The sequence below is a fragment of the Miniopterus natalensis genome, chromosome 11, assembly GCF_054644295.1.
Source record: "Miniopterus natalensis isolate mMinNat1 chromosome 11, mMinNat1.hap1, whole genome shotgun sequence".
Lineage (NCBI taxonomy): Eukaryota > Metazoa > Chordata > Mammalia > Chiroptera > Miniopteridae > Miniopterus > Miniopterus natalensis.
The window spans coordinates 52138482-52210570 of record NC_142091.1 but is presented as its reverse complement, the minus strand read 5'-3'; positions in this window follow the sequence as shown (position 1 = coordinate 52210570).

The following is a 72089-nucleotide window of genomic DNA, read 5'->3' as shown; positions in this document are numbered from 1 at the left end:
CTCAGGCTACAAATGCTTTTCCTGTAACTACGGGCACAGCCTGTTTCACCATGGCACTGCTGAGGGATGCCAGTGCCATTCGCCGGCCTATGGAGGAGCCATGCAGAGTCCTGCAAGCAACAGTGCAAATCCCTGCTCCAGCACTCACTGGGAACCTGAGCATGCCACTTAACCTCTCAGGGCCTCTGTTTCTTTGATTCAAACCAGAAATATGACATACTTCATAAGTAAGAAGTGTACATTTGTGCCAGGCACCATGCCTGGCTTTACTGCAGGATCGCCTTCAATCCTGATTAGGCAGGAACTATAGGGTCGTTTTAAGCAGGGCTGCAAATTAGTTCCTACTCTTCCCATCAAAAGGTGGTGTCTAATTTTCTTCCTCTTCATGTAAGTCAGCCTTCTAGACTCACTTCTAATGAGTAGAATATTGCAGAAGTGATGCAGAGTAAATTTTGAGGCTAGGTCATCTTCTGCCGGGTCCCCCCTTCCTACCCTCACCCCATCAGGATGCTTCCCCTTGGATCCAGCCACCACATGGTGAGGAAGCCCAGGTCACACAGGGAGGCCACGTGTAGCCCAGCTAGACCCCCAGCTAACTACCAGCATCAACTGCTAGCTATGTGAGTGAGTGAGCGAGTGAACCTTCAGGTGATTCCAGCTTCAAGCCACCCTCATTGACGGTGAATGAGTAAAGAAAATCACCCCCCCACACACACACTGACCCTGTTCAAATTATAGATTTGCAAGCAAGACAAATGTTGTCATTGTTTTATGTTATCATGTTGGGGTGGCTTGTTGTATAACAATAGATTCCTGGAACAAATTCTTATTCTATCCATTTTACAGATGAGAAAATTGAGGTGTGGAGAGATTAAGTCACTTGCCTCAAAGAGCTAGCAGTGGGCAATATCAGGGCTTGAACCAGCTGGCAAAGTGTATGCCCATAACCACTGTCCCACACCACCTTCCCAGCCTAATTCTCCATCATCGACTCTAAGGCTCAACCAAGGAGTCTGACTCATTGCCAGTTGCCAGAAAACACTAATCCAGATTCTCCATTCCCTGGGCATTCTGGTGGAGAGAGTCATGTGCTCCCTCCTTTGCTCTGATTTGTAATCATTATTAATATTTTAGCTTCATTTAAATATCATTTTCTCGGAGAGAGCAACTTGAAAATAAACACATATCTATGAGACGCGGTTATTCTGTTGTGGGTTGAGCTGCTGGGGATGGAGACATGGGGTGGGAACTAACATTTTATTAACATCTTTTGTGTGTGCGCAGCACTGTGCTAAGTATTTGTCATTCATTATTCTAGACACATAGAATAGAGAAGAAACATTACAGTTGAGATTGAAGTCCAGTGTTTGTTACAATGCACAGAAAACCCACCTCTCTCATCAGTTCCTGCTCCTCCCCACTGCCCACACCCCACTGATAGGTGTTAAAATCTGCCTAGGATCCAGGAAGTCAGGGTTCGATTCCCAGTCAGGGCACATGCCCGGGTTGCCGGCTTGGTCCCCAGTGAGGGGCGTGCAGGAGGCAGCCGATCAATGACGACTCTCTCATCATTGACGTTTCTCTCTCTCTCTCTCCCTCTCCCTTCCTCTCTCTGAAATCAATAAAGATATATTTAAAAAAAAAAAAAAAAAAAAAAAGATACTGCATATGCGAACCATGCATGTAGTTAACTACACAATAAATAGCGGCGTCCCTAAAACTCGCCCCACTCACTCCCACCTCAGGACCTCTCGTACATCCTGCCTGCTCCCCCCCAGGCCTTCTAGCTCCTTCTCAGCACACGGGGTCTGCTCGGAGGTCCTGTCCCTAGAGAAGCCTTCCCTCACGACTCCCCAGGCCTCCCCTCTGAGCTCTCCCTGCTTCCTTTCCTCCCCTCCTTGCAGGCCGAGCAGAGGTGCGGCCCATCAGTTCTCAGTTACGAGGCAGTCCATCGACCCATTCTCCCCACTCCCTGACCATTCGAGGTGATGTCTTTCCTCCCCTAACTGAAACTATATGATGCCTTTGTTTTGTTTACAGCCTCTGTCCAGGGCTTTATGTGTCTTGTTCCCCCTGAAAGCCCAGGGCTGGCACACAGTAGGAGCTCAGTGAATGTTTGCAGAGGACTAAATTCATGTGGATTATCATTTTGCAGGCAGGAAGCAGGATTAGGCACTTGGGGCAGATCTGGGGGTTACCCACCGAGGACCGAAGGTTGAGGCAGCGGGGTGGTGAGCTCTTGTGTGGGTAGACTTGAAAGACAGAAAACTTAGGGTCAAGGACCATCCACCCTAAAAGGCCAGAGAGAAGGGTTGGGGGAAAGAGGCAAGGGGGCCAAAGTGGGATCATCACAGCCCCAGACACCAGTACCAACACTGCCAGGCCCAGAAGAATGAGATGACGGAGGGCCCTGAAATGGGCCCTAAGCCCCAGGAGGTTATCATTTAATTGGGCTCCATTGTAAACTGTCTCACAAATTTATGAGCCCGGGATTGTTTCCTGGAATGTTTGCACAAATGGTGCAGATTACGAAACTCTGGTCAAAGGATAAAAGTACCACATGGGGCCAGGGTTATGGAGCAGCCTGGGCCACTGAACAGATGACAGAGGTTCTACTTCTGATGACAGTTTTCCTGGTCTGAGCAGCTCACAGTTGAGGTGATGTAGGACCCTGGCCAGTCCCTCACTGCTCAGAGCTTAGGCCTGTGGGCTGGGCAGGAGGCTTTCAGAGAAGTTCAAGAGGCTTAGGTCAACCTGTCTATGCTACAAAAACATAGATCAGATGTTTGGAAAGAGCAAGCTTTGAAAACAGTAAAGCAGCAAAGATTCAGAGCTCCGTAAACATCTCTAAAGCAGCTACTGTACGCCAGGCATTGCACTGGTCTATCACGCACATTGTGGCATTTGTCCCTTGTAACAGCTCTATAACATGGCTGTCCTTGATCTTCACTGTCCAGATGAGGAACCTGAGACTCAGAGAGAAAAAAAGGATCTGCTTAGCGTCACAAATCTAGTGGGGGCATGAACAAACTTCAAATCCAGGCATTTTGAGTCCAAATCCTGTGCCCTCTCTGGTATCTGGCTGCAGCCTCTGAAATGCAAGACACTTTGTAAAAAGCACATTGTACTGCCAGTGTGCAACCTAAATATGCAGGTGAGTGGTGAATGTCTTTAGTCCGTAAGACTAAAGGTCCTGTCTTAATAGGTTTTAGCTCTCTGGAGCTCTGCCTTGTGCATAGCAGCTACTCATCCAGTGTTGGTGGAATTGAGCAGCTGGGGTGTTGACTGCCACCAGACAGCAGGCCATGCCACTGCTCATCTTCTGCTTGACCATGGATGAACAGGTTTATGAGATTTGCTTCCATCCACTGAGGAAGAAGGCTGGCGGGTTTTATGGCAGCAAACCAGAATGTCAGGCTAAAAATGAGCCTGGATCATAGTGGACACTGAGGGCAGAGTAGAGAGAGTACAGCTCTAGAATCAAAAGGACCTGGATTCACATTCCAGCTTCAGGCCAGTGCTGTGGCCCTAGATGAGGCATTTAACCTTTTTGAGCCTCAGCTTCCTCACCTGTAAATGGAGATAATGCCGCCTGCCTTACACGGTTGTTGTAGGGATGACAGATAACACATGTAAAGTTTGTGGCACATAGTAGGTGTTCAGTAAACTATGGCTAGTTTATTGAATTGTAGGTGTGATACCAATGGCAGGATCATAAGAGTTCGCAGGTTTGATTTTGCCCAGAGTGCCACACTACTGTTTATTTCATGAGTCACTAGGAAAGCAACCGTCCTCCAAATCCACCAGCACCACCCACTCCCTCATACTTCCTCCCAGCAGCTAAACCCCCACTCAGCTATAGCTCAATCTTTCTGTGCAGATTACATTACACGAAGTTTATAAAAATGAATTCTCGGGTGGAATATATATTACATGGGTGTTTTTAATACCTAGCAATTAAAATCTTCAGAATGACAAAGGCAATCAGCAACCTTTCAATGTCCCCAATGAGGCTCGACCTCAAGGAAGCCAGATTCAGGACTTGGGATGGAAAGGTGGGTTTTTCTGGGACTGGGAACAGCTGGAGAAAGTCAGCCTCTTGCGAGGTCTGAAGAGATGAGCGACGTGCTTGCAGGGAGTCACACACGTCCCATTATCCTGAGAAACTCCAACATGCAACTTACGATCTGCTGCTTTATGAAGCGTTCTAAAGCATACAAAGACTTACATACGCATTGTCTCTAACATCCCGCAGCCCCTTCCCCTGCCCTTCCAATGTCTGAAGTTTGTACCTTACAGTTTCCAAGGGTTCGCCTCCTGGAAAGCTGGCTATCATTGTCATTTATTTACTTCTTACACGTCTACCATGTGCATTCGAGCCACCGAAGGATCTTGTTAAAAGGCAGGTTTCGATTCAGGAGGTCTGGGAAGGGATTCTGCCGCTGGCCACACACTTGGAGTGAGAGGCACAAGCGAACCAGTCGGTGAGGATGGCCGGGGTTCATCAGAGGGAGCCAAATGTTAGCGGGGTTTTTCTCTCCACTGAGCTTTTTTCTAAGAACGGACTCTTAAATTAGGCTTGAATTTTAAAGAACTCTATTTAAATCACATTACAGCAAAGAGCAAGATTTAAAGAAAATAAATGGGTTCTCTACAGTTGTTACTCTGAACCATTTTCAGCCATCAAGTCACAGTCTTGGGGACTCTGGGTCAAGCCCCCCGGCTGTCTACCCCGTCCCTGGACTGCCAGCCCTGGGGCTTCCTGCGACCTCGAAGCCTTACTCAACCCCCACCAGCTAACCAATCTCCCCCTCCTACACTTCACTAGGGGAAGAAAATACTTTTCTGTTCCACTTAGTCGGCAAAACTGGAAAGAGAAAGAAAATGTCCCCCGGGAGGCAAAGATCTGAGAGACTCAGCAGCTCCTCTCCTCCACAGCCCACCTCCCAGTCCACACTCCAGCCACAGCCACAGGCAGTTTCTGAAACATTTCACAATGCTGGGTCCCCAGGCCTTTCCACATGCAGTTCCTTCTCCTTGAAATGCCTTTCCGCCCTGACCACCTCCCTTTCTTTCTGCAGACTGGCGCTCTCATTTATCCCTGCACCTCAGCCCAGGAAAGCAGCCGATGCCCTGGGTCCTCGCCGGCACCCCCTCTTTGCTAGTCTCCTTCAGCCACCCCGCCCCAGAGCACCTGGCTGGCCTGAATCACAGCTGGTTAAAGCACATCGAACAGGAGACAAGATTTTAAACCAGAAACATGAACCGATTAGCTTTGTTCCCCAGAAAGGGAGTGCCAACTAGTGTGTTGTTTATGTGTGTGTGCATGTGCTTAGTACATGAACTCTACATACGTAATTGTTGAATAAGTGCATGAAGGAATAAACATGTTTATCCAGAAACTATTTTGTCACATAAATCAAACTATTTTGAACAGAATTTAACACGAACAGAGAATTAAACCGATTCCATAACAGCAATGAATTGAGATCCTAGTTGTTCCACATCCTTACCAACTGTGGGAATTACCAGACTTTCAATTTCAGCCATTCTAATGGGTATAAAATGGTATTTCATTGTGGCTTTAAATTGCATTTTCCTGATTCCTAACGATGGGAACTCCTTTTTATGTGCTTATTAGCCCTTCTTATATGTTCTTTTGTGAAGTGCTTGTTCAAGTCTTTTAGCCATATTTTCATTGTGTTGTGCTTTTATTTGTAGGAAGTCTTTCTATATTCTGGATGGGAGTCCTTTGCCAGATGTATGCACTGTGAATATTTCCTCCCAGCTTGTGGTTCCCTTACTCTTGCAAATGTTCATTTTTTACAAGCTTGAAACAAACTCATGCGCATCCATTACGTCCCTAGCTCCGGGGTAAGAAAGCCCGGGAGTGAGCGTACCAGCCAGAGAAGGCTGCTCCAAGTGCTTCCAAGCCAGGCACCTTATAGGACGCCCAGGAGCCATCAGTTCTCATCCTGTGGCCCTCAGTCTGACCAGAGGAGCTCACAGTCACTGAGCACCTGGACAGTGTCACGGGACACACGCTCCTGCTGAGAACAGGATTTGCATAAACAGGAGCACTTTCTGGGGGGAAGGGAGGTGTGCGGAGGCCCATGCACACACATGTCCACGCAAACAATACCCATAATACTAACCATCCACAACCAGCACCCAACTAAACCACAAATGACAGCAAGACAACCCCATACTAGATGTGTCTACAGATACCCCGTGTCAGTTCACATTTGTCTTTGTCTGCCACACTGTCCAAGTCAATATCCGCACAAGGTGATAAGGGATGTTCAATGTCACAGCTAATGCAGACAAAGCCAAAAAATAGTTTTATAACTTAGATTTTTCTCTTTACCAAAGTGATGTCTGTTTACTACAGAAAATCTAGAAAGTGCAGATAAGCACAGGAGAGAAAAAAAATTCAAAAATGGTTATCCCCAGAGATAAACATTTTAATATCTTAGGGTATATCCTGTTAGTCTTTGTATGTGTGTGTGCTTTTATTTCTATTTTTAAAAACAGGTTAATGCCCGGCCGGCCATGGCTTAGCCGTTAAGTGTCGGCCTAGGATCCAGGTGATAGGGGTTTGATTCCCCATCAAAGCACAGGCCTGGGTTGCGGGCTCCATCCCCAGTCAGGGGTGTGCAGGAAGCAGCCAATCAATGACTTTCTCATCATTGATGTTTCTATCTCTCTCTCCCTCTCCTTTCCTCTCTCTGAAATCAATAAAGATATATTTTAAAAACAGGTTCATGAAATACATACTGTTTTGCAATCTGTGTTTTCCACTTTTTTACTCTGAATATTTTTTCGTGCAATTCCATGGCCTTCTATTGCATAATGTGTGATGGTTGGATGGTTCTCAATTGAATAGATGCATCACAGTTTATTTAACCAATTTCCTACTGTGGAAAATTTAGCTTGTTCCCAATTTTCCACTTAACATACAACACTAGGATAAACATTTTAGTAGCTACATCTTTGCTCATGCAAGATTATTATCTTAGAATAAATTCCTGGAAGCAAGATTGCTAGGTTAACAGCCATGCAGACATTTTAGGTTTGGCACGCATTGGACAACTGCCGTCTCATTAAAAGGATACACCTTCTCACATTTGTTGAGCACGTATGCAGCAGGCACCGTGCTGGGGCTTTACCCTCATTACCCCGACTCCTCCGAACAGCCCAGCGTGGGTGGCACTGCCTTGATTCCACGGAGGAGGCATCCGCAGCTCGGTGAGGCTGAGGCATGAGGCTGCTGAGCGGTAAGCTGGGGCCAGAACTCAGCGGTGTCCAACCCTGAAGTCTGCTCAGTCTGCTGTTTCCAAACTTCAGTCTCTCGGCCTCCATTTACTGTGGTAGAGAAGTGAACTAAGGTACTTCTCAAGGCTTTTTTTACAGGTTCTACATTACCGGGGGTGGAGGAAGCTGGCTGTTATAACAATACTAATATCTCAGTGACTTAACCCGGTAAAGATGGTCTCTGGCTTGCATCACAGTCCAGTATGGGGACTGGGGAGGGGGGGTGCTCCATGTAGTCATTCAGGCACCCAGGCCCCTTTCATCTGTGACCCTCCTTTAAGGCCTCTAGGATCACAGATGGGAGGATCTGGAATGGGGCAAGCCTGAAAGTGGCACACATCCCTTCTGCTCATATTCTGTTGACTAGAATTCACTGATGTGGCCGCAGTTCACTGCAAAAGCAACAGGACATGTAGTGAGGCTGTGAGCCCAGGAAGGTGAGAACACAGATACTAGTGACCTCTAGCAGGGTCTGTAACAGGGTTGAAGGCAACTGGGTTTTCCAACTAACCCTCAGTGAACAAGAAAATCCACAAACCCCTCACTCTGCCTAATATAGAAATTCAGTTAAGATATTTTAGGGTCAAACATTGCGTGTTCAATCCCAGGTCTGCCCTCACAAACTGTGTGCCTTTGGGGGTAGTAACAGTAACAACAGCTGACAGTTACTGAGTGCTTGCTGTACATGAGCAGGTATTGTAAATGATTAAGCACTCAGATTTTGGAGTCAGACTACCTGGATTCAAATTCTGTCTCTGTCCCTTACTTGCTGTGTGGCCTTTGGCAAGCTCCTTAACCTCTCTGTGCTTCAGTTTCCTCATCTGTAAAACTGGGCTAATAATAAAGCCCATATTATAGGCGGTTATAAGGATTAAATATGTTGTGCCTATAAAAGCACCTAGAACAATGCTTGGTACAGAGCAAACCTTATCTAAATGTTAGCTACTACTGTTGGGATGGAGTGCCAGGTATGGTGCTAAGTACCTTGAAGTTATTAGATTAGACTTCTTCAGGCCAGTTTCCTCCTCTGTAAAATGGGGAGAAAATGGCTTGTTTTGGGTAGAGTCGTTTATGGAAAGTGCAGCCCAGCATCTGGCCGGAGTGAGCTGCTCCTGAACAGCAGGCGCTGCTAGACTCCCCCATGTGTCCCAGTTCCTCAAGGTCGGCACAGTCGCCTCTCCCTGTGCGGCTGTCGAAGGTCACTGGCAACCATTCCGGGCTCTCATTCAGTGTGGGCCAAGAGGAAAGGATTGTATAGCCAAAGCTGTCTCCTGCACTCACCTCCCATCCCATTGTACGTCGAAAACAGTGTCGCAGCACATTATTCCGCTCCTGAGGACGCCATGCCCTTCCCCCGCAGGCTCTGTTCAGCTTGGGTTGAAAAGGCACTGCCTTTCCCAGTTCCCTTTCTTAAACATTCATCCTGCAGAGATCCCAGTGCACAAAGCAGTCCCCTTTGGAAGCCCAGGGGACTTCTCTTTCCTGCAGTGTGCCCACCAGGGGACCAGGTGGTGACAGGCCCACTGAGCAGCCTGAGGATGAATCCTGGCCAGCACCCAGCTGGCTGGCGGAGGATACCCTGCCATACCAGCCTTGATTCTTTCTCGGTGCCTCACAGCGCCTCTCTGCCCCCAGAAGGCCAGGGAGGGCCCCTCTAAAAGAAACCTCATAAGTTCTGTGTTCTGGTCACCTTATCAGACCTGTACCCCTTTCTCTCTGGCCCCCATCCCCATTTGGGTAGGCATCTTAGTTAAGAATATCTTTTTGGCACCAAGGAGCCAAATGACCAATGACCCTGCATTTAGTTCACTTACACCCAGGTCGTCCTGTCCCTCTCCCCATCCCAGATCCCAGGGCACCAACTGGCTTCAGAGCCCCAGCCTGCCACCACCCTCATCCCATATCCTCTCCTCACTTCCAGCCCCCTTTCCCTGGGCAGGAAGTCGGTTGCCCTGAGCCACCCCATCCCTGGAGAGAGCCAGGGTCTCCCCATCTTTCATAAACTACTTGCATGCTTGTCAGTAGAACACAGGCACACAACTTTTGAAAGTTCACAAACGCCTGGACTCTTTCACCATCTACCTCTCATTCATTCACCTGAATATGTAAATAGTTAAGTAAATCTCTGAATTAAATATTTACTGAATGCTTATCCAGTCATTAGGTGCCAGGAAGACAAAATCTAATGTCATATTTCCAGCATGCCACAATTTTCTCAGGCAGGTGCAATTTCCAGGTGGTGCCTTCCAGACCTTCAGAGCAGCAGCGATGACATATCTAATGCCAGGGAACAGCAGTGGCCTAAGGAAGCCCGGTCTGGGGAGCACCCTACGGTAACAGGCTTGACAGATAGCGACATCGCTGAATTGTGTTCAAATCTCATTAAAGCCAAATAGACTGGTGCCAGAGTGGAGAGATGATGTACTCTATTATTTATTAGTTTTGTTTGTTTGCATAAAAAGATTCCACTTACATGGCTAATTGCAACTAATACAACCACCAAGGGGGTGCAGAGGATTAGACAAGAGGGATGTTCTGTGGATGAGCCTAGAAGGTAAAAACAATCGTGGCACCATTTATCCCTCTGCCACTGTAATACAAGATATTAGTTATATAACTTTACCATGTTCCTCTATAATTATAGACACTATAGCTGTCCGAGATGCGAGTTAAATTGGTTTTTCAAAATGCTCTGTTGGTGGTTCGGAAGAGCTTATTAAATTCCTGGTGCTGGTGGAAGTGGGATGTGTTTCCTGGGAAAGGCAGGTGAGCACAGAGCTGCTGCGACTGGGTTGTGTGTGCAGATGGCAAAGCAGCGAGGGGACTGCGAGGGTCTCAGCAGAGTGCCGGGCAGAGCAGACCGTCTGAAGTGAGACAGAAATAACCTCTGAGAAACGGATACAGGGCTCCGGCCAGCCCCGCAGCCCGGCAGGATCAGCAGGGTGCTGCGGGAGAGGCGCGGGCAGGGAGGAGGCCGCGCCCAGCTGGTGTCCGGGTGTCCAAGGCCATCGTCACCCTCGCTGGTCCTCCCATCTCTGCCCTTTCCTCCACAGCAGCCACCTGGGAGTTTGCTTCAGACCATAACAGGAAAGTGGAGAGAAGATGGACATTTTCTAGCAAATCCAGTATGATGTATGGGCATGAATTCCTTCCAAATTTCACTTGGAATTTTCCCAGCCACTGTCATGGCTTCCTAGCAGCCCATCCCAACGACCCCTCTTCCTCCCAGGTAACAGGTCTTACTCTCTAAGTAGGTTTCTCTCTGACCCCCCGGCTTCTCCCAGTCACCAGGACTTCAGTGTCCTTGTTCTCCGCTCCTGCTCCATCTAGTCTGTCTGACCTTGAATCACACTGCAAGTTCCAGGAACCCCTCGCCACCAGCTATGTATGTGGGTCTACGGAGCAGACCTCACTTGCCCACTAATAGTTCTCCAGACAGCCCTGCCCCTGATGCTTCAAGGCTCAACTTGGGCAGCAGCATCTCCAGGAAATGTCTCTGCCCCCCAATCCTGTACACACTGGGGGAGGGATTCCAGAGAGGTGAGTCATTTGCTCAAGATCACACAGCTAATGAGGGGCAATGCCAGGGCTGGAACTCAGGCCCATGGGTCTCCACAGACACACATGGGCCGGGCCCTGGGACTGGGGAACTAGAAAAATACCAAAGCCTTGCTCTCCAGGAGTTCAGAGGCTGGTCTGGCCAACATCCTGCCTTCCTAATGCTGGTGCTCAGAAGCTTCTGGGGTGTGTGTGTTGATCACTGATTATTTTGGAGCAGAAAAAGGTGGCATCAAACCTGTCCTGGGCTGGATACCTAGAGGCTCTGGCAGGGACAAAGTCATTTTACGAAAGGGAGCCTCTCCTCTGCTGGTGGCTTCCCTGCCCCACCTCCACCCAGCTCTCCATCTGCCTTTCCCAAGCCAATCACAACGAGATGCTCTCATCACAACCAGCCCTATCATAGCAAACAGCGAGGCGGTGCTCCTTATTAAAGGTGAGCCCGATTCCACGAGTGGCTCTATCAGCGGTTCGGTGTGTGCGCACAGTGCCACCACCCCGCGTCTGCCAGGGGACTGATAAGGTGCCTCTCGAAGGGTTTTGACAAGCAGCAGCCTGAGAGGATATGTCAGGGGCCCCCACTGAGCCAGAGGCACATTGCCAAGGAATAAACTCGGGGAGAGAAACAAAGAAGACCGAAACAATATTCCACAGCCACAAAGATTGGACATGAAAATGAAGCAGGCATCCCCGAAAGCCCGGCCTGTTTTCGGATGGCCTGAAAGAGTCCATTACAACTTGGAAGAGAAATGACATGTGCAGAAGGGCTGGGCTTTGACAGCCCAGGCAGAGAGGGAGAGGTATGTTTGGGGTACGCATCACTTCACTGCACATGGAGCTTGTCTCCTACACACGGTCTACGAGGCCCTTCTCCTCTCTCCCCAGAGATGCGCTGTTCGTTCAGGCCCCAGACAGCTCCGCCTTGTCAAATGCTGTCTCTTCTGATCTCCCACCTGCCTCCTCCCAGCCTCACCATCTTAATCTATTCAAAAAGCTGTTACCCAAACAAACCTTCGCACACTTCACATCACTCCTCTCCTCAAGCTGTTACGCCCCAATTCCCGTCTCAGTCTACACCAGCAAAAATGCCTCTTCTGCTTTCCAAAAGGAGTGATATAAAACTGAAATCCTGAGCACCTGGTGGATCCGATGTCCTGGCAAGCAGACTGAGCTTGTCCTTCCCAGTTAGTCTTTTAACCTCTCAGAACCTTGAGTCTTGTCTGGATAATGGACAGGAAAGTTCTTTATTCTCAATACCCAAGTCATTTTTGGAGACTTCTTCCAAATCGAAGACCTATGATCAAACCAAGTCTGCAATCCCCATTATTTATTCCCACATAGGAACATGAAGGTAAGAGGTTACAGGCCCTCCTCTGAGGAGGCCATGGCCAAGTGGAAAATCAGACATGCAAATATCCAAATACAGTGAGTGGGACAAACATGTGTATAGCCCAGGGCTCTCCGAGAGCTGAGAAGAGTCCCTACATCTCCTGGGAACAGGCAGAGAAGAACAGGGGATGGGACAGAGGTTAACAAATGGACAAGATAGGCAAAGGCTTTCCAGGTGGAGGGAAGAGCTAGTGCAAAGACATGAGGCTGTGAGAAAGCACAGGGCAGCACCCTCCTAAGCCCCCTGACAGTGTCCTCTTTGCCCTATTCTTGGTACCTGCTTGGAACAGTTCAGTCAGCACGTTTAAGCTTTTTAAAGATCCCACCCCTTCATATCATGATGAGAAAGCAAGGCCTGGAAAAAGAGCTTGCCCGGACTCAAACCAGGTCTTCTGCTTCTTGTCAGGGGCACTTTCCACACCCCATGTGTTCACAGCCTACTCTAGGCCACTTCATCACTCAGTTCCCCCACTGGGAATGCTCTTCCTTCCTAAACTAGCTCCACCCCACTACTTTCTTGACAACTGAGTGCTCAACTAAGAGTGATACAAGGGGTAAGCAGACAAGTGGTGCATAGGAAACTATACCACCTAGGGAAAGAAATGCTTGTTAGATATACATGCAAGTTCAAAATTCAGCTTTAGCATCACCTCCTCCAGGAAGTTTTCCCTGACGACTGCCCCAGGTCAGGTGTCCCTCATTTGTTTTACCAGAGCTCCATTGCTAATGCCTGGGCACCTGTCACACTTCACTACAATTATCCATTCACTTACTGCCTTCCCGGTCCACGTGGGGGCTCCAGATAGCATCTGATATATAAGAGGTCCTCAATGAATAGTTTTGGATGGATGGATGGATGGATGGATGGATGGATGGATGGATGGATGGATGGATGGATAGATGGACAAACCTTTTTCTCTGAGAGATAGTTGAGGTTGTAGAAAAAGTTTAAAACAGCAATGAAAGGGTCTAGATTTGAACCCCGCTCCACCACTCATTCGCAGTATGACATTGGGTCAATCTCTCGTCCCTTCCATGGTGGGGGAATCTAAGTGTACCTAGGTCGGGGTTTTCATAGGATTTGAATGTGATCATCAGTGTGAAGGTGCTTTGTAAACTACCAAAACTTGTGCACATATTACCTCTATTTCCTGATTAGGATGCTTTGGACAGCGAATCAAAGAAAACCCATTTTCAGTTAGATGTAAAAACAAGGGGATGCATTGGCCCACACAACTAGTTTTGCACAACTGGGGGAAATTTTGAGCAGAAATAACTACAGAAAGTAGAAAATGTGATTTTTCTAAACATAAGATTTTTCTCAAACTAATCTCCACAAACTTGCCATTTCCCCTGAGACTTGTCTGGCTTTAAACCAGCAACCTTGACACCATCACATCCTATCTGAAAGAGAATTGAAGGCTACCTGTAAGACAAAAGCCCACAGCCATAGTGTAGTCACCCATTTTAGCAACAGGTTAACCCTATAGACATTCCGTCCCTCTGTCTAGTCTCTCCTGAAATCCCCTCTGACCTCCCCACCAAGATGGTTATAGTAATATTTGTGCTTTTAATAAAAATGGATCTTGGGAGGAAAGGCTAATAAAATGATCATAAACACCACCCCCGCATCACCACCAGAGAATAAAAAATACAGTTATAGGAATGCCACAAGATAATAATGTGGAATTCCTTTGTCGAGACCTTTCATAGGCATTATGTGGTTTATTAGGCGGAGTGATAGGACCTGAACACCTGCACAGATGAAAGCATGAAGCTTTCAAGTAATTCTGTAGATAAATTCAGGTGCATCCAAGCCATAGCCTCTGGCGGTTCATGCACAGAGACTGCAAACTGTACCCCCCAAACAGCCCGGCTGATGGATATTTCTAATATCTAATATAATAGGAAGGAGAGGCTGGGAGAGCAGTAAAGTTGGGCTGCTGTAGAGCAAGAGCTGGGCTTGGGGAGGAGGTAGATATTGAAATTCAAGCCATAGGGAAAGAATGACCCAGAAGAATTTTGCTGGAACAGAAAGGAAGGGAGTGTCATGTGTTGCCCTCCTTTCTCCATGGGTGGCCTCTCATTTCCTGGTGTGTGCCCAGCCCTCCTCTGGGATGAATTTGGACACATCTGATTTTGAGCGACTGCAGCAGGGAAACTGCTCCTTCGGAGATCTCCAGCCATAACTTTACAAAAGAGTCTCCACCAGAATGTGTGGAACCACGACTCAGCAAGTCCTGGGGAATCGCGGAGGAAGCAACTGGCCACCACAAGCCAAGAACTTGCACAAATGAGTCTTTGCTGAGTGGCTGTAGGTGGCCAGCCTCGGCCTGAAATTTGGGAGGAACACAGGAATATAAGAAACCATCATTTTCCAGGAAGAATTTTCAATGTGGCTAGAGGGGAGGACATCCAGGTCCTACTCCAGATCCAAAGGCTGGGTGAGCCAGGTGCATTCAACCAGGAGGGACAGATATAATCAAAGTCAGTCCCTGTGTGCCTGAAGGACTGCCAATCAGGAGGAGGGCAAGGTCCTGATGAAGAGACAGGGGCGAGCATCTAACACATAGAGAGAAAAAACATCACAGGGGAACTGAGTGATTTCATGGGCACCCAAATGCCAGGTGGGCCAAATAGTTGGGGAACAAGGTGGGGGGAAGGTTGTACATCCTGAATGTCCAGATTCTGAACTGTGCTGGATGCCTGAGATTTCCAGAGATTAGGCTTCTTAAAATCAACAGGAGAGGTGATTTTAAAAAATAAAAAGGGGTGATCCAGCTTCACAGCTCCTGGTTGGATTCTCTTGGTATTTCTTGCTATTGTGTGATTAAGAAATGGACATGTACAATATACTTGTGCAATTTAAACATAAAAGTTCAAAACAACTGGCTCCTGCCAAAGTACACAAATGGCTGAGATCTCGCAACTGTGTTACCTGAGGACATGCCATGGTGCCCACAACTGTCCAGTCAACTGCGGCTCACCCCGTCTCCCCATACCAGGCACTGCGACAACATGATTCAGTGAGGACAGTGAGGAGGGGTTTCTTAAATAGTTAATTATTTTTAAAGCCTTTTAAGAATAATTCTCTTTGGATGCATTGAATATTTAGATCCCTAGATAAAGAATCAAGTAGAACTGACAAAGAATTATGGGTGTCAAATTATGGTATCCACAGTAAGTAACAAGACAAGATTATGTGTGAAGTCAGAAAAGCACGTGTTTAGGGTGGGGAAGGCAAACCAGTCGTACGTGTGGTAAGTTATTGTCATAATACATTATCATCCTTGCTCTGAAATGCACACACTGAGTTTTGCTATCTGGACAGCAAGAAAGATCTATCCTTGTTCTAAGTTTTAAATCATTATCAAAATAACTCAATGCATTGTTTTCATGTAGGTGATCTTGATTAAAGCTATTACAGCTTTTCTGAGGGAGAAATAAAAACCTGTGGTGTGGGACATATTACATCTCTCAGCTTTTACTTCCTCACCGATAAAACTGGGGAAACGATCCCTGCATCTCATATTACTCACTCATTCAATATCTAACAAACATTCATCGGGCCCGGCCACATGCAGCCACATTCTAGGTGCTGGTGCTGTGGTGATGAACGTGACAATGCTTTTGCCTTTGTGGATTTGACATCTCAGGGGGATAGACAATCAAGAGACAGGTATGTAAACAAGCAATGTCATTTCAGGCGCAATCAGTGCTATGGCCAAAAAAATTTGAAAGCCTGGGTAAGGGCGTAGAGAGCAGGGGGCTGGGGGTCCTGCAGGGGGAGCTGGCTCAGATGACAGGTCAGAGCAGATCTTCCAGAGGAGGGGCCCTGAATAAAGAGTGAGGCAGCCATGTGAATCCTGGGGGAACCGTTTCCCCTCCTGAGGATCTGGAGCACAGGTGCACCGCTGGATCTAGAGACATCAGTATAGAGAAAGAAAGTAAAGCCAGAGGGTTGGATAAAATTACCCACAAAGTCCTAGAAAAGAGTGAAAAAGATTTAGGGCTGAGCCTGGGGACACCAGACATTCAAAACAGGAGCCAGCAAAGGAGACAAAAACGGTGAGACCATTATTATGGGACAAAAAGAGTGAGAGTGTGAACACTGCAAGGAGCAAATGCCTGTTTTTGTGGGAATGGTATGGGGTAATGTATATAAAAGTCTCAGCATAGGTTCCAGCAAAGCATTGGCTCTCAAAAATGTTATTTGCCTCCCCTAAGTTTAGAGAGAATTAAGTACTACAGGATTTAAAATGAGGAAGAAAATCAATGTGGACTAGAGAAAGAAACAATATTCCCCATCCCAATAAAAAAGAACACAGTAAGACTAGTTAAGGCTAAAATGAATTTTTCTAGAAGCCCCGACAGCCCACAAGGCCAAATGCTGTGAAATGATTAGAATGCACTGCTGGTGGAGCCAGGAGGTGCTGAGCCCTGGTTTCTGCAGCCATTCCTCCAATTACTTACTCCCAAAACCTCCCGGGCCTGGTCTCTGCACTGTCTTAGGAAGCAGGGCAGGATTCTGAAGCAGAGTTCAGCCTGCCTCAGCCTGTGTGCTGTCCTTCAAGCACAAAGGAGTAGGGATTCGGTGTTGGAGGCCCCAGGGCTCTCCTCTGCAGGCATCCCCAAGACATCTGGAAGGAGCAATGACAGCCCGACCCGTTGTCCCTCTGAGCCAGCTAGAAAAGAGGTACTGCTGACAGCCATTTAGTACCCAGGCCACGCTCCATCCGAATCAAATACAAACCCAGCTGTCATCTACCTCACAACAAATGTGGACCCTACAGCGGTGATCTGAAGGGACAGAGCAGCAGAGAAAGCGAACAGACTTCAAAGGATAAAGGGACCTGATGGAAAGAACCAGGATAATCGTCCGTTCAGCACTTTTCATCTGAGACGTGAAGCACATGCACATTCCCTGTCTCACAAGGTCCTGTGGCTTAACTAAGGATGCTACCTCTCCTTCACAAATAAGGAAACTGAGGCATGCAGAGGGAGGAGGGACTTGCCTGAGAGGATATGATGCATTTAACAGCAGAGTTAGAATTATATCCAAATTTCTTGATTCCTTGCCTACAGGGTTCCTATAAGGATTAAATGAGATTTGGAAACAAGTCTGTACAGGATTCTGAGACACCAGGCCTCACAAAGGAAAATTATAACAGTTGAATTTGGAGCCCCCACTTAAATCAGGATTTAACTTGCTAACTATGAATCACTGAACAAGTTACCCTTAACCTCCCCAGCCCTCGTTTATCTTAACTAATGGTTCCAATCTTCTTCTAGGTTGTGGTCAAAATTAAATGCAAGAATATAAAGCACAGAGTACAATCCCTGGTATACAGTAAGCACTCAAGAAATGTTAGCTTCTTTCAGTAGCAACAATATTTTCCACCAATTAGTTCAGTGGCCTTGGGCAAGTTGCTTCCCTTTCTGAGGTACAGGTGTCCTCACCTGTAAAATGCGGAGAGGTTGAGCTAGGCTGAGCGGGAAGGTGGGAGAACACGGTGATTCAGGATGTAGACGCGAGGGTCTGAGTTCTTCCTCCTCTGAAAGTTCCTCAGCCTCTCGAACCCGCACTGCCCTGTTGGTAAGATGGAGATGAATGGCAGTACCCACCTGCCAGATTTTCCTGCAGGTTAAGCCAGAGGATGCACGTGGGGTCCTTAGATAGAATAGTACAGAATAAGTGCCCAATAAAACTTGGTTGATGTGGCTGTTCCCACTTTTCTGTACTTCTTTTCCAAGGATTATAGAGGACATCTTGCTATCGGAGACCCCAGTTTCCCCATCTGTAAAGTGGGTGGTTGGACTAGATAGTCTCCAGGATCCTCTGCCTCTGATGTTCTGTGAATCTACAGGCATCTCAAGGAAACTCCTCTTCCCAGTGGTGGATCCTCCCAAAGCTCAGAGTTGAAAAGGCTGGCTGGCTGCTGTTACACAGCTTAGATGCCACATCTCTGGCCCGTGTCCCCTCAACATTAACTGTCAGCAAGCATGGCCTTGGGAGCAACTTGCAAACGATGAACCTGTGCATGGTGGGGAGTCAGCAAGAGTGGGCGCCATGTCTCTGACTTAGCAGGAGAGGCCTATTCTCCTCCTTCCTTCCTTCATAAATAAATATTCTACTCCACGTAATGACTCTCCTCTTGGTCTAAAACATTTAGCAGAAACATTCGCGAGGTGGGCAAACACCTGCCACAAAGCTGTGTCCTATGAAGCCTTTACTGTTCAGAGTCCCCCGATACCAGATGACATGCTCTCGGCTGCATCTGGCTCTGCTGTGGAGTTTGAGAAAAATTTGCTGAGCAAAATGTTCCAATGCAGCTTCCTCTCTTCCCTCACCTCCCAAGACCAGTTCAATGAAAAAGACACTTATCCGATAAAGACACTTAACCATTTCCTCACTAGCCATGCTTTCACCCGTACAGGCCAGACTGGTATGAGTTGCAACAGGGGAATATGTTGAGTACATTATTAATCAGGCTCGGTAAAGAAAAGGTCATGGGGTGATGGGCACAATCACAGGATGTGGCAACAGGCCACTGAGAGTGTGTCGGAGGAGGGGAAATCAATGTTATGAAATGATGGAGGGTTATGACTAGTTGGAGGCAACTGAAAGGCTGCCATTCTGCCCAAACCAGACACATGCAAGGCTTCCATCTTCAACTATATTGTTACAAGGAAAACTTGAGCTCCAAGGCAGCCAGTGCAGAGACGTGAACCCAGAAGCCTGCAACCAGGTCTTAGGAACAAGAGTCACTCGATGCAGGAGATTCGATTGGAAATGTATCAGACTGGTTAGAGCTCCCGTGAGAAAAGAGATGTCAAGGTGCCCACCAAAAGAAACTAGGCTTGTTATCTTTTGATTTCTTGATGTGGCTACTCGATATCCTCAATAGCCTCCGGAGGACACGGGTTTCCAAAAGACTTTTCCAGATAAAGTGTGCTGGGTATGAAAATGGCCCCTAAATTGCCTTAACTGGGCATTGATTCTTTAAAATCAATGTGCATTTAATTCACCAATAAGATGGTAGTGAACCATCTAGAAGATATCCCTAGGGCACATTGCTCAAAGAGAATCTCTAAAGGAATCACAAAAGTTTGCAAAGGATGTTACACCAGAAATGAACCGCACAGCATTAAACCTTCAATCCCTGTAAACAGGCGTGGCTACGAATTTCTTTTTAAAAGAAATCCCATTAAGCTAGAATTACAGAGAGAACTCTCCATCTAGTTCATCAAACACAGAGTAGTCCAAGGCAGAAATGAAGCTGTGGTCATTTTATAAAGGTTTTTAGATGATTAATCTGAATCATCAATGAGAGCTTTCATTAAGTTGCACCCTAGGAATTGATTTGCTATGGGCTGTTCCCATGTGCTATGCAAACTTGCTGTAGAAAATTAGTCATCCCAGACTCCCTAAAGAATACAGACATGACATCCGGGCATCTGTTAAGTTTGCTCAAAAACATATGCGAGCCTTTTTTTAAAGAACCATAATTACATCCTGCTGAAACCTCCAAGGACCCTGCTAACTGCCTTTGTATTACAACATCCATTTCCCACTTAGGCAGGCTCTGCTATTAGAAGTACGTTACAATCTGCTTGCTCCTGCAGCACACTTTCTCAGCTGGAGTCTGCCAATGGTCAAGGCCTTCCGTGCTCAAAGATTAGGCTTGGAGGAAGCAAGAGTTGTAGGGTGGTTTGTGTGTGTGTCCTTTTTAAAATATGACCAGTAATTTGGAGCTGAAAAAGAACTTAGCATTAATCCAGGCCAAGTCTCTCGTTTTCAGATGGTACCACTGAAGACCAGAGAGGGAAGTGGCTCGTCCAATGTCACACAGCTCAAATCTGAAACAGTATATAGTACAGGGATTAAAATCTTAGATGTCAGGGTCAGACAGACAACAAATCCGCCATGCTCTATCATTTAGTTGCTGTGTGACTTTGAACGAAGCACTTAACTCCCCTGAGCCCCAGGTTCTTTATTTATAAAATGGAAACTATAACAGTACCTGGAATGTAATAAGTCCCAAAAGAACATTAGTTATTAGTATCCTTTTCATTTTCACAAACATGACCTCCCAACACCCTTATGAGGGAGAAAGGGCTGGGATTACTAACTTCATCATACAGATGAGAAAACTGACGCTCACAATAGTGAAATCACTCTTCCAAGGCCACACACACTCCAGGTCCAGTTTCTTACAATCCTACTGAAGGAGATGGGGGAGCTCAGCCCCTACTCAATGTCCCACCAGTTTTCTTGGCTTTGCCCAGAGATGAACAGGGAGGCCAGGAGGAAGTGTGCTTGTTTGTGTCTACACGGGAACAGAATAAGTGTAGCCACCATTTTTAGGACTTCAAACCCCACAGGGACTCTGGGTCCAGCTGGCTGTTCCCTGCCTTGGGGAAGGGAGGAGAACAGTTTTATATTTGAACCTGATACTGGATGTTGGAGGCACGTGTATATATGGAGAAGGGGCATATTACTTCAGGATTTTACTTCATGTGTTAAAGCTGACATCGGAGTACTTGCCAATGCGCCATCAGCCTGCCCTCCTGACCCCCAAATCTGGCCTTTGGGAAAAGTCTAATTGCCTGCTCTGAGTGACACCAGGGCCATGTGAGTGATAAAGTTATACACAGTCACTTTGTCATTATGTGCCCTGATGGAAGGAGGAATACATTGAATGAATGTCGGGGTGAATGAATACACACCAGGGTTATACTAAGCTCTGGAGGGCAATACAGTGATGTCTCCATTACGCATCTTCTGGGAACTCAGCCCCTGAAGGATGTCAGCCAAGGCCAGAATCTCAGGAAAGCTGTAGGGGGTGTCTTAAATGAAGACCCTAAATATCAGCTTCTCTAGGCATCCCTTTGGGGACCACTAGGATGGACGTATAGCTCAGGCAATGAGCCATTGTTTTCTGGGCCACTGGGAGGGAGACCATCCCGGAGGGAGGCAGACAAGCCTCCAAGAATAGATGGGCTGGGAGTCCACCATCTCTTTTAACAAAGCCAGTGGAAGCCAGTCTGGAAAAGCTACCACTATAAGCACCACCCTACAGCCCTGCTATTTGCTCACTCATTCATTCATTCATTCATGGGATGAAGAGTTCTTGGAACACCTACAGAGTGCCAAACATGAGACCAGAAATACAAAAATGAGTAAAATTTGGCCTGAATCCTTGAAAAACTCATTGTCAAGTAGGGGAGACAGACAGGAGAGCAACTGTCCTCAATACAGTATGAGGAGTCCACCACAGAGGTCAGCTCCAGAAACCCTGGAAGCAGAGAGGAGCAGTCCCCAACCCAGCCAGGGGATGCTAGTCAGAGAAGGCTTCTCAGAGGCGGTAACTCCAGATCTGAATCTTCAAGAACAAAAAGTTCAGCACAGTTGGAGGGGTGGTTGTCCTTGGAAGAGGGAACAGCATGTGTAAATGCTCAGAGGCTGTGAGAAGATCCCGAGGGGTCAGGAAATTACAGATGGTGCTACAAGACCTGGTGCTACCTCTCTGGATGTGGCAATTCTGGGCCCCAGTGTCCTTGCCTGTACAATGATGACTCTGAATTTAAAGACTCAAATATCAAAGAGGGGATGCACCCAAGCCTAAGAAACCTTCTCTAGACCGTGCACGACTTCGGTGGGACAGTCTGGCAGCTACTAGGCTGCAGCTACTACACTCTAGCGAGTTGCCTGTGATATTTGGGAGGGATGAGTTGACGAAGGGGAGATAGCATGGAGCTGCCGTGTATTAAACTCTCACGGTGCACCAGACAGTCTCAGTACTCTCTTCTCCAAAAAAAAAAAAAAAAGAAAAAAAAAATCCCTGAAAAGTGTTATTTCCTTCATTTTACAGATGAGACAGGCTCAGAGAGGAGAAGCAATTTGCATATGGTCCAACCCCAAGGGCTGGATCCAGGGTTTCATCCAGGGTCTGTTTGATTCCAGATCCAGCTCTTCCCAGGACAGCCCTGCCTCTCGTCCCCCACTGGCAGCTCTGGCAGGCCCATCCCAGGGGCCTGAGCCTTTCCTCACCTCGATCACCCACATTCTTGCCCACCTAGGGGCTCCTTTGCAAACTGGCTCACAGGGAAAGGTGCTGAAAGGCGACCATACTAGGGGAATTGAGCAGAAAAAGTAGTAGCCCTGGCTCCCCCCCGGGGGCAAGGCCACCTACTGCCCTTCCCCGTCTGCTCGGAGTCTCAGGCCTACAGGGGTCCGCAGAGGGTGCAGGTGGGTCACCAGACAGGCTGCTGCAGCTGCTGCCTCTCTGGCAGGGACTGGGAGCCTCCCTGACGTCATGCCCACTGGTAACCTGACCCCTAATGACTGCTCCCTCCTCTCTTCGGCTGGGCCCATCTTGCAGGCACAGGCGAGAGGTCACCCCTCAAGGGAAGGGGCAGAGTGGAGCTCCTTTCAGTGGCTGCTGAAATGAGAGATAATTTTGGTTACTGACATCTCCCACAGGACTTGCCTATTCTCAGAGCTGCTCCGAATTCTCCCTCTGGCTGCTTCTAGAATCAGGCCTGCTTTCACTTCACACTAAAAGAGCAAGGGGGGCTCTCCCTTTGGGCTTATGCTCCGCATTAAGGGCCAAGAGCAGCAGTCAGGTTTGGTTGGGATGTTTTGACTTTAGAAAGATAAACACTGAAGAATAAACCCTTTATTTAATCACTGACACAGGCACTTTATAAAATGGGTCTTAAGTACCAGCTGAACACTAACTTTATTTAAATGCAATTCTAATCAAGCAGACAGAGGGAGAGCATGAAATTTGTAACCTCTTTCAATCTGCCGATGTTCATGGGGCACTGGTATGACTTTAGCACCATGACCCATGCCGGAGGGTAAAAAACAAACAGGAGGCTCCATCTCTGCCCTCTAGCACCTTACACTCTAACTGGGAACATGACTACTGTCATTACCACTAGCCCTGCTCCTGGCTGGCATTTACTAAACAGTTACTGTCTGCTGGGTACCTGCTAAGTACTTGTATTTCTCCTTTGATCCTCATAATAAGCCCAGGATAGAGCAGCTATTTATTTTCCCATTGAACCAAGAAGGAAGCTGAAGCACAGAGAGGTGAAGTGACTCTCTGAAGGTCACAGAGCTGGGATTTTCATTATTTGATTCCACATCTCAAGCTCTTAACCCACAAGTGGTTCAGTGAGATGCAGGCATACCTCAGAGAGAGTGCAGGCTCGGGTCCAGACCACCGGAGCAAAGTGAAGATCACAATAAAGTGAGTCGTAATATTTTTGCTGGCGGAGAGTCTTACCTTCAATTTGTAAAAAAATACAATACCTGTGAAGTGCAACAAAGGGGAGTAAAATAAAACCAGGTATGCCTGTAATGTATCTGGTAGGAAAAATAGAGAGAGAGAGTTGAAAAGTCGAAGAAGAAAGAATAAAAGAGAAAAGGGAAGGTTTCGAGTGGATAGAAATGTGAGATGAATCTTGAAGAGAGGCTAGAGATAGCTGGTTGGAGTAAAGAGAAAAAAGTAGCCCTAGCTGGTTTGGCTCAGTGGTTAGAGCATCGGCCCACAGACTGAAGGGTCTCGGGTTCGATTCCAGCCAAAGGCATGTACCTCAGGTACAGGCTTGATCCCCGGCCCTGGTCGGGGCGCATGCGGAAAGCAACCAATCAATGTCTCTCACTCTCTCTCTCCCTCCCTCCCCCTTCTACTCTCTCTGAAAAGCAATGGAAAAAAAAATCCTCTGTTGAGGATTTAAAAATAAGAGAGAGAGAAGAGTAAGGTGAAGGCGGACAGATGCCACGAGGAAAGCCAGTCCTGTATGAGATGGTCCAAACACAAGCCATTGTCTCTGCACCCTTTTGCAGCCTTATGCATGAACTCGGGTTCTAAATATACCTGAAAAAGTAGTGCAGACAGGATCATTTCTAGTTCATCCCCTCCAGAAGAGGCAGAGCTTCAAAAGGAAGCTCAGGTACCCTTCATGATAAAAATTTTGCCCGGAGATCTTTCTACGGAAGGTAGAAAAAAGTCAAAATATTGTTATGTGGGAATTACCTGGCTTTGCAACTAGTGAATGAATTCATGAAAAGTAACAGAGATCACAATTTTCCAAGTTCTCTGAGTAAAGGAACTCCCTGATGACATCTGTAAGGCAAACCAGGATTTTCTACCATCAAAAATGTGTCCTTAACTCCTGGGCCTTGCTAAACAGGATGCTAGTATATGATGCTGCTGTTGTGACTACTGTAGTGGCGCCTGTCTGCTCCAGGTCACTGTGCCCACCTGTAGTCCTGCATCTAACACATGTTGGCTACCCAGCGGTCTGGGCAGACACTTCAGGGGACACAAAGATGCCACGACAGGGCAACAGGAGCTGAAGACCCACTTACCTAGAACCAGAATCAAAGTTGGAAGATAGGGGAAGGCAGGGTGACACGGGCTGCTTTCAGAAAAACCAGCAAGGAGGTGCAGTGGGCCCAAGGAGATGAAGCCTGCCCACCTGAGAGACATAAGTGGGTAGGCGTCCCCTCTGCCAGGAGGTGGGCTTCCTTTTGTGAGGAGGCAGTAATGGCAGAGTCGGTAACAGAACCAGCTCTGACTTCTAGGATATTGTGACACAGCAACAAATATATATTTGATATTCATCACCAGTTCCTGGCACAGAGCAGTATTTCCCCAACTGAGGTCTGTGTAACCTGGTGGTATATGACATCATTTCAGGTGCTATATCAATGAACTTTTTAAAAATTTCATACCCATTATTTTACTATAATGGGTATTTTGAAAGAAAAATAAATAACACGTGAAATCCAGGATTTCACTGATGTCCCTGTAACAAGGCTAAAATTTTTCAAGTGAGTCCATTTGAAGACAGATATGCGGTATTAATAACAGGCAGAAGTCAGGTCAGTGGTCTATTAATGTCTGCTCACGGTGATACTGGCATCTGATGAAAAAGGGCACAGGCTTGAGAGTCATGCAGAGCTGGCTTCGAGGCCAGGCCTACCATTTCCAGCTGTTGCGACCATGGGAAAGTTGCCCAGCTCCTCTGGGCCTCTATTTCCCCATCTGTAAAGTAGGACAGCAATGCTCCCTCTGGCGTGGTGTGGAAGTGAGGATTAAAGGTGATATCGCACCAGCACCACAGGGTCCCAGCAGCTGCCCGTCGTCTCCGCGCCTCCAGCCGCCCCCACTCTGCCATCGGCTCCGCCCTCACGGTGCCCTTCCCGTCCCCTCCAGCTCCTCCTCAATGTAGCTCAGACCCATGACCTCGGGCACCTTTCTGGAGCTCAGGGACTCTCCTCACAACCTGACCCCAGCAGGTGAATCCCTTCTGCCTTCTCGGCAGTGTTGATAATAAGATTTGGAGACTCCATAGGAATCCAAACGGAAAGATCCTCCAGGGACATGAGCAGAAATTAGATTTTTTTTCAATTACCATAAGCAAAGGGCTTCACGTTGTTCTAGTAACGCAAAGTGCTTATTTGCCATTTCCCTCTTTGCGGTTCTACCCAGGCCCTGCCAGCGATTGATGGCCACAGGGAAGACAGTGCACACACCCAGCATTCACAGTTTCAAGCATTCTTGCCCTCAGTCGGCAGTGAACTGGCTCCCTGGGCTTGGCATCTGGCCTCGGGATCATGGGAGGTGGTCAGGGAGAAAGACACCTTACAGCTGGAACTTCCCCCTGCCTTCTACACAGAAGGATCCCCTCTATAGTGAGCCACATACTAAATACCAGCAAAAGGCTAGACCAAGGAGTCAAAGAATCTAGCACCAGTAGAGCAGGACCTGGAGCCCAAGGAAAGACAGGACTCACCCAGTCATCGCTGTCACTCCAGGTGACACTCTGGGATTGGAACCCAAGTCCTCTGGAAAGTGTGACTTTTCCTCGGCTTTTACAGACATGGGACAGTGATCCCAAAGTAGACCCACTAAGACCACAATAGCTAAGTGCAGTTTCTCGTGGTTTAGCATGAGCTCAGGAACAGATTTAAAAAAGAATTAACTTGTGGTCAGCACCAATGCAATACACCAGGTGCTGTGCTAAGTACTTTACATACATTATCTCATTTAATATGATCCTACGAGGTAGAAACTATTAGTATCCACATTTTATAGGCAACGCATGAGGCTCAAAACTTAAGAAACGTTCCTAAGATCAAAAAGCCAGTGCGTTCTGAGGCAGGGGTTGAAACCCAGGTTGTTCTGATCACTCAAGTTCTTTCCACTTGACCATTCAGCTTCCTGTTTCCCATTGTTGAAAGCTCCATCTTCCCTAGTATATTCCATTTGTCAGTTTGTGGAACCTAAGTAGCTATTTGTTTCATTACTCATGTAATGCCTGGTTGCTGAACTGGGCTGTGAGCAGGGACAATCGAGTGAGAAAGACAAACATTCAGCAGATGCTTCCATCACTCCCCTAACCATCAGTCCAGTGTCTCCTCCTCTCCGGTCTCCTCTTTCCATCAAATTCTACCCAACAGAGTAGATGTCACTCAGTGCCAGCCCACCCGTGCCTCCTTCTGAAGCGATCTACCCTCCGAGGCAAGGCTCCATGCTATGTGACCCTGCCCGCAGCAGAACCATAACTGATTGGCCCCGAAAGACACCTAACTCTAGAGCGGCCAGTCCAGAGGCTGATCTTCCTCTCAGGACTTGCTTTTAAAGGGGACGTGATGAGCTGGGTCAATCAGATTGTCTCGTGAATTTGAACTAAGAAGCACAGAGGGAAGTTCTCAGAGGACAGTGACATTGAAAGAGGTAGTTCGTGATGACAGGGGGAAGTGATGAGGGTCAGCCTTGAAGTTGGAAGGGAAGAGAAAGAAACTGCATAGCAGCAGAGGAAGGGTGTTAGGCAGAAGGGAAAAGAATGGGTGCTCTGAAAGAGGCACAGAGAGGACATGAGAACCAAGGAGAATGCATGGCAAGAACCTGGAGTTCCTGACGTTCCTGAAGCCTGATGCTTGTAATTCTGCACCTGTGTCCTTTCTATTAACAAACAAAAGCAAACCTATATTTTTCCTAAGGGAATTTAAGTGAAACTCTTTGCAACTAAAAGGAAAAATGAGCTTTCCTCCAATCCATTTTGCAGACCCCTGATTTTGGTGTTAACGGAGGTAGCCACAGGTTTTAACCCATTATGAAAGTAATTTTCAAATTTCAGTGTAATTAGAATCACTGGAATGCATATTTAAATGGGAGAAATCTGTAATAGTGAGAAAAAGAAAAAGAAAAAGAAATTTTTTTAATTTTAAAATGCAGCTGCCTGGGTTCTAACCCCAGATATTCTAATTAGGTGAGTCAGATCAGGGTTGTTCCTTCAGGTAATTCTGATGAAAATGCCTCAGGACAGAACTTTGAAAAAACCCTGCACTTCATCACTTTTTGTTAATTGTATTGTGAGGTTAATATTAACCATCAAATATGCTTTGCCCATAAAGGTCTACATGGTTCCAGGGTGTCTTAGTCAGTCTTTGCTGCATAACAATCAACAGAAAAAACATCTTCAGAGCAAACAAAAATAAGCATTTGTTTCTCACCTACAGGTCTGTGTGTTTGCTAGGGCATCTCTGCTTCAGGTCTGTTCCACATGTTTCTGAGGCCCAGGATGGAATGGCAGAGCAGGCTGGGACATGTTCTTCTCACAGCAAAAATCAGAAGTCCCCATAAGAGCAAGTGGAAACAAGTTATGCCTCTTAAGGCCTAGGCTTGGAACTGGCACACTGAACTTCCTTCCAACCACACTCCTCTGGCCATGCAGGTTCCTGGCCATGTCCAAGGTCAACAGAGCAGACAAGTACCCTCTTCTCATAGGGATGTGGAAAGGAGGGAACGACTATTTAGAATACTAACCTAAACCACACAAGGGGCGTGCAGTCTAGGGGTGGCCCCTTTAATCAAGGGAGGTGTTGAGTCAGGTTGTACCAGAATCAAACCACCCTGCCTGACACTCAAAAGATCAACCTTAAACAGTGCCTCTTTGCAGAAAGCTGTTTCTCTTGAATGTCATCCCATTTTTTCAGCCAGAATTACCTGGAAAAGCAACATCATAAACCTAACCCCATACACCTTCTAGGTAAGAAGGGCCCAGGTGAGCCCAGGCATTTCTAATCAATGGTTGCATCATTTGTCTCCATTCCAGAATATCCCATGGGCTTCAATAGGACACTGTCTCTCTCCCTGACTCCTCATTACTTGCTCTCATAATTTCTCCCATTGTGCTGCAACATGTAAGGGCATATTTTACACTGATTTAGTCAGTACATTCTGGTACATCTGAGCCACTCTCTAGCCTCTAATCTCACCTCTAAATGATCAGCACACGCAAACATCAATAAAGTGACCTAATAGGTCACTCGTCACCATGGGCCCTTGAAACTCAAAGGAAAAAGGAATATCTCTGCCAGGGGGGTGGGAAATAATAGATTCACAGTAATGAAACCAGGTCTTCAAAGCTAAGAAAACGCACACACATAAAGACACACAAATGCAGGACAAATTCACCACTAGGCAGTCCTCCCAGACACCCTTCCTCCCATTACAAAATCAAAGACAATTAAAACCTTTCTAAGGTGCTGCTGCTCTAAGTCAGCAAGAGTCTAGCTCAGGGAGTCAGAAGCCACACCTAACTCGCCCTCACACCCCCACCCTATTCAGAACGTTGAGCCTCATTCCCTCATTTAACAAACACATGCTGAGCACCCACTACGTGCCAAACAATGTGCTGTTAGGAATATAGATAGAAACATGAAACTGAACGGCTAGTGAAGAAGAGCGACTTTAAGCAATTGATTAAATGCAGGTTTACATAAATGAGATGCCTGAGCTGGAAGAACTACAATTCTTTGTTCTAGTTTTTAGCTCTCATGATTTTCCCATGTCATTAAGGATGTTTGCTTATTGTTGGTCTTTAATTGTATCAGTGGGAGAAAAAACAGAGAGGAGAAATTGGAACTTAAACTTGTAACACACACTCCGAGGGAGCCTCTCGCCTACAATCCGCGCTGTGGGTGTGGGATGGGAGGTCTAAAGGGTCCTCACTCACTTACCTAAGGAGCTAACGAGAACCCAGATTCTGAACATCAAGGCACCACGGGTCCAGGTGTTCAGACTGGTACCTCTGTGAGAGCTTTACAAGGGATGAAAGACATCAGAGCCTACAAGTTGTCATCAAGGTGTTGACTCCTGTCGCTCAAACCCCACTGTGCCCAGAGGTTCAAGGGAGCGTGGACGCAGGAAGCCAATGAGGCTTTGAGTAACCTTGTCTGTACTTGCTCAGCTTGGCCAAGGAAGAGGCCCCCATGTACACCCAAGCGTGCTCCTTGCCCCTCTCTCTAACACACAGTTACACAGCTCTGCTTCCTCCCCCAGTGAACTGAGAATGCAGATGCCAGGCTGCAGCTGCTCCCAGGCCTCGGAAGAGGCTGCACTGTGAAAACATCCACTCTGCTCTGCCATCCGCATCTCCTCCCCTATCTCTTCCCAGCCCCCACACCCTTCTCTTTCTAATTATCCCAAAGAGAAGGAAGATTAAAAATTAATGCCCCGAGGATGGGAGTCAGAGATGTCATCATTTTTATTCAAACCGCAGGCATGGACCAATCTGATCTAAGCTGGAAGAGCAAAGTCACCTAGGGTGAGATTTGGAAAAACCTTGATTAATTGGAACTCACCTCTAGATAGCCAGATACTTATTTTTCCCCTAGTGCTGCGGTTTTAGGGGATGCCACAAAGTGTAATAAATGAAATTCATAAAACATACTCAAGCAAAGATGCAACTCGCGGGGCCATGGTGTTTCGGAATCACACAAAAAGCTTAGCCTGATTCCTACGCACCACAGTCCTGTACGTTGTAATTCAATGTGAGAAATGATGAGGTCAAGGTGGTTCCCACAGGGTGGCCGCGCGGAAGCAGATCTGGTTGTGCGCATGGACTGTACTTCTAAAGCAGAAAAGTGGACTTTCTTCTAGGAAGCTGCAGTAGCAAAAGTTTCAACTACGAGGAATTTTCTATGATCTTCAGTTAACCGGAAACATAAACTCAAATTAGCGATAGTCACCCATCCCTTCCCCCCCCACACTTTATTCCCCAAAGATACCACCTAGAGGATTTTGCCAAGTGAAGAAAGGGAAACATATGATAAGAATTATAACAGATACCACTTAATACTTAATCGTGTGCTAAGTACTGTGATAAACACTTCGAGTGCATTATATCTCATAATCCTCACCAAAGGCTTTGTTATTATTATCATTTTCAGATGAAGAAGCAGCGGCCAGAAAGGATAAGTTATCCAATGTAACAAGGTCCCAAAGTTGTGTTATTAACAAATACCAACAACCGAGGTGGCACTGCCGCTCTTTTTCCCTTCAGTTAAAGGCCACACTTTAGATGGTTTAAGAAAGGAACAGATGACGAAACAGTACAGACCAACAGGAAAAAAAGAAGTCTAAAAAGATCAGCTAAGTAAAGAGCATGCGACCCCAGTACCTACAAGGACACCAGCTAGAAAGCTGGCTCCGCCTACCGCTTCTTATTACATCTCAGCCCTTCCTCGAGCTGAGGACTCTGTAGTCTGGTTTCCGAAAGCCAACTGTGGATAGAGCCTGAAGGCCAAAATGAATTCCTTTTACTTATGTTCAGAGCTATCCTCAGGCAATTTATATGAATATTTCCAAGAATGGCAAGAGCCACCTATAAAATGCCTGGGTTATTGTTTAATTTCTAGCACCTTTAAGACAAAAAATAACTTTTCCAGCATCTTTAAAATCTGGTCCCAAAACGCCAAGTCGTCTTTCCCTTTGAAAATTAAGCTAAAATAACAAAATATCAGCACTTATTTCTGTTGACTGAGGAAGGCAGTTTTATTCCCTGAAGAGTGACCCTAAACTGAAGGAGGAAAGGACTAGAGCTCTTCACCCATGTTGTGTGACCTTGGGCAGGTCACGTGCCTGTCCATGCCTAACTTACCTCATTCACCAGATGGAAAGCACGCCAATATTCTGTTATGACCAGGACAAGGGATCACAGTGCATCCAGGGTGCATCAGACAGTCATGGCCTAAAGTGCCACTGGGCTATTAGCTACCATTCCAACAGACATGGGGGGCTGGGGCGGGGGGGTCTGAACCTTGGCAACACCTGGGATTCAAGCCTCCCAGAACATGAGTCAACCATATCCCATTGCTGGCCAAATTCTGTTGCTCCAAGACTATTCCCTTATATCTGTGACCATTTTCCCCTTCCCTTTGTCTTAGCCCCAGAGTAGAAGCTGATCACCGAATGCTGTGTCCCTTCTGTGGCCTCTCTGGTTGCAGGCTCTCTCACCAGCACTGCCACCCTCACCCCTCCCTATCCACCCAGTTTATTCTAAAATTTAAAAGCACCACTTTCAGGTCATTCCCTAATTCTAGAGGCTGCAGTGTTCTTGCAATGCCTAGAGGAAAAAATCCCAGCTGTCCAGATGTCTCTCCAAGCCCTTTCCTCATCCTTCCCATTCTTGCGTTTGCTCCCTCAGTGACCATTTACAAAGCACCCACCAAGCACCGGGCAGTATTCTGGAAGCTGGAGAAAAGAGCAAGTGTCCGCCCTCTAAGGGCTTACAGCCTGAGTCATTGCAGGCAATGCACCTTGAGACAACGCTCTCTCACTGTACACTGGTATATTAGTCTGCTAGGGCTGCCTTAACAAAGCACCACAGACTGAGGGGCTTAAACAACAGGAAATTATTTTCTCACAGTTCTGGAGGCTTGAAGTTCAAGATCAAGGTGTCAATAGGTTTGGTTTCTCCTAAGGCCTCTCTCCTCGGTTTTCAGATCGCCGCCTTCTCCCTGTGTCCGCACATGACCTTTCCTCTGTGCACAGACCCCCCCACACACACGTCTCTTCCTCTTGCTATGAGGACACCAGTCATATCAAATTAGGGCCCCACCCTTATGACCTCACTTAACCTTAATTACCACCTTAAAGGCCCTATCTCCAAATACAGTCTCATTGGAGGTTAGGGCTCCAACATATGAATTTGGGGTCAGGGAACACAATTCAGTCCACGCTGTGAGCTGTTTGTTTGGTCTCCACCCTCCTCCCCAGCCCCAGTGTGCTTCTCACTCAGCCTCTCATAGGCGGACCTCAAGTTCCTCCTTCCCCCCTCAGCCCTGACCTCTTCAAATCAGATAGACATTTACCCAATGTCATTGTCACTGATGGTTGAATCGACTGACTTCTCCAAGGCACTGGAAGTCCCAAGAGATTGGAGACAGTATTTAAACTCATTATTACAGGCCTGGTGCCTCACACTGTGGCTGGCTGGCATACAGTAGGTACTCAATACACAAACGTGGGATGAATGAATGAATGATAAATGAATGAATAATGGGGCTGACCTGGAACTGTCTTACATTCACTGCACTGAAATGAAGGCCGGGCATTGGCCTTCCTTTGCTATCCTCTCTCCCCTAATACCTGAGTAGGGCCTCGAGACTTACTGAATTGAGTTGCCTCTGGCTACAGTCTCTTTCCATGCTTCTTCAGTGATATGAGAGATGTGCTGTGGTAGGTCCTCCATCCTCCATGTCCATCCCCTGAGCATTTGGTCAACACCCCCGCCATTCATACTAAGAAGACAGGCGGGCCATCCAGGCAGGGAGCTGTCAGGAGGCAGGTCAGCATGGAACTGCTCCCACCTCTGGCTCCCAAGGGACAGAGACAGCACATGGCCCAGGCTGGAGAGTAAGCGGATCAGCTCATCTGGAAAAAGGTCAGAGACCTGGGGCTGGAGCTGCATCCTCAGCTGATATGTGAGCAACCATCCACCCAGAGCCTCACACCATCAGCACGTCAGAGCTTGGATCGCTAGGGCAGAGGACAATTCCTCTAAAGCAGCTCAGCCCCACCACGGCCTGCGACAGACCTTGGGGAGGATGGTGGCTCATAGCTCTGATTTGATGAATGACATGGACATAGTCCCACGATGAACAAACACCTGTAAGATGTCACACAGGCCAATCCCACTATGGAGTGTGTGTGTATGTGTGTACACACTCATGTGCACCCCTTTAGATATGTGTGCACAACTGCAAAGAAGTTAGAAGAAATTATTAGTAAACTAAAATCCAGTTTTTAAAACTTAGAGATATAATCCTAATGGTGAGGTGTAATTGCAGTGCTGGAGTCTAGCAGGTAAAATAAGTTGTGGAACCTTGGAGAAGTCCCTTCATGACAGCGTCTTCATCTGTAGAATGGGTTACTGTCTGCATCGGGGTTCTTGGGGGAGATCTAAATGAGATCAGTTGAAAGGAGCGCCTAGTACACTCCCCAGCAGGCTGCAGGTGTTCAATGTCAGTCACTGCCCCTATCCTTAGCTATTTCTTAACCCTTTCTGAAGGAGTCACTAAATCTAGTCCTATTTGCCTGGGAGAATTACCTTAAAGTATGTGTGTGTGTTGTTTTCCTTCTTTGCCTGAAAAGAAACGACCACTGCTCTGCATCCACCAGAGCAAACCGACTGAGAGCGCCTCTGCCGTGAGAGGCACTACAGGTATCATTACTTCATGTCACTTCGTCTAAAGAGGCGTGGCAACACCTTAGATCCGTCCCTCCCCATCAGTCTAGCGACAGTCTAGCCACTGAGGTAATTCTCCTGCTTCCTCCTTCAAAACTTTGCTTTTTCCTGCTCCACTCACCAGACCCCATCTGGCCTCCTTAGTCACACGTGTCAATCACTGCAGAGAGCTCCTAACCATCTCCTCAAATCTTATTTCTCCCTCTTCTTTCTATAAGAAGGGACAACATATTAAACCGGCCACTTTGGAAGATCAGATTCAGCTTCAGGACCCCAGGGGAAGAGGAATCTCAAAGCAACACCTAACATTCATTCATTAACCAATATTTATTGGGACCTACTGTGTGCCGGGGATAAAGAGATGGGTGAGACCAGTTCCTTCCTCAGTGAGCCAACAGTCTGGCTCAGGGGTGTGGCATGTGGGAAACATCTGGGCTACAAGGAAAACGTGGCGAACTGCTCCCCTGGCTGCGCTTGAACAAGGTGTCAACACATGAGGAGGGTCCATTCCTCATGGAGGATGGGGGAGCGGCCTGGGACCCTTGCGGGGGGACACAGTGCATGAGCTGAGACTCAGCCTGGGGGGCGGGGAATGTGAGCGTTCAAGGAACAGATCAGTGTTTGGCAAGAAGAGAAGATCTGGGTGAGAGAGAAGGGAGGACTGTAGTATTCAGAGCAATTCCCACTTATTGATGACACAGTGCTAGGCACCTCACGACCTATGAGCCGGTACCCCTGGGGAGCCAGCTCAGGGCGGTTGCGGGACCTTTCCAGGTTTGATATTGAGCTCAGCAAGGCTCCAGTGAAGTTCAAGCTCTTACCCATTACACCCCAGAGGTTGGGTAAGAGCTCCAGCCAACCTCCAGGGTGTCTGGGGAGGGTGGGGGGGTGGGGAGGCTGTCTTCCGAGGAGGTGGTAGGAAATCACTGAAAAGGATGGCAACAGCTGGACTCTGGGGAGAGAAATCCGGCCAGGAGCAGAGGACGGACCAAAGGAGAAACAGAAACAAGGTTAGGCTACCAGCCAGGCTCGATCGCCTGGGCCTGAAACTGGGGCGGTGGCGGCGAGGCTAGAAAGAAGAGGCAGCCGCCAGATACGCAGGGACACGGGGGCGACATGGCTGGTGACCAGACAGAAAGGTAGCGGGCTCGAGGGGGAGGGGAGACCACATGCTCAGGACTGTAAGCACAGGTGACAGGGTAGCTGGGGACGCCCTTAATAAAGTGAAGCGGACAGGCTGATGGGCCGTCCCTCTGACAGGCAGGATTTGGCCATCGGAGCAGCTCCGCCAACCCTGGAAACTTTAATTGCACTAAGCCCGAGTTCACCCTCTCCAAAGTCATTTTTAAAAAACTGTCTCCAGGAGGCTTTCATGCTGAGAAGCTGACAGCCGGGAGCATATTCAGACCTAACCGTCTTTGTCACCACTCGGTCGTCGAGTATCTTAAAAAGCCCTGAACAATTCCCATCTCCCAGGGTTCACCCTCTGTGGGGAAGCTGCGCCTGTGAAGGACGGACCTCTAAGGAGGAGGGGAGAAAAATCAATCAGTCGGTCCGCAGGCTGATCAATAGGCGTCTGCCGGGGAAATTCTACTTCTCCCGTGTCCGCTAGTTAAGTGGCTTCTTAGCGCACTGAACAATACTTACCTCGCTGAATTTCTCTCCGTGGCAATTTGCAGCCCCGCGCCTCTCTGGATTTTTCCTGACTTCAGCACAGAGTTTGAATTTGACAAGTGCTAGAGGGTTGCATGGGAGGTTACTGTCCACAAGTGGCCCCAAGACAAGTAGCCAAGGGAGGAGCTTTGAACGGCACCATCCCTGCCGCGGGGCGAGAGTGGGCATGTTTCCGTCTGAAGTCAGCTGTCGGATGGACCCACGGCCAGCTGCTCCTCCTCACTGAGGCCTCCGCTCACAAGACACTTCCTCGGGGAGGCAGCCCCCCCACGCAGCGAAAATGAACTCTCTCGGGGGCAAGAAACAGTGTATATCTTGATCTGTGTGGTGGCTGCACTGGTGTATAAGAAGCATAAAAATTCATTGAGCTATAAACTTAAGAAGCATGCACTTTACTGGGTGTAAGTTATACCCCAATTAAAAATAATTATACATATGAAATGCACCCCTCCCTGGCCCCTTACACCACTATGCCCTATTTATTTTCTTTAGAGCACAGATCACTGTCTATAAATAGATGCTCTGGTTACTTTCCTGTCATTTACTGTTCAAAGAGGCACTCTCCAACATGGTAGCCTCTTGTCACATGTGTCAGTTTAAGTTTAAATTAATTACAACAAAATAAGACTTAAAATTAAGACCCTCAGTCACATTGGCCACGTTTCAAGTGCTCTGTGGCTGGATGTGGCCAGTGACTACTGAAGTGTACAGTGCACAAACAGGACATCGCCATCCCTGCAGAACACTGGTCTAAAATGGAATCTTCAGGAAAGAAGGGGCCTTGTCTGTCTAGTTTATAGCTGGCTCCAAGAATGGCGTTTGGCATGCGAAGGCTCGTCCTAAACATTTGTTGAATAGATGAAGAAAGGAATTTTATAATACTACCAAAAAACCACAGAGCAAAACAAAAACACCCTGGAAACACCCTAAGTGTATATCTATAGAGATTAGTGAAATAACTTTTGGCACATTCTGTAGTGGAATTCTATCCAGTCATTAAAAGGCATGAGGTAGGTGTGTATGTAATGACTTACACAGATAGCCACACTGCATTGAGTGAAAAGCAAGTTTCTTAAAAACTTGTACAGTGCAATTCCATTTTATTAAGAAACACAAACCCAAAATAGTCAGGAATGCTATATACCAAACTGTTCATAGTAGTCCCTGCTGGATAGAATTAGAGGAAAGAGGAATTTACACTCTGTAATCTTCTGTAATGTCTGAATATATAATAAGTATGTATTACTTGAGGGGTTTTTTTTAAAGATTTAAAATCACATGCAGCCCTCTAAAGGACAAAAGAAAAGAAAGTAATCCCACATTGCAAACTGTCCCAAAATTATATAAAACATTTCTTGAATAATTACCAAGTACAAAATAATTACCAACTGCCAAATTCTTTATTTCATTTCATTGTAACAGTATTCCTGTAATAATTAAATCCTATTGTCCTCTGATGAAAGTGTAGAATCTAAAGATCAGAGACGTGAAGCAGCTTTCCCAGGGTTGCACAGCTAGTGCACAGCACAACTGTCATTTGAACCCAGCTCCTTGGTTCTACAGCCCATGGCACTCTTCACTGCAGAAAGCACAGGCAAATATCCACAGGGTCAAATTCCAGAGGAGCCCTGAACTACCTATTCCATCTATGTGAAATCCCAAAGAAGGGCCAAGCTACAAGAGGCACACCACCTACCAGACCCTAGAGAAAGTGGCTTTTGCTACTCAGGACAGTAGGAAATAAAGCAAAATTGAAGCTAGCCACCCTCACTCTGCTTTGTCTCCCCAGTTCATCCCACAATTGTCCTTCATTTAAGTAGCAAATGAATAACACACACACACACACACACACACACACACACGCACACTGAGAGCAATGCCACAAGGATCTGGTGCCAGTGAAGGGTTGTTAACTTAAGCATGCTGGTGGAGGCTTCCAGCTCCCCAGCAGATGCCTCGATTGTGCCTTTGTTGGATTTTTAGCCAGTCACCCCTGAAGAGGGGTTTTCAGCTCACCCAAGGTATCTGAGCCAAAACACCGTAGAGTCGCCTTTCAGCTCCCTGGACAAGGCATTCCAGGCTGCATGCCGGGAGGCTTGTTTTGCTTCACACTTGACGCAAATGGGGTGTGTGTTTACCCACAACACGCACACATGCACACACCAACAGAAGCTGCTGATGCCAACAGAAGCTGCTGCAGTCGCGGTATTTCTAGAAGCCCAGAAACTGTACTCGAGCAATATGTAACTTGATTACAATGCCTATCAGGGAAAACAATCCAGTTCCTCCTAAGCAAAGTTTCAACCGCTGCCCGGAAAATTCAGTAGGAGATGAAATGTAATACTCTATTAAACCTTATTTTGCCAGCACAAGTGAGAGCTCACTCAAGCATGGAGAGTCATTAAAATGGATCTTACATATATCATTATAAATTTAATAATCACCATGACGGCTAGAGTTCAAGTTAAAATGAATGTCAGCTGAGCATGACCAATTGATGTTACCCCAGCTGCTGCAGAGCCTCACTTGGGGTTATATTCTACTTCCAGAGGCTCCATGGTACATGTGGACCCAACACAGCCAGAGCCAAGAACAGATGGGAAATGCAGACATCGACACCTAGCCAAGGAGAGGCCATCATAATTGCATATTATCTTGATATACCAGCCCAATTAAAATTTTCTACAGTGTCAGAGGTCCCAAATGTTCCTCCACTAAGTGTCTGGATACCAAATTTGACTAACACTTAGCAAAATGCAGTCAATCCCTCGTTCTGTTTACAACAATTACCAATTTCCCTCCTATCTCCCAGAAAGCTGCTGTAGAAACAGGAGCAAACAGGTCTAGCGCGTTATACAATGGATAAATCAAACACCACTAAACAAATTGCAGTTACGTAGGTACCTGTGATAAAGAGCATTCTTCCTGCAATACGGTGAGTGAGGTTTCAGGAGTGGAAACTTTGTTTTAGGAATGGAGTCGGTATCTGTGCTTTTAACATGTCATTTGTTTCCTTTTAAGGTTAGTTTTCACTTCCACATATATTTCACACCAAGAAGAAATGATCTTTCAGCCTCGCAAGGAAAGCAGATACTCCTCTCCATCCTGAGAAAACACCACTAAGTTTTTCTACCATCCACAACATTTCAAAGGAAATATCAAAATTTATGTTTACATGAACACAGACTCTGGCCCAGCTGGAGCTGTGTTTAACCCTTGCCGCACCCCCCGGTACCCCCCTTCCTAGCAATTTCCCTGGAGTGAGGTGACACAGCTTCACCCTTCTTCCCAGACAACCAACCACTCAGTGCTACTCCCGAATGTGTCTGGCTTTTAGAGACAAGTTGAACTTTAACTGGTAGACACAGGTCCTGGGTGACTGCAGCTTTCAGACTGACGACAGCAAATGACCTACACTCAACAGGCCCTTTTAAGAGGCTGTGACATCCTCACAGATGGGGCCAAAGAGTAGGATACGCTTTTGATCCATGAACACAAGAGCCAGCAGACCACAGGATAACTCAAACAAAACCACCGCTGTCAGGGGCGCCATTGCCAAAAGGTGCTAAGAGCGTGTGAATCCCAAAGGGGTTTCAGCACAAACAGGCTCATATTTGACTTAGAGAAACACCAACACTTTCCGTTAACTACCCCCTGAGCAAAAGCTTATAAATCATGGCCTTTCTGGCTCCCAGGATTGAATTTTTTTTCTCTCTTTCTTTCTCCCTCCCCTTGCCCACCAACAAGTCCAGGCTTCAAGCCCAGCGCTAGGACCTGGCAAACCATGAGCCACCGCTCTGCCTGCTTCACGAGAGAAAGACACGCAAGCGTCAACCCCAGCAACACTGGGACAGCCACCTGGGCTCTGACTCACGCCCAGCGATTCCAGCGCCACGAGCCAAGCGACAAAAAAAGTTCTGCCACTTACCCTCTTTTGATCTTCCAGTCCATGGGTCACCAGCTTTCTCTTCTGCTGTTGGCTGGACTCAGAAACCGATTCCATTTCCCAGGAATAAAATCCCCTCTGTCCTTCAGCGATGCTTCCAAATCCACAAAGCAAGAGAACAACGCAGGCAAAGGCGAGGCATGCACGCGGCCAGACACAGCGCCCGCCAGCCGAGGAAATCCACGCGGCCCCTTTCAAAGGCCTTCCCTCCTCCTTAGGATCCACGCGGGAACCGCACACGCCATCGCTGCCTGAGCAATGAGGGCAGCTGCCGCGGGCATCGTGAGAGCTGGGACCTGGGGTTTTACTTCAGTTCCAAGACTGGCTTCCTGGGAGCCCAGAGGACAGATTTGGGCAAAGACGAGTCCATATCCTCGGGCACGTGCCACATTACTGCCCCAGCAATCCTCTCCCTCACTGTCTCCTTGGCACCGATAATTTATATGTCAATAACAGTGTGAATGGGCATTTAATCCGCCGAGCTGATGGCACCCGCATCCCTCTCCGGCAGCCCCTGGCTACCATAAATCACCCCAATCGCTGCTCGCGAAGCCGCCCCTCACAGCTCCTGCCAGCGTTCATCACGGAGGGTGCTCCCCTCCCAGGCTGTCAAGTTCCTTCATGGAGTGACACCCGGACCTGAGAAAAAAACGTGCAACAGTCAGATTGGTCTCCTGTGGGAAAGTACAGGTTGGAGCTGCCTTGCCCACCATCTGGATCCCAACGCAAGCCGCAGCCAGCGATTTGCCTCTGAGCCCCTCAGGACTCTGAGCGCATCCACGGACAAGCAACCGGGGGGCCTCATGGGCTCCCCACTTCTCCCGGCCGGAGACACACAGAGGACCCTGTCCTTGAAATAAGCATGCTGGAGCCGGAATTGAGCTATCTTTCGACCCTCTATGGGTGCATAATCATCATCATCACAGGGATAAGGCACCCAGGTATGAGGCAGGGAAGCAAGGATCTGGGAAGCCAAAAGGCACCAACATTTCCCCCCAGTTACAGCTGCGGAGGCGGAGTGTGGCAGGCGAGACAGCGGGGTCCACCGGGGAGGTGAAAAAGAGCAGCCCGGATCCTCCGGGGGCGGAAAGGCGGCTGTGCTACAGAGGAGCTGCATTCCCTGCCTTGGAACCTGCAGGCAATGCCGGCACCCTGTCACCTCCTGACTGACGTCACAGAGCATGGTGGGTGGGGGAGACACGGAGGGAGGAGAGAGGAGGGACCTCTGCACCAAGGAAAAAATTTTGCAAAGGGTGCACCCTTCCACGAACAGTCTGAGAGGTGAGGACATATTTCAGAATCCCCAGGAAGGGGCACCAATAAATAATTATAAATGCTTCTTCCCATAGAACCAGGAAAGAAAGAGGGGAGAAGATGGTGTGGGAGGGGGAGTTCTTTTCTAAAAGGCACTAGTCTCTTGCCAGCATTTCTAATCAACACACTAGCCAGTCTGTGATTCAGGCCACGCCAGCCACCAGATCCGGCCGCAGCGGGCACTAGACAGAAGCCCTCAGACCCTCCCTTGCAGCTGTCCTGACCAGTAGCCACTTTGGAAGGAGGCCGAAGCCACCCCTATCACAAAAGGCCCCTGCACAGCTTAATGCCAAAGCAGTTCAAAAGGCGGATGAGAGACTCAGCCACAAAGGCTGGTGAGGAGGAAGACAGCTCCTCTTGGGAGAGAAGCTGCAGAAAGGCTGGAGGCTTGTCCTACAACACACAAAATGCTCGGCCAGAGCAGATTTCTCCAAGTGAATTCCCAAGTCCCAAATGTTCTGAATTTGGCCAGAATTGATGAGAACAGAATGTCAGAAGAGGGAAATCTCATACACCCAATGGGGGCTGGCACTAGAGTCAGCATGAGTGAAGCCGTGGAAATAGATAAGCTTCCTGAGATACAGACGCCCTCTAGTTACCCGCCACCACAGCCCCTTTAAGGATCCCTGGCAAAGGTGAAACTTTGGTTCCATTCTTTTTAGTTCCAGATCATGATGCCAATAAGCTCTGGCAAACTTGCTCCAAGTATTCCCCTTTTCTGAGTCTAAACTGAGACCTCAAACTAGAGGACCCAGATCTAGATTTTAATCTCAACTCTGCAACTTAACTCAAGCAAGTGGTTAATGTCTCTGAGCCTCAGTGTTCTCATCTACAAAGTGGGGATACTGACAACACATAAGAGTGGAAAGATCAAGATCACCTATTGACAGAGTAAGTGATCAAAAGATAACAACTACTAACGTGTACCAAATGCTTGCTACACTCATTCATTCAATAAATCTCTGTCCAGGGCCTGCTAGGTGCCAGCTATCTTGTTTTAATTAGGGATTCTTAGCCCTGTGTTAGAGATGAATCAACTGAAGATAAGGAAGGTTAAGTAATTTGTCTAAAGTCAAAGTCACACAGATAGGAAGTTGTAGGGATGGACTTGGAACCGAGGTCTGGCAAGATCACTGTTATTTGGATTTTCACAAGTGTCTGAGGCCAGAGTCCACACATTTTACAGCTCCTGGCTCTCCTCGTGAATAATAATAAAAGGGGGAGGGGAATGAGTGCCAAAAGGGTCTCCTACTTAGAAGGGCCTTCTCCAGAGGGGCCGCTTTATTCGCAGCTCTGGGCTCTCTCCACAGCTGAGAACTGCTCTGCACTCTGTACCAGGCCCCTAGCTCTCTCCCTGGTGAGACCCTGTCACATCCCATCATGCCAGCCGGCGCACACGCCCCAAGTGCACATGGGGACAGACGTTCTCGCCACAGAAATGCCTCCCCATCAGCAGGGAGTGGGAGGATGCTCAACACCTCCTGCGAGCCTTTTGGTGTGTGTTTTTCTCCACCGGATCTGGGGCTGTCGCTGTCCTGGTGCTGGAGCCAGAGTGGCGAGGGGTTACCCTAGAGAGGGGAGAAGCAAGGCTGCTGCTGTCAGCTAGCTGCCATATCCAATCCGTTTCCTGATTGGGGAGGGAGGACTTCATGAGAGCAAGCCCTGATGCAAAAGCTCCAATTTCTCACTGCCCAGAGAAATCTCAGGAAACTTAAACACTTTAATAAAAAAGAGCTGAAAAGCAGGGCTAAGAGAACATTTAACTCACTGTTGAAAAGTCAACTTGTGTGGTGAGTTGATCCCTAACTGTAGCAACATACCAGGAGCCTCTCTCTGTGCCATGAGTCAGCCAGGAGCAGTGCAAGGGAAAGGGGAGAAAGGAGAAGGCTGGACCAGATTGTACCATAAGACAGGCGGGGAGTACATGGGGCAAGACCCGCTTCTCCTTTAAGTCCACAAAACAAGTCCAGCCGCACTGAAGACACCCTGAAAGCACTGCCAGGGCTTCCTCCTGCCTGGGCCAAACACAGTCCACAAAAGGCTTCAACTTCGCACTCCACATCTGCCCAAATCCTTCCTGCCTCCTGGGCAATCACCAAGGGAAAAAATTTTTTACAAGAATGGTTTGGAGGTACAGCCCAGGATATGGGGATCCAGGAAAGGGCCTAGCCTCAGATGTAGAGGCATCCTTCTGAGAGGGCCCCTGAGGTCCCACCCTGCAATAAAACTCCACTCCCTGGTAAATGCCAATCTGGGATCCAGACAAGTCATAGGCCAGACCTTCCCAGGTATCACCTACTCCTTCCCTCTGCCTGGGTGCAGGAATTGTGAGCCCATTTCACATGTTTGGCAAAACACCCTTCTTAAATTCTCCAAAGTTTTCCAAATTGGGCAAAGCCCCATTTGCATTCTCCCTTCTCTCCCTTCTCTCCCCCCCCCCCAGCCTTCCTCCCCCAGGTGGCTCTGAGATTGGAGAAACTGGTTTTAAACCTGGATTAAAGGCTGGGGGTGGGGTGAGAAAGGGAAGCCTGACCTGCTTCATCTTATAACTGGAGTTAAGCTTCTGAAATCAAGGTGCATCCGTCTTTCCAACGGTCTAATTAACACTCATCACCAACACAGCATTTTTAATTAGTCTTCGGTGCCAATAGGGGAAAGGGAGGAGCTTCTGGGAAACCTAGCCTTTCATTAATCAATCAATAAGTTACATAAGCTGTAAGAAAGCGAGCCAAGGAGACATGGCAGTTTCCCCGCTGGGTTTTTAGTTTGGGGGCTTTTTTGCTCCCGAAGGGAGCCCGCCTAGCCAGGTACTTCTGCTAAGTCTCCAGGGACGGCTGCTGGCCCAACAGCCAAGCCTGCGCCTTTATTTGCGCACGGAGACCGGTGAGCGGTGAGCGAGCCGAGTGTGCACCCGCCTCTTCCCTAAAGAAAAGAAAGGATCACACACAAAAATAAGTCACTAGGGCCCCAGCTGGGCCGCGCAGGCTGCCTCTGCTGCCTCCGGTGTCCCTTTGCCGGCAAGAAAGGAGAGGCTCAGCCGAGTGCGCCCGGGAGGCGCTGTGACTCCCGGCGCTCTGGCGCCCCCTCCCCGCCCGCAGCCCGCGCCCTCGCCCCTCGGCCAGGGCTACCGGGCGCCTGGGAGAAGGGAAGCCGGGGAAACAGGGGGCCTGGCCTAGTGACCCTCGGCTCAGGTCCACCGACACACACACACACACACACACACACTGAAGAGACTCAAACACAGACTGACACGGGCATAGTAGACACTCGCACAGAAACAGACACACACACACTAGACTTATAGGCGAGCGCGCGCTCACGCGTGGACACACACACACACCCAGCTCAGATCACACAGGAGGATGCACATCCATCCAGAGAGGTGCGCGCAGAGACAGGTGCCAGACCGACATTCAGAGGCAGAGATGGGCAGAAAACAGAGGCACAGACAAAACACACACACACTCATAGATACACAGACAAGCACACAGGGAGAGACGCACACAAAAACCAAAAATACACAGAGACGCGGACAGAAGGATCCACAAACAGCAATACTCAGATACACACACCCGGGGAGGGCGTTCACAGACACCCACGCCAGCAGCAAACACAGAGGGACCCAGGCGTGAGGATACACCCAGAGATGCAATCACGCAGAGGGGGAACGCTCAGGGGCACACACACAGAAGACACCCAGAAACACAACAACACGCACAAGGAGATACACCCAGCCTCGCCCGGGCACGCACCGCCAGAGGGACACACTCACTCTGGAGGGGGCGTGTGCAGCGTCGCGGGAGAACGCGGAAAGTGCGCCCGGAGCTCACGGAAGCCCCGGGAGCACCGCTCTGCACGCCCCAGCCCGCGTCAGCCCGGGGACACTTTCTCAGCGCATCTCTCGACAAGGGCCCCCAGCTGTAGCCGGTGCTCCGGTCGCCGTGCAGCTTCCTGCTGGGTCTCTGCGCTTCCACCGCGTGGCTAAGGAGGCCCCAGCCCTCCGCCAGGACCCCAAAGTGGAGGTGTGGTCCCCGCGCTGCTCCGTGCGGGGCCAGCCCTCTTTCCACCGGCAGTCCCCGCCCTTCTCAGCCCCCGGAGCCCAGCACAGAGCATCTCCAAGTCCTCTCCTCCCTGCTCGTCCCATTACGGGGCAAACTTTCCCCTGGCCAGTCCCAGCGCCCGGCAGCCTGGCCCAGCCAGGCCCCTGGGACACGGCGCGGGGGGCTCCTACCTGCGCCCACGCGGCTTCGCAGAACCACAGCCTCCAGCGCGTCTCCCACGGTGCCGGCCCGCGCTCCTCAACCCGGCCACCGATGCAGCCGCTCCTTGCCCTCCCGTTACCCGGGAAACCGCCTCCTCCTCCCTCCCGCCGGCCAACCAGCACGGTTCACATGGCGCGTCTCAGCCAATGGGAGACCTCACCATCCCAGTCCCCTTCCAGGGTCCCGAGCCCTTTCCCGGGCTAGGGGACCTGAGAGGCGAGCAGGGGTCTCTCCAGAGCTGCTGCTCCTGGAAAGTGGGGCCCCACCCTGGGTGGAAGGGGGACAGGGAGAGTCAGCTGGTCTCTCCTGTTATCTCTTCTGGGGGACAGATGTACCTGACACTACGGAAGACCCACATCACTGGAGGACACATCACAGGAGAACGACGCAGGACATCCAGTGCAGCCTTCCACTAAATCCAGAAGCCCTCTGGACAGGTTCCCATCGGGGAGCTGTCCAGCCCGTGAACACCTCTGGATGGGGCGCTCGCACCTCCCACGGCTGTGCTTAGTGTCTTCCCTCTTGTAGAGCTCCGACTGGGAGCAAGTTCTTTCCAACACAAGCTGAACCTGCCTCCAGGCCAAGACCCATTTCTGCTCTCTTGGACACGCAGAGCAAGGCTCCCATGGCCACCTAACAGCCAGACCCTTCAGAAGCTAGAACGCAGCGCATCCTGTCCCCCAGGTGATCTTTCTCCAGAAAGTTCTTCATTCATCTTCCATCTTCCCCAGAGCCATTTGGAAATCAGAGAAGCTTGTGCTCAGCTATGTCCCTAACTCCAAATGTGTCCCTATCACCTGAATGAAGGGTTATTTCCATTTCACAGACATAGAAAAATAGAAACCAGGGCACAACCAAGTCTCCCAGGGACTAGCACTGCAAGCCTAGGACCTGTAGCTACACCCTCTGTGCCTTCTGGAAGAAAATGCACCTTCTCTCACCCCCTTTTCTGCTTACTCACCTTCCTAATGTGGCTGCCAGTCCAAGAGCCTGTCTCACGATCTCTCAGTGGAAATATGTACCCCATAGAGTTTGCCAGCAGCCTCTGGAACTTAGTTCACAAAGTCCAAATTCTCATGAAAGAATCTGATTGGTTGATGAGCTTTGGGGTCGGGTCAGGGGTCAATCAGCAATTGCAAGTAGGAAAGGCACCGTCACATGGTTAGGCAGTCAGATATTTGCAGCACAGAGAGAAAGGGAGACATTCGAAGGCCCTTACTCAGCTTAGCTTCTGACTCCTAATACTAATCCCTGAGCTTCAGTTTTCTTGTCTTCAGAACAAGAGTGTCCATGTTGCCCTCTTTCAGGGAATCCCCCAAGGAAGCGTGTTGTGAAGCACGCTAGGTGAGTAAGCAGAAAAGGAGATGAGAGAAGGTGCATTTTCTTCCAGAAGGCACAGGGGGTGTAGCTACAGGTCCTGGGCTTGCAGTGCTTTTTTTCTACTAATAAAGGAAGATCTTTCATCCAACCTCCAGCAGATCTGAGGGGGAAATCTCTGGGCTTGGGCCTCTGTAAGTAGGCCAGTTCTGGTAGCTTCCTCTCAGACCCTGTCCTCCATGCGCTGGACACCACAGAGGTGGCATCTGACGCACAGAAATGTTCTCTCGTGTCTTGAGCTGTCTCCGAATTGAATACAGGGCCAGTTGGCCAGCAGAGAGGGAAAGAAGATGAGAAATGTTCCTTTCCATCCTATCTTTTTTGGATTGGTGAACTTTCATCATCTTTGGGGACCCAACTCTAAGAATTTTCCCTAAAAGTTCTTATCAGAATCGGCTGTTCCCTTCTTTGGAAGCCCACATAGTTTTGTAGTCCTTCCTCCCTTCAGTAGCATGTGCCACGCCACACCATAATCACCTCTTTCTGTGCTCATCTCCCTGACTAGCCATTCATTCATTGACCACTCACTCAACCCTGGAACAAACTTTATTGCCAATAAACATTCTGAGATACAGCAGTAAACAAGTAGGAAAGGTCCCTGCTCTCATGGCAACAGTAGAGGAAGATGGAAAATAAACAAACATTCAGTCGAGATCATTAGGGCTCTGCAGAGAATATAAAAATAAGATAGTTTGATAGATTGACTAAGTGTCTACCTTCAATTGGACAGTTGTAGGAAAAGGAATTTTTACCTGAGATCTGAATGGTAAAAGGGATGTATCCATGCAAGGATCAAGAGGAAGAACATTCCACCTGCTAGTGCAAAGGCCATGAGGCAGACAGCACAACACCAGGCTTGGCATGCTCGTGGAGCAAAAAGAAAGTCAGTGCAAGCAGAGCATAGAGTTCCCATCTGCCTGGGGAAGACAAGCCTATGGAGACAGCAGGAAGCAGGGGGTGTTCACTTCTCTTTCCTGTATCCCTGCTTGACAGCAGCTCCATCCCCACCCCCATTTCCTTTCTATTAAGACTTAGTTTAAATCGTCTCTTCTAACCTGCCAATCTAACCTCACTCCATACTCCCTCACCTCACCCTCTCCCTCCACACAGGCCCCCTGTGTTTACATCATGTCTATCCGACTATGTTTTCCTGCTCCCCCATTCACTTAGTTGGTAAACTTCATCGAGTGCCTGCATGTGCCAAGAACTTTCACGTCTTTCATGCATGCGTGATGTCATGCATGAGAACACCTGAAGAATCAGGACGTCGCTGAGAAGTCAAGAGGATGACACAAAGGTTTGTAATAGAGGATATAGCCTCTCAAGTCCTCACGCAAATCCTCTATCTCTTGTTTTACTCACACTTTTCATGGGGCTGGTTATTTCATTTCTAAACCCATAATAATTCAGAGAAAGGCATTGATCTCTACGGCTGGCAAACTGACATCTGTAGAAAGAGAGGACAATCTGTCAGCGAGAGAGGAGACCCATAAACCTATGAATGGGCAATCAATCTTACATATCTCATCCATTAATTTTTTATTTTTATTTTTATTTTTTTAGAGAGAGAAGAAGGGAGAGGGAGAGAAACATCCATCAGCTGCCTCCTCTACACCCCCTACAGGGGATCAAGCCTGAAACCCAGGCATGTGCCGTCACCCAGAATCACACACTACCTTTCAGTGCACAGGATGACACCCAACCAGCTGAGCCACACCAGCCAGGGTTCATCCATTTATTATACTGCATGGATCCCTCATAATGCTGACTCTGAATTCAACAAAGGTCTTATGAGGCAAGGGAGATCTTAGTATGCTAGAAAACTTTTCATACAAATTGGCTCAATGGAATTTAATGGACAAACCCAGGGCCACTAAGGAAGTTCAATTGCCAAAAATGACTTGAATTCTGGACAGCTCATATTTTATATGATAGAACAATTAATTATAATTTATTGAGCAACTCTAAGATCTGCCAGTTGCTTTAAATACTTGACTTCATTCAGGCACCATCAAAATTCCATGAAGTAGGTACTGTTGTTTGTGGGGGGGGGGGGGTTCTGAAAGAGGAAAGACGAGGAAACAGGCTCAGAGAGATTGAGTAACTTACCTTGGGTCATAAAGCTGGTTAGTGACAGATCTTTTACAATCAAATCAAAACAGGGAAGAGAGAATAAGCAGTACCTATTTTTTCTTTTTTATCCCTCTTAACATTTAGCATAGATCTGGGCATACAATGAATTCTCAAAGTAGGGGCTCAGGGTTCATTCATCCAAGAAACTTGCCCCGGCAATTGTGCCAGCATCCAGAGATACGCTGGCGAGTAAGCCAGACACAGACCCTGTCCTCAGGGTGGTACAGCATGAAGAATGGATAAATCTATTCCACAGTTTTGAAAAAAATCAATTTGCTGTAATCCTATTAAATATGACTCTCATTCTGGATCTTTGGGAAGCAGCTGAAGTTTTACTCTTGAAAATATAAGTATTTTTTTACTCTTGAAAAAATAGGAGTAAGGTAAAGGCTTTCATGTGAAGAAAAGTCACCGCCCCCCACCCACGCGGCCCCCCCTCCCTGGGCAGCCTGCAGTCCTCACTGTGCGCTGCCAGCCTCCTGCAGCTTCATAAAGGAAGGACTTACTGGAAGTCACTCCAGCATCCTCGCCTGCAGCATGGCTACGGGGGGGGGGGGGGGGACAGGGAGGAGAGAGATGGATTGGCTGTGACATCCTGGCAGGTTCTCCTCAAACTTTCCCCGCCCCCCCCCCCATCCCTCTCTCAGCGCCACCACGGTTGAGTAGCTAGAGTAGATGCAAGGAGCCTGTTTACCCGGCTGATGGTGGGTTGAGACAATGCCACGTTGTTTGAAATAGACAGTGGTGGGGAGGGAGTTTATTGTCAGCTGGCAAGGGGTGGAGGCGGGGGGTGGACTGGCTCTGGTTTCCCAGCCCCGAGTGGCTGGCACTTCTGCAAGCTTGGGAGGATGCTATAAAAACAGGCCTGCTGAGAAATGCCCACGGGGGCATGAGCACATCAGTGGGGCTGTGGAGGAGTCAAGTGTAGAGAAAGGGGCCTGGAGTGGAACATTCCAGGGAGGTTGAAATGGATAACCAGACCCAAGCTATAAGTTTATTTGTGTAGGCTCTTCTGATTTTTCAAAATATCTTAAGAAAGAGGGGGCATAGAGGGGGAAATGGAGTTTAAACTAAAATTTGAGAACAAATCCAAGAAATATTGGATGCCTACCATGTTGTATGTGTACAGTCATCACCCTAGAAACACCACAATGGATATGGCAAGGAGGTTTCCTTCCCTCGAGGAATTTACATTCTAGTGGCGGAGTCCATCATTAAACAGAGGCACAAATAATCTGGATCATTTTATAAAGGGTTGACTGCCACAAAGGAAGTAAAACAGGATGATGTGATGAATAGGGACTGAGGCTGGGGAGAGCGGCGCTTCACAGGGTGACCAGGGAGGGCCTCTCTGAGGAGGTGACAATTCAGATTAGACGTGAAAAAACAGCCAAGTGAAGGTCTGGGGGAAGACCCTAGCAGACAGAGTAACAGCAAGTGCAAAGGACCTGAGCACAATGAGTTCGATGTATTCAAGGAAACAGTGTGGCTAGAGAGTGGTGAAGAACAAAAGTGTTACGAGATTAGGCCAGAGAATTTTGTTTTAGACACAGTGGGAAGCCCTGGGAAGGTTTTAAGAGGGAAGGTTTTCAGAAAATCATTTTGGTTGTGTTGTCGAGACTGTATTGAAAGAAAAAGCAGAGAGACCAGTCCGAAGGCCATTGAAGACACAGTGGTGGCTTAGAGTGGAGATGGAGATAAGAGAACAGATTTGGAATATATTTTGGAAAGGAGCCATCAAGGGAGTGAGAGGGCAGGAAAGTCAGCAAGAGCCTCGGCAACTTTAGGAACCACCCACTTCCTCTGAACCTCTGCCCTGATTTAAGCCTCTCTTTGAACATCTGCTCCACTCTCCTCTCTCTCCAGCGAGATTCCTCTATTTACACATTGAGTTTCCTCGGACCCCAGATCACCTGCTTCTTGCCCAGACCCAGGGCTCCCTCTAGCCTCAGTTCCCATTGCTGACTGGGTCAGCCCAGTTCAGGTACCTGAAGGAGGAGTTGATCGGCCCAGCTCGTCTCTTCACGCCAGGACCGCCCGTGGGTTATCTCCCTTCTCTAGGTCAGGCGCTGACCTCGGGGGCAGGTCGGAGAGAGCGGCCCATTGAATCGAGGCAGGGGCCGTGGTGGGTCAGTCTCCTGTGCTGGCAACAACTAGCAGGCCCAGTGCTAGTCCTCGCCAGTAGCTCTATATCACTTATTGTTCTAGGCACTGTTCTAAGTTTTATATAATAACCCATTTAATCCTCACAACTGTCCCATACAATAGATATGATCAGTGCCCCCATTTTGCAGAAAAGGAAACAGGCAAGGAGTTGTCAAGTAACTTTTCCAAGGTAAAGTGCGAAGACTGAAACTCAAGTAGTCTGATCCTAGAGGCCATGATCTTAACCACTGTTGAAATCCTCCCTAAGCCCTAGCCCAGACATTACCGAGAAGGGACCATGAACATAGATGTTAAAAAAATAGGGATAGATGTTGCCACTGCTGCTGCTGCTGCTGATGATGATGATGATGATGATGATGTTTTATCTAGTGAAGCCAGAAGGAGACTGCTTGCACCGCCTGGTGAGCTCCAGATCTTCCATCTACTGGTTCTGTGATCTGGGTAAAGAGCTGTAACTTCTTTGAGCCTCACGTTTCTCATCTAAAAAAGAGTTAATAACAGTAACTCTAGTGATCTCACAGGTGTTGTTTGTCAAACAATCATTAAGAGGCCATGAGAAAAGTGTGCTGATAAATTTCTTCTTTGGGAACAAAGAGCGAGAACAACTTAGAGGAAGAAGAGGTCCCTGGGTCCAGTACGGAAAACTCTGGGCCCAAAGCCCTGGAGATGGGAGCTGGGGGACCACCCCGTGGTGGGAAGGGGGCAGCCCCAAGTGCCACGCCTCCTCCTAAGGACCACGGGAGCCGCTGAAGGATATGAAGCGGGAGAAGGGGAATGGTGTGTTCAGGTGAACTACTTAGAAAGGTGTTTCTGATGCCCGGTGTGAAGAACGGGCTAGAGAAGGAAAGACGGCAGACGGAAACAGGAGGTGGCTGCAGAAATGCAAGCTAGAGAGGGTGAGGCTATGGATTCAACAAATGGCAGCAATACTTAGGCCTGTCACCAAAAGGATGTGGGGAGTCCGGGATCTCACCACATCCAAACCTAGAGCAACTCTACCATCTAAAAGAGAAAGGGTGTGTCCTCCTGTATTTTGAGTAAGTTTCCCAGTTACTCCGTATGGGAAGGGTTTGTTTCTTGGGTGTGTGATGCCTCGTTGACATTTTGCTCCTCGAAATTCTTCAAAGGGAAGGCTCTGCTTTGATGCCCAGGCCCGCCCACCCTCGCTTCCTGTGTGTGGATCACGACCTTTCCTGGGAAGGCAGGTGTGAGGCCCCTGGCTTGACTACTTTGCATAGCACATTGTGGGTATTTGCATTTCCAGAGTCTTGTTTTCCCACTGAAAGGGGGCCCCATTAGATTTTTTTTTTTTTTTTTTTTTTGTCCTGTGGCATCAGATGAAAGTGGAGTGCAAATCAGTGCAAATTCCTTTCACTCACAATGTGTCCAGTGGTCTCACTGCTCCAGGCCCAGCAGGCTGAGCAAGGACACACAGAAGAAAAGCCCCATTTTGATTCTTTCAGACAGGTTCCTGGCTGCCTCCTGACTGGTGCTCACATACACACACACATGCACACACGTGCATGTATGGACACACACAGATCTGTATCCACTGAGCCCCCAGGGCCCACCCCTCACACCAGTCCTCTTTCAAGGCATCTTTGAAGCTTGGTGATGCCACTGCTCTCTGCTTTTGTTTTCTCCCTGGGGGCTGCCTGATGGAAGCCTACATATTTCAAATCCTCAAATAAATTTTTTTTAAAAACCTTTCTTCTTTCTGGATCGGTAGGGTAGCTTTGTGGGTAAAACATCAACAATGTATGCTTCATGGAGAAATGTATCCAGGTAGGTGCTGCTAGCATCAACTGCCTTCCCTCCTGAAGGAATTGCCCGTGGGGACAGGGTGCTTGGCTCTGTGTGGCTTGTAAGCAGGTTCAGGAAACAGTACCCTGAGCTTTGGAGAACCTCCAAGTCCTGAGATTCCAGCTCTATAAAACCTTATTTCTGATTAGCTTTAGTTGTGAGAATAATTTTTAAATACTTGGGTCCAACTCCAGCGGGCTTACTAAGCATTTGAGGATAAAAGGTAAATGAGTTTATGATTTTTAAATATGAGAACAGTTATGTTTGTCACCAGACTGAAAACAAAAAACACCCCTTTAAAGTAATAGTAAACACTATGTGTGAGGACACAGGGAAACAAACCCAACAAATATTTATTAAGAACTTATTCTGGACTACCGCATTTCTCCAGGCTGGAGTCACTTATGGAACAGCAACTAAGTGGACAGATCTTGGCTTCATGATATGTACATTCTAGTGTCATCTATTGTACCAGAAATGTGCACACCTAGGAGGGAGAATGCATTGAACACCTTAAAAATGTGTGTGCGTGTCCTTGAGTTGGACACCCATATATGTACAAGACTGTAAAGTTGTTTAGAAAAGTAAAAAATTAAGAAAAACCCCTAAATATATAACATTAGTGAACTATTTAAATTAATTATGGTCCACTTTTACAACTGAATACTATGCTGCTATTACAATAATGTAGAACAACATATATGGGTTTGGGAAAATGTTAATGACATTGCTACACAAAAAAGTAGGTTACAAAACAGGGGGTAGTATATGATTCCATTTGTTTAAAATGGATGGAAACAATTCAGTGAAAGATTATCACTTAATTTAACAGTATGAACTCAGCACTTACTATGTGCCTCTTCCCTGGGGTTGCAGAGTAAACAAGATCAGCCAAGTCCTTTCCCCTATGGAATCTGAAGTGGTTATCTTCCAGTGATAGAATTTGGGGTAACTTGAATTTTTCCCCCTTTGTTTTCCATGTCTTCTAAACTGATCAAATATTCTTTTTCAAATTACTTTAAAGTTAAACATAATTTTAAAAAGTAAACTTTGGATATATCATTTGTAGCTTGGAGTTGGAACATGGGCCTTAAGAATTAAAGTCCACCCCATATGTCCTTCATGCCTCTGAGGAAGGTGAGGAGTAACCCAGGACAGCCAAGAGTGGTACAGCCAGAGGGCAGAGCCAAGGAGAGAGTGTCAGACAAGGGCCAGGGTTGAAAAGATGCCAGAGCTCTGGCCAGGATCCAGGGTGAAGCAGACACACAGCCAAGACAGGGTGGAGGGAGAGTGGCACAAAATGGGAGCCGCAGAGCAGAAGCCTCACCTTTCTGCCACGGACAGGGCTCAGGTGCCCCAAGCCCCTTTATGCTGCCTCAAGGTGCCGAGGGGGTCAGCTGGGGATAAAAACACAGGGTCAGGAGGGCATCTCTGCTACTTTCTTAAACTCACCAACATCTGATTGGTAGTAAGACACTGAAAACCATCCAAATGCTCAATAAGGGAATGGCTAAGCTAAGGCTCTTTCGATAGGTATCCATATCAAGGAGGCCAGGTAAAATTTTGAAGTGTTAGCTAAGAGTTGTGGGTTTTTTCTTACAATTCCTTAGAGACTTGGAAATGAAGTGAGAGCATTAGGTATTGGTGGGTACTCTGAGAAGGAAGTCCTATGGCCCACACCATCCCTTTCCTCCTTCCACCCTCAAGGCCAAGCTCTGGAAGGAATAGGACTTTTTAAAACAGGGATGGAGGAATTTGAAAGGCAAGGAAACTCACACCTCACTTCCTTAGGGAAGCTCAGGGAGATTGTCCCCACCCTCCCCCATCCCAGCATGGTTTCACACAGTGGAATAGGAATGGTAGCAGGCCAGAGCTAGACAGAGCAAGCCTGGGGTGATCCCTTGAGTCTCCTTCCAGCCCCCAACATGATGAATTATCCAAAATTTGATACAACATCTAAGAGAGCTGTACAAGACTTGAGCAAGGGTCCAGTGGATCTGAAGGGGTCTCAGGGAGGGAACAGGGAAGTAAAGAGCCTACAGAGCAATGACCAGAGGCCACAGTTGGCCCACAGCACGAATGGATCCCAGCCACCAGAAATCAGCGAGGGCCTGGTTCTTCCTTAGCAGATGCCAACATAGGCCAGATGATGTCAGGCTTGGTCACTTATTTATTCCCAGATCCATTCCCCACCCTCAGAGTAAGTACCCCATCCCTACTTTCTATCACAGGAAACTACATTTCCCAGGCTCCTTTGCCAACTAGTTTGGCCAATGAGAGGCACTGGGGGAAGGCTGGCTGCAGGAGCAAGAGAAAAGCCAGGACATTGCTCCCTCTCTGTCTGCCTCCCTCCCCCCGGTGATGGCTGTCGCCTTTGATCCTAGCTTGGGCGGATGGCCCGTCTTTTGCAGTCCTATAGCTCTAGCCAGGCAGCCTCTGCCAGGGTTCTAGGCAGAGGGTCCTGGCTTCTGGGCTCTGGATCACCACCATCTCAATGTGTCCGTCCAACCCTAATGGTGATAACAGCTTCCATGTAGCCAGTCACTGTCCCCTGTTTGGCTTCTCAGGCCTTCCATACTGGATGCATCCAATTTCCTGCATTACGTTATGTTTGGTTTCTGTTTTCCTAACTGGACTTTGACTAAACAGGGTCAGAGGCCTCCTTCACCCCCAACTCAGGTCTTGATGTCATGGGAAACCCCTGAAACCCCCGTGAATTAATCACAATCCCAGGGAAGGAGGGAGGTAGAACATCCTAAATTAACTGATTTCCCCAAAAGAGGCCTAGGAAACCTTTGGGTGATTAAGTTTCTATAGAACTGATTGAATTACATGAGATTTTTTGTAATTTAAATTGATTAAATTACATGAAATTTTTGTTTGTTTCTTTGTTTTAGCCATCTGGTAAAAAGGGATGTTTAAGTTATAGAAAAACAGAGTTGAAGTTACAGAAAAACTAAATGCTCATCTTTGCACACTGGAAGAGCGTGTGGAATTCCTACTCACTACGTTAAGTATAAACATTAAATGGGTGCATGCTGTCACATGACTAAGCCACATGTGTGCACATGTGGACGAAGACAGGGAAGGGAACTGGAAAGATGAATTCTTTATGATGGGGTGGAAAGGTAATAAGCAAGTTTTAAAAAGAAAAAGAAATCTGTTATCCATTTTAAAAGGATATATTTTCCAAAGAAAGCTCTTACAGGGCACCTGGGAGCCTAACAGCGCAGACATCGCCTCCATCCCAAGGCCGGTGTCTGTGGGAAATGGTTAATGTTCTCCTCTGGATCAGCACCCAGCGAACGGGGGCATTTTCACTGCACGGAAGCTGACGGAACCGGGGTGTAAAGATAAAAATACAGGCAAGCAGCAAGGAAGAGCAGAGGTGCAAAGAGACAAGCAGCAGAAACAAGTGTGAGAACCTTCCTGAAGCCACATCATAGTTAAACTAGGTCAGATGGGAGGTTTTACACCGTCTTAGTCAGGGTGCAGAGCCAAGGCAGTCAGAGAAAATGAGGGTGTTCTCTCCAAATGGGGGTCATCTCCCTGCTGAGGTCAGGGGCACAACCCTGCTCTCCCATAACCAGTCCTTGGTACCCCTTGAAAGATACAGTCCTGTACTCCACAACCTCATGCCCAGAGGGATGGATGAACGATCTCTGCAGAAAATTTTGAAAAGACGCTTAAGAAGTAGTATGGCCCAACAGGAGACAGCATAGTTATCTTAGAGCCTGGCAAACCCAGATTTGGTCCCAGCTAACCCCGTACGAGATATGTGACCCCAATACTGCCCTTAACTTCTCTGAGCCTCAGTCTCCCCATCTGTATATTGGGATAATAATGGGACCTACTCTAGTGGATTTGGGGAAATAGATGAGATAAGGTTGATTAAATGCTTAGTACACAGTGCTTGATCAATGTTAGCTGCTATAATTATTTTTGGAATCAGAATCCCTAAGCTTAGTTTTTTAGAATAAACTAGAAGTGTCTAATGAGCCATAGACCCATGGAAAAATGCAAAATGGCTATGCTCCTGTTAAACACTTCTTACAGTCACTGTTGACTGGAGGGCCGAGTCAGGGGATGCAGAGGGGGATATAAAACCCAATCAGAAAAATGTAAGACCCACTGGAGGGCCATTTACTGAAGTGACACTGGAAACACCCGCTCCAGGCTACAGAAGGCTGCGGGTAACAGGGACCTCTGAGGGGATGTTTACCCAGAGGTCCTTGGCTATTTTATAAGCAACTCTTTCTTCAGTTATTGAGACAAAAAGGACTTTCAGGTCACTCAGAGCAGAGTCTGGATTCTTGTCTACATCGCTGAGTGTGAGACAACCTCAGGCAAACATCCCTCCCAATTCAACGCGTGGCTCTCTCACAGGGCTCCATCCTGGACCCAGGGCAGCTAGGATTTGGATCAGTGGGAAGAAGGGGCCACTAGGTAAGTGATTTCTTCAGGCCACAGAGCCAAGCTCAAGAAATTAAATTCCAGATCAAAGCCTAATGCTTCTCAATCTCATGATTCTTAACCTTGTGGAGTGTCACTCCTGCAAATCCGATGAAAACTTTGAACTTGTCCCCAGAAAAATGCACACGTGCAGATCAATCCACTCTTTCACCCACTATTTCAGAGTATTTATGAAGCTGCATGAACATTTTAAGATCTAGAGAGAAATTGGTGCATGGCAAGACATTTTAATCCTTGAACAAAAACATTTAAATGAGATCTACTTAGGATAAATGATCATGTAAACACACACACACGCGCGCGCGCACATTCTTTCTGTAGCAAAGACCAGCTGCTCCCCTTACCAGAGTTTTCGCCTGACCCTTACAAATTTCAGGGACTCATGTGCTAAAGCCCAATTTTCACTCACATTCCAAAATCCAATCACTCCCTCATGTAATGGCCTTCCTTCCAAATGTTTACCATCCCGTGACATCCCCCAGGCACACCCCAGTGGTCCCTCCTAACCAGCTGGGCATTCAAAGCAAGCCTCATTGCAAAGCTGTCAGGGCAAAGGCAAGAGGTTACATAATTGCAATTAGCAGAGGCCCCACCAACTCTAAACAGCTCCTCACCACTTCATCATCTTTCCCCTCCAAGGAAATAATCACAATTGCCACCAACATCCTGGAAACAAAAGGCGACAAAATAAACATGGTGCTGGCCTGGCAGATCCCAGGATTAAAATGTAATCTCAAAATAAAGTCTAATAACTTTCCCCTTTTCAAACACACTTGGAATAAAATTAGCATATAAATCAAACCTTAATTAGGACATTGTAACAATGAACAGCACAGGCTGGTATTTAGGGTTTCAGGCCCAATACGATGCATCAAATAAACACCGTAATTAAAGAACAAAATCAGGGCGGTCTCCTGGTAATCAATCACCGAGCTAGGTTCAGGTCTTTCAACTTGAGGGTAGCCTCTTTTTTCCATCTTGTGAATCTTGCTTCCCGGCTGGTCTCTCCCAAGAGACTTTATGCATCTTGCAGGCTGGCCTCCTGCACATCTCTCCAACTCTTGACTCTCAAGGGGAGTCCTAGCACTAAGCAGGAATGGGAGAAACGTGCAAGTTGCTTGGAACAATAGTCTGTGGGCTTCTAGACTGAAGCTTTTATCTGTTATTTGTTATACTAGGCCCTTTAGCTGCTGGTTTTATCCAATCCAGACTAATTCCTGTCTAAGGCAGAACACCAGGAATCCCTAAGAAACGTCTCTTCTACACCCCAAATTCCTGCCCCAGGGCCTCTGCACAAGTGGTTTCCTCTCCCTGGAATGCTCTTCTCCCACATGACTTCTCACTTCACTCAGATCTTTCTATTAAAATGTAGCTTCATCAGAGAGGCCTTCTTCATCCCTCTTCAGTAAAATAGCACCACCTATCACTTTTTAACTCCCTTTGCTATGAGGTTTGAGGGGTCACTAAATAGCACCTTTCCAGCCCACATTAGTTCTGATCCAATAGTGAAATAAGAAAAAAAGGCAAGGCAGACGAGAGAACAAAACATCAGCTTTATTTCCAACAGAAGGGACATTAGACAATAGGCTTATACCTGTGGGCAGGGGGGCTTCTAGGTACCAACTTGCAGACCAGGCTCTGCTGGACCCGGCAGCTGGGGCACCTTCAGGGTACGGCAGGAGGAGCAGAGTGGGCTGCAAGGGTGCTTCACAAGGGTGGGCGCTCCCCCCACGTGGGAGGGACGGGAGGGAGGGGAGCTTCAGCTCTTGTCTCCCATCTGCTTTAGTTTTCTTCATTGCTTTATCCCACCTGGTGAATCACGCAGGTATTTGTTTATTTGCTGTCTTCTGACACTAACGTAAACTTCGGGAGGGCAGTGCCTTGCTTTGTTGACTGCTGCATCCTGAATCCCCAGGGCCTAGGGCCGTGCCCGGGACACAGCAGGCATTCAGTAAATAGTCGTGGAATAAATGAATGAACAAGGGTGTCGTCATTCGCACCTTTGAAGAAACACTACAGCCTTAGGCTGCAATGTGCCTGGGCCATGGTCACAATGTGCCTGGTACCATGTCTAGCCCCGGGGCTGGCCCATCTGCCTGAGGTCATGCTGGGGCACAGACAGGGGTCACCTCCAGCTCATCCATCTCCCCTATCCTGTTCCTCCTCCAAGTGTCTGCTGGTCCCCAGATCACCAGAGCCCTTCATGGAAGCAAAGATCCCTGCTCAAGATACATTTCCTGAGCATCTGGACTCCATGTAAGCTCAGGTTTTGCTGGGATGGGAGGACCCAGATAAAGTGTTACAGACTGCGTCCAGAGGGACAAGCTTGGTGGGAGAGGCAGATGCAAAAACAACTGCAGTGTGGCCTCCAGGTCTGCCTCTCCTGACTTACTAACAACTCCCAAGATCCACTATGGGTCAAACATGAGGCCGAGCGCTTCACATCCATCAGCTCACTTCATCCACAATAACTCTACAAAGCAGTTACTATTACCAGTAGTCCCATTTCACAGATGAGGAAACTGAGGCTGAGAAAAGAAAATTACATGTTGAAAGTCCTGCAGGCAGTAAGTAGTGAGGCCAAGATTCAAGTCCAGGTCTGTCTAACTCCAAAGCTGGGGAGCTTAAGCTCTTCCTGCCTGTCCTGTCCTCTCCTGGGTCCATCATTTCCCCAGGCTGCCTCTCCCCATGCTGACCAAGAACAAGGGGTGAATGAGCAGGAGCCCCCAGCCCTGTCCACATAGGATCATCTGCCAAACACATACTCTCATCTCTCCACACCTTCGCTTGAGTGTAGGAGCCTCTTCCTCACCCTGCAAAACCCTGCTGTCCTCCAAGGCCCAGTTCAAACGTCACTGCCTCTGTGACCAATCCCCCAAAGTCAAACTCAATGGCCCTACCTTCCCCACCACGTAGACAACATGCCTCTATGTCGGTGGTTTTCAAAATGTAGACCTAAGACCAGCAGGGTCAGCTGCGCCTTGGGCTTGTGAGAAATGCCAGCTCCTGAAACAGAAACTCTGGGGGTGAGGCCAGCAAGCCCTGTTTTAACAAACCCTGCAGCTCAGCCTGGTGTACACTCAAGTTTGAAAGCCGCTGCTCTATTCTAACACAGTTATTAGCACCATTTGTATGTGTTTGAGAAAATTGCTAGGCTGTGAGGACCTGCCAGGCCAGGACCAGATGGTGTTCAGGGCTTGTCCCATAGTAGGTGCTCTATTGACGTGGGAAGTGCTTCTTTTTCCAACAGCCTCTAGGCTGAGTGGTGGTAGCAAGATTTTCCAATAGCCTCTCTGCAGATGGAGGGTGGAGGCATTTTAGTGAAGCGGGCCTTCCTGGGTCCTTACAGCAGGCCTCCTCTGCCAGTATTGCACGCTTTCCCATTCATACTTCCACAAAAATGTATTGAAAGCCTTCCAGAGACCAGACACCATGAAGCAGGGGCACGCAGTGGCGAGTAAAATGTAGACTATCCGTATCCTCATGGAGCTCACTGTCCAGTGGAGGAGACACACATTCATCCAACAATGACAGTGGCTACATTTAAGTGGCATTTACACAGAGGGGCTTGTCTAATTCTCACGGCTACCCCAGAAGAGGGTAGAGCTATCACCCTCTTTCTAACTGATAAGGAAGCAGACAGAGAAAGACCAAATGCCTTGCCCAGGCCCATACAGTTTGGAGATGGCCAAGCTGATACTTGCGCCCAGTGGGGATTTGTCCCTGCTCTTAATTACAACACAACACTATCTTACAATAATTACAAAATAGTATTATAAATTTGATTACCACTGTGAAAAACAGTACACAGGAGTGTGTGACAAGGGAAACTGATGTGGTCTATAGGGGCAGAAGGACAAGTCAGAGGGACTTTCTAGAAGCAGCCACATCTGATCTAGGGCCTGAAGGGTAAGTAGGAGTTGATAAGGCCCATCAGCAAGGCAAGGGTAGGGCTGTGGATCCTTTCCACATGGAGGAACAGCACTAGCTAAAGCTATGAGTGGAAGGCCTAGGAGAAGCAACCAGTGGCCACAGCACTGGAGCAGGGAGGGAGCAGCTAAAGGCCACAGATGAGGTTGGATGTGTGGGTGGCACCAGATCAGTCAGGCCCCTGGGTGCCATGTCAACAGACCAGACCAGGGGCTTCCATCTTCCCGAAGAAATGTTGTCAAACCAAGGGTCCCATGGATGGAGAGTGCATTGAGTGAAAATGAGGTTAAAGTCCAGAAAATGTCATCATTCACCCACTCAGTCATTCAGAGACATTGACTGCACTTCCCAGGGGCCCAACATTGTTGCAGGTGTTGGGGGCACAGCCCCATCCTCCTGGAGTGCATCCGAACTATGCCTGAGAAGAGAAAACTCGCCAATAACTGGCATTTTCTTTCCTTCATTAGCATTGAGCATGGGCTGTGGGCCAGGAACTGTGTTAGGTGCTACATTGAAAGGTCTGGTTTGCATTTTAATTGACAAATCAAAGTCTTCAGAAATCACAACTAAACCTCCTAGTTACCAAAATAGATGTCCTAACAATTTCAACAGCCACTTACAGTTCACAGGATTGGAAACATTTCTTAGGAAGCCAGCATAGGATAAATCATTTTTGGCGGCTCCATAAAGTGAACTTTGCTAATAGAATCTAGGGTGGTGAAATGAATGCCTGCAGACCTGTAATTCATCTGCATAACATTTACACACTTCACTCTGCTGAAATCTTGTTAAATGGCTTTAGTCAGCAAAGCTCAGCCAGAAGAGGAGGCATAGAATGAACGGATTAGTTCAAGAAGGCCTTCAGAGAGCATTTTCCGAATCTGTCTTCATTGCCTCTTGTTTTTTCTTTTTTTCTATAAAATGTAACAAGTGGTATTGCACAGATACCACTGACCCTGTGACATCTTGGTTTCTCATAGTGCACAGGTTAAAAACTAAGCTCCTTTACTTTGTCTGTGCAGCCCTACATCACTTGGACACCCCCCTTCTGAGATACTACTTCTTCTTCCAGCACTTCTCCAAACCACCCTTCTCTGGGCAACTCAGGTGGGCCAAGTTCACTCCCACCTCAGAGCATTTCTCTTGCTGTTCCTCTGCCTGGAGTGCTCTTCCTCAGGTTTTCACATGGGTGGCTCCTAGTCTTCACTGAGGTCACAACTCAATGCTACCTCCTCACAGAGGCCTTGGCTGACCACCTTAAGGTTCCCTACCTTTTAACACTTAGCACTCTTTAAAATTATCTTGCTTTTTAAAATTATTTACTTGTTTTTACTTTAGTCTATCTCTCCCTACTGGAATAAAAGCACCATTTAGAGCAAGGGCTGTGTCTTATCACCAGTGGAGCACACTGACCTTGGAAACTATGTGCGAAACTTCCTGGGTCCCTGAATCACTGCTTGGAGGAGAGCTGCCAGATAATCATGAATAATCAGGTTGAATTTCACATAAGATTTGGGGATTTTCCTGTTAAATCAGCAAGCATTTCCTTAACTAATTCAATACAGTGAGGCCATTTTCTATCAGGTTGTTAGCACTTTTCTCATTGATTGGTTGAACTTTTTTATATCCTGGATAGAAATACTCTGTCATGCAAGTTGCAAATATTTTTCTCATGGTCTGGCACTAATATTTTACTCTTGTTTATGGTATCTTTTGTTGTACAGACATTGAACATTTTTATCTAGTCAAATCTCTCCATCTTTTGTATCATATTAGAGACTTTATTACTTGCTAAGAAATGTTTCTTATATACCAAGATTATAAAAAAACTCTCCAATATTTCCATCTGGTTCTTTTTCTTTTAAGTGGATAGTTCATTGTCACAATGATATTTAAATTAACTATTATTGTCACCACAGATTTTAAATGATGCTTTTACTGTTTGCTGAATCCCTATGATTTTCTATTCTGCTCCACTGGTACAGCTCCACCTGCACCAGCATCAAACTGTTTGAATCACTAGAGCTTCACAGTTCGTGTTAGTATTTGGTAACGTGTCCCCACATTGTGCATTTTTCCCTCAGTGTTTCTTAGCTGTTCTTTTATATTTGCTCTTCCAGATTAATTCCAGAATAAAATTTTCTGATTTCACCAAAAATATCCCTTTGGGTTTTTTATACTAAATTTATGCACAAACTTGAGAAGAACTATTATCTTTACAATGTTCAGGCTCTCCATGCAGAAATAAATGTTTTTGCCATTTATTCAGTTCTTCTCTGGCATATATAAGGTGTATGATTTTTTTCATATAATTATTCCTATGTATTTTATAGAGATTGTTATAAATGAGAACCTTCCCCATTGTGTTGCCTAACTAGATATTACTAATATATATGAAGGCTTCTATAATTTTGTATAGTTCTCTTGTATCCAGTACCTCAAATAAAAATTCTTTTTAAAAAAATATGTTTTTATTGATTTCAGAGAGGGGAAGGGAGAGTGAGAGAGAGATAGAAACATCAATGATGAGAGAGAATCACTGATCGGCTGCCTCCTGCACATTCCCTACTGGGGATGGAGCCTGCAACCTGGGCGTGTGCCCTGGCCAGGAATCAAACGGTGACCTCCTGGTTCATAGGCCTGTGCTCAACCACTGAGCCACACCAGCTGGGCTCAACTAAAAATTCTTCAGAGTTGCTTTTCTTAGATAGTTCAGCCTCTTAATCTTGTCATTTTCAAATAATTATGTCTCTTTTCCTCCAATATCCGCACCTCTCATCTCTTTCTCTTCCCACTGATTTGGCTAGGACTCCAGTACCACCTTGACGAGCTCCAGGGATAGTAGGATCCTTGCATTGTCCTTGTCTTTACAAGAAAGGCCTCTTTATTGCACCATTAAATGTGATGCTTGCTGCTCACTTCTTATACTCTTTCTGCTTTAAAATCTTCCTCCTATTCAAAACTTACCAAAAGTTTCAATGAGGAAAAGATGTTGAATTTTCCAAAATGTATTTCAGTACTCGTGAGGAAAATCATATGGTTTTTCTCCTTTAATCTATTAGTAAAATGAATTCATTAACAGATTTCCTACTGTTGAACCATATTGCCCTTCCTCCATCCTGGCACGTTGCACTTTTACTACTCGTCTGGATTTGATTTGCTAACATTTCATATAGAATTATTTGCATCTACATTCTTAATTATATGTAACCATTTGAGGCCAGTTCTCTGGAATGTTAGAAAAACAAGATATGGAAAATTGTGCATCCTCAAGAATTTGGTGGTTTGTTAAAAGGATATATGGCAGAAGGTAACTGAATAGTAGACATATCTGAGACTGGCGGTTAAGCTCTCCGCCAAGACAGTCTGCTCGCCCCTTTAGAGGTGTTACCCCATCCTGCTGAACCTCTGGGACTGGAAAAGAAAACTAGAATGTGTAAGAGATTTGCAGTTTGGTGAATTTAATTTTAGAGATGCTGAAGCGGTGTTCAATCATTTCAGTAAAAGATAAAAGCTAAAGTGACAAAAGAAGAAACAGATGGTATCCAAGTATCCGAGAGGGGGCAGAAAGAGAAATCACAGAGGAGGAAACTGTGGACATTGTTTCCTTTGGGATTTTACATGCAAAGGGAACTTCAGCTTGAAATTTAACTTCTCAGTGGGATCTTAATAAAGGAAGACAGACCATGTTCAATTTTGGAATGTTTGTATTATATTAATTTGGTTCATTGTATTTTTTTGCACTAGAGTAGACAATACCACTGGGCATGATTTGAAATGAAAATAGAACATGCAAATTTTTGGATAATGTACAATTACCTGATGTTTTCTTAAGAAGAGTGACCTGGAGTTAAGAAATGCTCCAGGCATAACTGTACCGCCCACCAGGTCCCGGGGGAACAGGAAGGAGCAGGGGGGACCTCAGGCAGCAGCCCCACAAAGGCGGGAGGGGCCCTCCTGGTGCGGACAGCCTTGGCCGCCCCGTGCTTGGCTACTCAGGCCAGTGGCCTAGACAGAACAAAAGGGGGACACAAAGCAAGAGGACACTTGGCCCTTCGTGCCCATGAACCCAGGCTCTGCCCACTCCTTCACCAGCCTCACCACTGCCAGAGGGACTGTGAACTGGGACTTGATGGGGTGGAGGCCAAAGTATTCAGTGGGAAACATCTTGATAAAGTTACTTTTCTTTAAAAGTTAATAGCTATTTACAGAGTGTTCTCTCCTGGTTCTAGCCTCCAACTGGGGCTCCCCATCCTCAGGAAAATCTGACCATAGCTTTCTTTTTCTCTATCTTCTCTGCACTTGAAAAACAATTAGAATATAGTCCATTCTGCAGCTATCCCGATGGATGGATGGATGGATGGATGGATGGATGGATGGATGGATGGATGGATGGATGGATGGATGGATGGAGTTCCACCCTCCAGCACAACTGAGCTTTTGAGTTTGCTCTTCTCAAGATTTACATCTAAACTGGAGAGGAGTGTGAGAAAACCCCACTTCTAAATCTAAGCCAGACTACAGTTCAGCTTTTGCCAGAAGGCCCTGTGTGTGCCAAGCACCTGCACAAATATCAATAAGATTATGCTTTGCCTTCCATTCCTCTGTTTCTGGGTAGAGCGCGTGTCCTCAGAAAAGAAGAGACCAGGGGCTGGCCAGTGTCTGACTCTCCAACCATCACAAGAACTAAACATCCACAACTGCAACAGGACAAGAGCCAGGATTTGAGCCCAAGCCCATCGTCTCCCACCTGAGCCTGCTCTGTCACTACATTAACCACAGCCATGCTTTGCGGGTTCCGTTGCTCACCACTCTTTCATGTACACCTGTCCTCCTCTTTGCTGAATGTCTTGTGCAAATTCTTTTTTAGTTGGCTGAAGAGCTTCCTTAAGGAGTTATTTTTTAAAGGTTATGTGGGTATGTTACTTTCTAATTTTGATGCTGTTTGGCATGTCCTTTCCACCCCCACTGTTAGTCATTCCCATGTCCAGGCTTGACCATCTTTGGTCCAGACTTCAAGGCTCAGCTCAAATATCACCTCAAAGGAAGACTTCTCTGCCCCTTCCTTTGTGCCTCCATAATTTAATTATGTCAGGCTTGCGATAGGCTCTAAACTGATGTGTAAGTGAACAAGTTCAAAAATAAATGAATTCCCACTACACTGTAATCCCAAGGCAGGGATCACATCTCATTCAAGTTCACATCTCTGGTAAGCATGGCACCTGGCACAGAACAGCCAAATAGTGTATAACTGAATTTAAAAACATACAGGGCATTAGTATCCCCAATTAGGCTATTTCCATATTACTGTCAAACTCTAGGAGATCAAAAATTCCTAATGGTGGAACCTCAGGCACCATAACTCTCTAGGAGTCAGTAGGGAAAATGAAAGGAAATTCATTTTTGAGCAACCTAATATATGCCAGGCACTGTACCTGGTGCTCTCATCATCTCAGAGAGGAGCTAGTATTTGTTGAGTGTTTACCTGCTATCAAAGAATGTTTTAAGTATTTTACAGATGAGACATATTTGACAGCATTATGAGATGGATATTAGCATCCTTACTTTTCATTATAGTAATTCAAACCAAGAAGGTGATGTAATTCGTTCAAAACCACAGGACTAGGAAGTGGCAGAGCAGGGATTTGAACCCAGGAAGTCTGGATCTAGAATCTGGCTGGGCTCCTGGTCATTATGGTATGGTGGCGCATTTACTTAGTGTCCACACCAGCCCTGATAGGTACTACTCGCCCACTGTAGAGATGAGGGGACTGAAGCTCATACAACATCCAACGGGCATTTACAGGAGACCGAGGTTAGACACTGGCCCAGGGTAGGAAGCTGGATCTGCCCAACTTCTAAGCCCACACTGCCTCCCTTCCTGCCTCCCTGAAATGGAGGTGCAGAGTTGCAGCCTCCTGACTAAGCATCGCACCACAATCCCCACGTTTCCCATGACGTGGTACCAGAAGAGCCAAGGTGCCAATGATATCCCACATCTTGGGAGTCCTAAGCACATAGATGGGGCCTGGGGACATAGGCACTTATTTAGAGGTGCCAGTGAGCTGAAGACTGAAGACTTGGCATTCAATGGTTTCCATTTACTAAGGGCTGGCCATGGCCCTGAGGCTTTGTTTACATTTGGCGTCTCTTAATTCTCTCCACAATCCCATGAAAGGGCTTTTGCCCCCATTTTACAGATAAAGCTAGGACTGGAAACAGGAAGTTCCTGCCAAAGGTACTTGGACAGTGAGTGAAAAAACTGAATTTCAATCCCAGGTGTGTCTGACACTAAGGTGCATGATCCTGACCAGGAATCTGTCCCCCTGCCTCATTCCTGGAAGGGCATCGAAACACGGAGTTCTGGGCAGACAAGAGCCCAAATTTTAGCTCAGCCCCTCCTTGTCATATAATTTGGGGCAAGCCACTTAACCACTATGGGCCCCTGTTTTTCTCATCTGTAAACTAGTTCACCTGCCTTAAGTAGTCTGAGAGAATGGGAAAAAAGGAGCATTCACAGGGGGCCTGGCACCTTATAGGGTCAGGATAAGTGGCAACTATCACTCTTATTCTTTCTCTTCTATCCAATTTCCAACAAAGGCCTTTCTCCACCGGCATCCCAAAGAAAGTCTCCCTCCTTCTGGCCTTTCCTGCTGTGCTCTTGGACCCCACCACTTGTGAGGACAATAGTCTCAACAGCGCGCATCCACAATGATCCATTTTCCAGGGGAGAAGATTGGAAGAGTTTACCTGGGTCGCAGGTGGCCCAAGCCAAACTGGCCCTTGTCTGCTCTCTGCTGCCCCCTGTTGGCCCATAGCCTGAAGAGCCAACTGCCCACTTTGCCCACAGGGTTACACCTTCTATGGACATGGTGATGATGATTATAGAAAGGCAAAGCCGAGCAGTTAAAAACCAATGAAGTTAACAAGCAAAAGGGGTTTATAGACACGTGTCCCAGAGCCAGCCCTGCCCTGCCCTGCTTGGCTGCTTTGGGGTGCTAACAGCTTAAGTGGCCCTGCGATCTGAGACTTTGACATAAAGGGGAAACCAGGCTTTGCTTTACCACTTGGGGGATCCTCACTGCATTTCCCAGAGGGGATGAGTTTGAACAAGTTCTGGAAGGACCCATCAGGAGTGTTGCCCTTCCCTCCATTCTCACTCCTGTGTCAGGCACTTCGCATCTTTCCTGCTAAGCACAGACCCAGCCTCGGGGTCGTTCCTGCACAGCTGCCCTCCTAGTCACTGATCAGGGTTGGTGCACAAGACGAAACCTATTTTGTACCAGGGGCTTGGAGCTCAAGAGCTGGGCCCTGCGGCCAGGGAAAGGTTGTGCATCAGAACCCGCTACTTTCCTCTTCCTACATCACCTTTCTCCAAGTGGTCTGGCTACTTCATGGTTGCTCAGGGCAGCACTGGGCTTCTGTTCTTGAAATATATTAGCTATTTTATTTGGGATATTTGTAAAGATAAAGCACCAGTAAGTTGAGACTTAAAAGCATTACTGAGCTTGGGAATGGCAAATAAGTGAGCATATGGACAATACCAACTGACGTATTTCCCCCAATATTTCTGTTTACTCCCGTGGAGCAGCCAAACTGGGCCACAAGGCACCTGCTGCCTCCTGATGGGATGATGCCAGCAGGGCAGAGAAAAACTGTAGAGTCAGATCCTTGGCATTCAAGGTTTCAAAAGCCTTCAAGGCTCTTGAGTTACAAGGCCTAGGCTTTTGAGCGTTAGATGCCTACAAGAGTCACGGTATAAAGTTTATGCTGTAAATGACAGATCTGGAAGAAAATGTGACCATTCTGAGCCACTCCTGACCACTCCCCAGACTAAATAATTCCACATAGTGTTGTAAGAGGAGGAGGGAGAGAGAAAGCAGAAAGCTCAGATGTGGGGATACCCCAAGAAGGCGGCCTGTGCCCTGTTCACCCTCAACCCATGACCCAGCCCAGGCCTCAGGGTAGGATAGGTCAGCATCTGAGAGCAAGACCCTGGGGCTCATTTCTGACTGAAGCCTGAGCAGGTAAGAAGGCTCTCTGTCTGAGTTTTCCCCTCCCAGAACCCACCAGGGAAGGGAAGGTTAACAAAATGGTTGCAAGAAATATAACCTTTTCTTTATTTTTTTACCCGAGTGGCAGAAATAGAATCTTAGTCAATTTATGAAATTTTGTTCAGCCTGGAGCTTTGTTAGCTCTTCTCCTTTGTTGTTCGTTTTATCTTATTTTGTTTGAGGGTACCAAGGCATAGGGGAAAGAGGTGTCTCTTCTCAATCATCACCTGTCCCATTCGGCCACTGGGATGTCCCTGGGGCCATCTGATCGCTGGGTGTCAGTTCACACAAATGGCTGCTCCAGTGGTGCTGGCCCAAGGCCTGCTGGCTCTCCATGGCCTGCTGCAAAGTACCACTGTCTACTCTTCCCACACTTGTGTAGCATGTGAGGACCCTGGGAGGCTCTCTGATCACTAAACACTCACATTCAGTGTAACCTTAGGCAAATGGTGTAAATTATATAATCTCTCCATGCTTCAGTTTCCTCATCTATAAATGGGGCCAATAATAGTACTCACCTCAAAGGGTTGGGAGGATTCAATGAGTTAACACATGTTAAATGACTAGAAAACGGCAATGTGTCCATTAATGTTATTATTTGCTACTAATAATAAAGGGGTGAGTGTCAGAAAGGCTCCATCTACAGACACCAATATTTAATACTTATCACAGGCATTCTGACATGCCTTCCTGGGCAGAGGGGAAGGGAGGGGTTCCAGCCAGGACTCCCGGAGCAGCATATCACATAACAAACCAGCCCCAACAGAGCAGTGCTAGAGGCTGCCTTGTGCCAGGCATGACTCCCGCAGTTGCTGGATGGTGAAGAAGACCTAGAAGGCCTGGGGTGAAAGGGCAGGTGGCCAAGGCAGAGGAGGAGAAGTGGGGGCCTCTGGGGCCTCAGGACACTAGCTCTTTAACCAAACCAATGTTAAAATTCTGCCACTCTTTTCACAGCCAGTACAGCCTTACCAGCATCCACTGGCTGGTTCCCTGTCCTGGCCATGTCCTCAGGAGTGTCCTGTGGCTGTGAGCACCATTGTCATGAGGCTGAGCCCACCAGGTGAGAGCAGCAGGAACAGGGGGCTTGTTAGGCTAAGTGCTCAGCCAGGGTACCAGGTAAAGGGAGAGCACAGGTTCGAATCCAGGTGATACAGATGTCAGCCTGGCCGAGTAGCTTGAAAGCAGCTCACCTGACCCCTTAGTGCAGCACCAGCCCCCAGTCTGAATAAGCCCCTGGAAATGGGGCTTTGTCCTAGGCCCTTCTTGAATCAATTGGCCTTAACCCACCCCTGTGGTTCTTGGATTTTGTTATCCTCAAATCCTTTCCTTGGCCTAATGCCCAAGGTGTTTTATTGGCTAAGCCTTACCTTCTGCATGTTGGTTTCCATTTGCAGTTGTCCCTTGAGTCACACTGACTTCTGAAAAAATGTCCCATCCCAAAGATGGCAAATAGGTCTTACCTTTTGTGTCACCTTATACTGATGGATAGTGCTTACCTGGAATTCAGTGTTTGGAAGGTGACCCAAGAGGGAGTAGAGGATCATTTAGCACTGTCTGCCCCAGGGTCAGGGCACTGAGGAAGTGACAGTGTTTGTGGTATGTTGGTCCTCTCTGCCAGACCCATGTTTCCAAATAAGGGTTCTTCAGGCCCTGTGACAGAATTGGACACATGGATAATTAAGAAGGGACAGAATTAAGCTCTGAGGGGCCCAAGTTGTTGTCAGAAATGGGTTCACCAAAACCTGGAAGCTTCCTTGGAGACCACTAACAATTACCAGGCAGAGCCTAGGTCTGCCTATCTAGTCCCACCAGTCCTTAAAAGTAGGGTGACCAGCTGTCCCAGTAGGCCTGGGACTATTCAGGTTTGAGCACTGAAAATCCTGCACCCCAGGAAACTCCTCAGCCCCAGTTGGTCGGTCACCCTGCAAACAGGAGATGTAAAAAGCCTTACCTACACACTTTCCCCTCCCCCCTGGGGGGCCCAGGGCCGATCCTGCAGCTTAGTGACCAGGAGACTCCATTTCCCTTAGGAGAGACGTGCCAGGTACCCCTGAATGGCCTGTCTCTGGGAGCACCTGATGGCCCTTATCTGAAATGTTACCCAAGATTCTACGGACTTTCATTCATTCCCCTGGCGCGTCCTTGTGGGTGAACATGAAGTACCGGGGGCTGTGCAGAGGGAGCCACCTGGAGCCAGTGTGCTTAGCGGCCCTTACCTTCTCCAGGAAAGGGGACCTGTGAGACGGTGTCCCCTCAGCGATGTGCTGGTGACTGACTCGTCACAGAAAAACACAGCGAAAATGCCAGGTGCCCTGGCTGCCCGTGGGTTTGAGCAAACATCTCTGAAACAGCCTTGGAGCCGGACTAGTTTCACTTACCCACTGCCTTCCCCAGCGCTGCAGAGCAGCCTCCGCCCCTTAAATGTAATTAGCAAGAACCCTCCTCAGGTGCTCAAAGGCCCCTCTGTGCGGCAGCCGGACAGAAAGCATTCCTCCCTGCTTGTCTCTAAAAATAAGGGCTTTTCAAAGTCAAAAAGGAGGGAAAGGGGAAGAAAGCGCACAGAGTAAAAATATTTGCATTGGACAAACATTCAAAAACAGCCATTCAAGGGAAAGGATGAAACCGAAATTCACTGCGGCTCCCTGGTTTGTGTCCTTTCCGCCTGCAACTTGCTAAAAAGAATCTCCGGTTGCACTCGGCTATGTCTGCTCACAGTGACATCCGTCAACCTGGGAGTTTAATTGTTGGTAATAGTATTTCCCTGTTATTTAGACACCACGCAAATGGCATAAATATGATTTAACCACCCTTGCCAGAAATCACAAATTTGCATCGTGCATGCCGAATGCCGAGGCTGATTAGCACAAAATTTAATTTTCTTTAATATCAGCCCAAGACAAGTAGAGCATGAAATTAGCCTGATGTGTTAATACTGTGCTTCACAGTTCCGATTGTATCCTGTAGATGCTCTCACTGAGACAGGTGCCGCTCTGCATGGGGAGGAAGGCTGGCAATCAGCGATATCCAGGGGGAAGAGGAGCTGGCCCGGGAGGTGGGGTGCCCGCAGCTGCAGGAGCTCAAGGAGGCATCAGATGACAATTGGATATTACGGTGGGAATTAATGCTGGTAGCCTCTGC